Below are 72,089 nucleotides of genomic sequence, written 5' to 3'. Positions count from 1 at the left end.
AGTGATATCATATGGTATTTGTCTTCCTCTGACTTATCACTTAGCATAATGTCATTCAAGTCCATCCATGTTGCAGCATATGGCAAATTTTCATTCTTTTTTATGGCTGAGTAGTATTCCATTGTGTGTGTGTGTGTGTATGTGTATATATATATATATATATATATATAAAACATCTTCTTTATCCATTCATCTGTTGATGGACACAGGTTGTTTCCATACCTTGGCAATTGTAATAAAGCTGCTATGAACATTGGGTGTAACAGTCTTTATTTTAAAGCCTATTTTGTCTAAGTATTGCTACTCTGGCTTTCTTTTGATTTCTATTTGCATGAGATACATTTCTCCATTCCCTCACTTTCAGTTTATATATGTCTCTAGATCTGAAGTGAGTCTCTTGTAGGAAGCATTCATAGGGGTCTTGTTTCTGTATCCATTCAGCCAGTCCATGTCTTTTGGTTGGAGCATTTAGTTCATTTACATTTAAGGTAATTATCAATATATACGTTCTTATTGCCACATTGTTCATTGTTTTGGATTTGCTTTTGTAGGTCTTTTTCCCCCCTTTCTTCTTCTTTTGTTCTCTTCTTTGTGATTTGATGACTATCTTTCGTGTCCTGTTTGGATTCCTTTTTTTACGTGTATATCTATTACAGATTTTTGTTTTATGATTACCGTGAGCTTTTTGTATAGCAGTCTATATATATACGTGATGGTTTTAAGTTGCTGATCTCTTCATTTTAAATGCATTTTAGAAACCTGTAGTTGTACTCTCGTCCCCTCATGATTACTGTTTTCAATATCATATTTTACATCTAATTGTTTTGTGCGTCCCTTAATTGCTTACTGTAGATACAGATGATTTTACTGCTTTTGTCTTTTAACTTCCCTACTAGCTTTGCATGTGGACAATTTCCTGCCTTTACTATACGTTTGCCTTTGCCAGTGAGCTTTTTATTTTGCAATTTTCTTATTTCTCCTTGCGGCCTTTTCTTTCTTTGCCTAGAAGTTCTTTTATTTGCTGTAAAGCTGCTTTGGTGTCGCTAAAGTCTTTTAGCTTTTGCTTGTCTGTAAAGCTTTTGATTTCTCCATCAAATCTGAAGGAGAGCTTTGCTGGGTAGAGTATTCTTGGTTGTAGCTTTTTCCCTTCCATCACTTTGACTGTATTGTGCCAGGCCTGTGGAGTTTCTGCTGAAAAATCCGCTGGCGGCCTTCTGAGAGTTCACCTGTATGTTATTCCCTCACTTTCCGTGAGAGTTCACCTGTATGTTATTTGCTGCTTTTCCATGGCTGCTTTTAGTATTCTCTCTTTATCTTTAATTTTTGTCATGTTAATTACAGTGTGTCTTGGTGTGTTCCTCTTTGGGTTCATCTTGTATGGGACTCTCTTCACTTCCTGGATTTGGGTGACTGTTTCCTTTCCCAGGGTAGGGAACTTTTCAGCTATTAAGTTTTCTAATATGTTCTCAGCCCCCTTCTCTCTCTCTCTTCTCCCTCCAGGACCTCCAGGTCCCTCCAGGACCTCGATAACGTGAATACATCTGGCAGGCTTGCTTGGCCCCTGGCCTGGTGTGCTGCCAGGCCCTGCCTTGTGTGGGTGCTGCTGGCTGCTGGTTAGTGGGGCCTGGTCATGAGGCGGCTGACTGCGGAACCCCGGGGAGCCCCGGGGCTTAGTGCGGGCTCACTGGTGGGTGGATTCAGGGTCCGGAAGCCTCTGGGGCTCTGCCCCCCGCCCCCGCGCTGGTGAATGAGGCCGGGTCCTGGGGTTAGTGCAGGACCACTGGCGGGAAGAGCCGGGACCTGGAGTCTGGCTGCAGGGCCCGGGGATCCCAGAGCTGGTGTCATTGCTGAGGGGGAGCGGGGGTGGTTCCTGACACCGATGGGTACAGGATGTCCTGCAGCTTGTGTTGGTCTGCCAGTGGTTAGAGCCAGGGCCCAGCAGGTTCCGGGGCAGGGTCTAGCCTACTGTGGGCAGCTTTGGTCCACAGGCAGTGGGATTATGATTTTCTTACATCTGGTGTCTGCCCACTGGTGGATGAGGCTGGTCTAGAGGCTAGAGCCAGCTTCCCGGAGGGCAGGGCCAGTGCTTGCCCACTGGTGTCTGGAACTGGGTCTTGGCCCACTGGTGGGCAGGCCTGCCTCTAGGTGCGTATCTAGAGGCAGCTGGGGGCTCAGGAAGTCTTTAGGCAGCTATCTGTTGATGGGTGGGGCTGTGTCTTGGCCCATTTAGATGTTTGGCCCAAGGCTCCCAGCACTGACACCTGCAGGCTGTTGGGCGGGGGAGGTCTTGATGCTAATGAGCTAGGGGGCGGGCCCCATCTTGAGACCTGCCCCCATCTTCCTCAGCACGAGCTCTCGAATATGGCTGCCGCCACTGTCTGTGCCCAGGAGGCTCTCCAAGACCAGCAGGTAGGTCTGACTCAGGCTCCTATCAAGTTACTACTTCTGTCTCTGGTCCCGGCGCATGTGAGATTTTGTATGAGCCCTTTAAGAGTGAGTGAGTCTCTATTTCCCCCAGTCCCATGGGGCTCCCAATATTAAGCCCCAGTGGCCTACGAAGCCAAGTGCTCTGGGGGCTCGTCTTCCCGGTGCCGGACCCCCAGGATGGAGAGCCCGAGGTGGGACTTGCTCCTTGGGGGGAAGCTCAAAGCTATAATTATTCTCCAGTTTGTGGGTCACCGAATGGGAGTGGTCATGGGTATGGGACTTGATTATATCATGATTCCACCCCTCCTACCGGTGTCTTTATGTCTTTAGTTAGAAGATCTTTTCTGGTAGATTTCGGTCTTTTCATTGATGGTTGTTCTGCAGATGGTTGTGGTTTTGGTGTGCTCGTGAGAGGAGGTGATTAATTAGAGAAAAACCAAATAACAGCAAGATGCAACTTCCTTCAAAGTTCAAGATTTACCAGGATGCTGTAGTCCCTAGGAATTTCCTCCGCTGTAATACACACTTCAGGAAATGTAAAGAAACGATTAAGCATGTGGGAGGATTCAATATCAAAAGTTTAAAATCTAATGTAAGTGGCTTCTCAAAAAGCTACAAATACATAAAAATCTATATCCTTCCTACAATAAATCATATCAGCAGTACCCAAGTCCGTGCAGTTTTTCTCCTGAACACAAATGAGGGGCATTTGTGTTTACATTCTTAGAAAGTGGTTGAGTACCAGCCTCCAGCGAGGAGCAGAGCAAGTTGTACTTTTTTTTAACCCTTTTTAAAAATGGTGAAATATAACACACCTGCAGAAATGGTTACAAATCCAAAAAGAGCAGCTCAAGGAACCAACAGCAAGCAGCCCCTGTGTAACAAATACCCTCATCAAGAACTAGAACTTCAGCACCCAGGGGCCCTCTTTGCATCCCTGTCATGTATATCCTCCTTCCCCACCCCCATTTTTATGTCAGAGATAAAGCCAGACACTAGTTAAAGTGCTAAGGACAGATTTTAGTTAGTAATATATACTATTGGAAGAGGGCCCAACTTGAATTTAACTTTGATTTGTACAGAGGTGACTGGGTATCTTAAAGGAAGGATGAGTAGAAAGGGGGAAATAGGGGCTCAATAGAATCAGGTGAGTGAAACATTGCAAAGGATTGGTTAGTATCAATGCTGATTAGGGCTTTCTGTTCACTGGCAATTATCCTTAGGATTCTTTCCTCCCAGGACCCTGGGAGACGGGGCTGCTGCCCTTCCTGATGATTACGTTTTAAAGGAATGGCTTTCAGGTGCTTAAGAAAGTCAGCCCTGAGCTGTAGGAGATACATATACATCTCAAAGGGACAGAGGAAGGATTTTTAGCTCCTGCTCTAAGAACAGGTGGCCAGGGGTCTATATTCAGGGGCTGGCTAGAACAAACAGTAAATCCTCGTGGCAGCCTTGCAGTTTCTCAGGCAGGCACTTTAAGGGGACTTAGGTCACCCTAGGGATGGGCCCTTTGCTGCTAGAAACTGTGTTAGTATTATTTAAGCCTTTGAATGTGAGGGGACGCGGTGAGAGTCTGTACTTGTTATAAGCCAAGGTTGAGACCTAGTCAAAAAGACGCTCTGAGGAACATGGCTAGAGTTTGGGCAAAACGGCAATCTTTGTCGATGGTAAGGACGTCCTTGTTTTTTCTTACAGTTTTACCACCTAACCACACATCCCTGTGTCATTTCCCTTTTTCCTGTGTCTGTTGAGATGATAATATGGTTTTTATTCTGCAGTTTGTTAATGTGGTGTGTCACATTGATTGACTTACATATATTGAAGAATCCTTGCATCCCTGGGATAAATCCCACTTGATCATGGTGTATGATCCTTTTAATGTGTTGTTGGACTCAGTTTGCTAGTATTTTGTTGAGGATTTTTGCGTCAATGTTCATCAGTGATATTGGCCTGTAATTTTCTTTTTTGTGATATCTTTGTCTGGTTTTGGTGTCAGGGTGATGGTGGCCTCGTAGAATGAGCTTGGGAGTGTTCCTTCCTCTGCAATTTTTTGGAATAGTTTGAGAAGGATAGGCGTTAACTCTTCTCTAAATGTTTGATAGATTTTGTCTGTGAAGCCATCTGGCCTTTTTCCTATTTGTTTGACTTCATGTGTTCTTTGTGCCCACATCTTTCAGCATTACAATTATGAGGTCCAGTTGGGTGATCGAGTGTAGAGCTGGTTCATCCATTTCTGTTGCTGTCAAGTGTTCCACTGAATCAGTGTATCACAACGGACTCATCCATGGACTTGGGTTGTCTCATCTTAGGATTGCAGATGAGGCTGCTATAAATGTCTTTTGGTTCATGTGTCCATTTCGTTTAAGTCTGTACCTAAAAGTGGAAGAATTACTATGTCATAGGGTCATGGGAGATACACAGCCTTATGTTTAACTTCAGTTCAAACAGACAGTGTTGCAAAAGCTTAAACTCCCACCAACGATATAGGAGAGCTTTAACCATTCAGACGGTTTGAATGTCAAACATTCAGATTTGTGTCTTTGCTGTTCCCTAGTGATGTGGGCATCTAGTGTTACTGAATAGTGGTTTTAATTTGCACTCTTCTGATGGTTAATGAGGTTAACATCTTATTAAATGCTTATTTGCCATTTGGATATCTTATTTTGTAAAGTGATTGTTTATATGCTATATGCATTTTCCTGTTGATTATTTTCTTATTAATGTGTAAGAATTTATATATAGTTTAATGACAAATTCTTTATTAGTAACATATTGTATGAGTAATGCTTTCAAGAACATTCTTATTCGTGTCTTGTAGCACACATAAGGATGCATTCATATTGTTTGGAATTTTTAGGAGTGAAGTTTTTTGGTCATGGGCCCTGTGTATCTTTAAATTTAATATATTAAAAAAAATCTGTTTTCCAAAGTGGTTTTAACAGTTTACACTAACACAGGTAGTATATGAGAATTCCCCTTGCTTTACATCTTTGTCAACAAATGTGTTATCGTCAGACTTTTAAATGTTAGCCAGGCTGGTGGGTGTGTAGTGGTAAAACTTTGTGGTTTGATTGGCATTTTCATGGTGATTAATGACATTTAACACCTTTTCATATGATTATTGGATGTTTATGCTCTTTTTTGAAGTGCTTGTTCAAGACCCGCGTCCATTTTTATTTTCTGTTCCCTGTCTTTTTCTTATTGATTTGTAGAAGTTATTTATATATTCTTTCACAAGCCCTTTTGTTGGTTACATGTATTGCAAATTTCTTCTGCTCTGTTGATTGTCTTTTTGTTCTCTCAATGGTGCTTTTTCTTGAACAAAGTTTTTTTGTTTGTTTTTTTTCTTGCGGTTCGCAGGCCTTTCACTGTTGTGGCCTCTCCCGTTGCGGAGCACAGGCTCCGGACGCTCAGGCTCAGATGCCATGGCTCACGGGCCCAGCCGCTCCGCAGCACGTGGGATTTTCCTGGACCGGGGCATGAACCCGTGTCCCCTGCGTCGGCAGGCAGGCTCTCAACCACTGCGCCACCAGGGAAGCCCCAAAGTTTTTGCTTTTAATGTTCAATCTCTTTTATGTTAGTGATTTTTATGGCACTGCTTAAGAAACATTTCCATACTCCAGAGTTATACAGTATTCAATTGTATTATTTTCTAGAAGCTTTTTTTTTTTTGCCTCTCACATTTAATTGTATGATCAGCCTGGAAATGAATTTTATGTATGACCCTGTTATGGCTCTGATATCCCACTCTGGCCATCCCAGTACGGACACCCTCCTCACCCCACTCTGGACCATCATGTCTCCCACCATGGACACCTCTATTGCTGTTTTCTATCTATCTGACAGCCTCAGGACTGAATTGTTTAGGAAAGCAAAAAAGGGAAAGGAAAAGAGAGTTAGGAAGGGGAGGAAAGAAAGGAAAAGAAGAGAAGGGAAGGGGAAGGAAAGGAAAGGAGAGGGGGAAAGAAAAACAAAGCATCTTGAATTTTAAACTGATCTTCTTAGTACCCTTACAATATGGGCTTAATATAACATTTGAAATATAAAATGGTAACTACACTATACAATTTAAATGAATTCCAACCATAGGAAATTGTTTCATTTTAAAAATATAACCAAGAATTAGACTGTAGAGAGAGCAGTGAAACACATGATAACAGTGAACAAATAAACAAGATGATTTTTCAGTGGTGGTGATTCATTCGTTTGCATTTGAGAACCAGGAGGAAATTGTCTTTTTTTATGTTTCAAACATTCAGCAAATCCATTCATGGTTTGGTAAATCCATCTTAGTTTCCCATTATCTTGAGTTGCTAAAATAAGTGAGTTTGAAGAATCACGAATCGTTTCTGGTTTGAGGTAGCCAATAGTGGTGTCATGTGGGAAATTACCTTGATGAAATGATACTCAAGTGCACTGCCTGGCAGCATCTCCTGGAGGTCACAGAACAGAAAGGCCCAGAGACCAGAATAAGATGCATAAAACACGTAGAAAGAAGCCAGGAAGAAGAGATGGAGATGGACTAGAAGCTTACAACCTGAAATCTGGTTTCATTCATATGTTTTCTCCCCTTCTCTCTCTGTCTGTCTCTGTCTCTCTCTCCTGCATCAACCTTCCTGGTACATGATGTGGTTGCAATGACCAGAGTTCAGTTCATACTAGGAAGCAAAGGGGTGGAGTCACCTGGGGTCACTAAAGCACATTTGCTCTATGAGACAGGATCAGGGACAGGTATGCCTACCTACAGCTGAGGAGCCAATTAGGGTGGTGAACACCTGTGAATTTTATCTGCATTTCTTGGGCAGAGTAGATGGGGGCCAGAAATGGGGGGGTACCAATGAATAATCTGTTTGGGGATAACATAGCTGTCATACTAGTGGCGGCATGATATGTACTTACTCCCATCCCTTTCTACCCATAAATAACATTCTTGAGTGTTCCATCATTTTTTTTCACAGGAAATGTCTTTCAGGTTACCTGCTTAATTGCTCTCTAAACTTAAATTCCTTAGGAATTCCGGTTGTATATCACAAGCTAATGGATTGCTCATTATGTATACTTAATATATCTCATTTCCTCTGTAGAATTAAATATTCTCTAACACCACAAAAAAAGTGGCCACACTGAGGATTCCTCCATAGAACCCTCTTTATGTATTACGTATAATGAGTTTCCATGGACTTTCTAGTACTACTGTAGTGTGCGTTCCTTCCTAGGCTCACTACCGTCTTATGAACAACTTGGTTGCCTACATCAGCCCAACCATAGTAATGGCCAGTAAATACGTGAGCTGGAAGATTATCCTGGCTTTCCTGGAAAGGTAACTGTGGGGAAGCCCATCTGCCTAGAGCCACAGCCAAAGTCCCGCTCCGTCTGACTGAGACAAAAGTACAGAATGTGCCTCGTGGTCTAGGCACAGGCAGCAGCCCAATCCATGGGTCCAGTCCCAACAAAGCTTCCCTTGAGGCAGAGGGCTGGATCCCCAAACCACCAGGGGAGACAGGCAACTAATTAAGCTGAGCGCACATGCACTGGGCCGGGTGGCAGAACCCTCACCACTGACCCAACAAAAGCTGATGGGACATTGGTCTCATCGTTTCCACTGAGTATTTTCATTGTTCAATTTTGAATGTTCAACCAACCTTACATTCCCGGAATAACACAGTCTCATGATGCTATTGCATCCTTTTTTGTATATATTCATGGGTTCAGTTTGTTAACGTTCTGGGTAGGATTTCTGCATCTGTGATCATGAGTAAAATGAGGCTGTAATTTTTCCTTACCCCAACTCCTTGTCAGATTTATTTAACAGGGGAATTGATATATAACTTACATACCATAACATTTACCCTTTTTAGGTGTGCAGTCCAGTGATTTTTAGTAAGCTTATACAGGTGTTCCACCATCACCACCGTACAGTTTCAGAACACTTTTATTACCCCAGAAAGTTCCGTTATGTCCATTGGCAGTCAGTATTTACTCCCACTCCCAGCCCCAGATAATCACTAGGGTGGTCAGCTTCCTGTGTCTAGAGACTAGACTTTCCTATGATTTCACATAAATACAGTTTTACAAAGCATGTAGTTTTTTCGTGTCTGGCTTCTTTCCTTCGCATAACACTTTTGAGGTCCAATCGTGTTGTAACATGTATTAATAGTTCCTTTCTACTGCCGAATAACATTCAAGTACATGCAAACTTTACATTTCGTTCATCTATTCACCAGTTGATGCATGTCTGAGTTTCCAGTTTGATGATATTATAGATAATGCTGCTACGAACATGCACATACATGTCTTCACTTCTCTTCATAGATCACCAAAAGTGGGATTATTGGGTCATATCATAAGCACAGGCTGAACTATTTAAGAAACGGTCAAATTGTTTTCCAAAGTAACTGTGCCATTTTACATTCCCTCTAGCAATATATGAGGTTTCCAGTTTCTCTACATGCTCACCAGAACTTGGTAATGTCAATTTTTTTTTTTTTTTTTTTGCGTTTCGCGGGCCTCTCACTGTTGTGGCCTCTCCCGTTGCGGAGCACAGGCTCCGGACGCGCAGGCTCAGCGGCCATGGCTCACGGGCCCAGCCGCTCTGAGGCATTTGGGATCCTCCCGGACCGGGGCACGAACCCGTGTCCCCTGCATCGGCAGGCGGACTCTCAACCACTGCGCCACCAGGGAAGCCTGGTAATGTCAATATTTTTGATTATAGCCATTCTAGTGCATGTGAAGTGGTATCACATTGTGGTTTTTGATTTGCATTTCCCTAATGACTAAAGACATTGAGTATCTTTTCATGTGCTTAATAGCCATTTGTATATATATCTTCTTTGGTAAAATGTCTATTCCATATCTTTTGGCTATTTTAAAATTGGATTATCTTCTTATTTTTAAGTTTTGAGAGTTCTTTATGTATTCTGGATTCAGGTCCTTTATCAGGTATATGACTCGCAAATATTTTCTCTCAGTCAGTCAGTGGCTTATCTTTTATTTTCTTAAGGATATCTTATGATGAGCAAAAGTCTAATTTTAAAGAAGTTCAGTTTATTCTTTTCTTAAAAATTGTGTTTGGAGGATTATATCTAAGAAATCTTTACTTAACTCAAGGTTTAAAAGATTTCTCTTAGATTTTCATCAAGAAGTTTTATAATTTTAGCTCTTACATTTAGGTCTATGATCCATTTTGATTTAATTTTTGTATGTGGTTTGAAACAAAGGTCTAAGTTCCTTTTCTAAAATATGGATATCCAGTTTTTTCAGCACCATTTATTGAAAATACTATCTTTTCCCCATTGAACTTCCTTGAAACCTTTGCCAAAAATCAATTAACCATAAATGTAAGGATTTATTTCTGGACATTCTATTCAGTTCCATTAATATATGTGTCTATACTTATGCTAACACCACACTTTCTTTGATTATAAAAAGTTTTGAGATCAGCTCCTGGAAGTCCCCAAACTTTGTTCTTCTTGTTCAGAATTGTTTTGGCTATTTTAAGTTTTTTTAAATTTCCATGTAAATTTTAGTATTAGCTTATTAGTTTCTCCCCAGAAAAAGTCCTGCTTGCATTGATAGGGATTGCATTGAATTTATTGCACAACTTGGGAGAACTGCAGTCTTAACAATATTGAGTATCCAGTGCATGAACATGGACTGTCTCTTTATTTAGATCTTTAATTTCTCTCACTATGATGTATCTAGATGGGAATCTCTTTGTATTTATAATAGAGTTCATTGAGCTTCTTGGATGTGTTGATTAATGTTTTTCATGAAATTTGAGAAAGTTTCATCCATTATTTCTTTGAGTATTTTTTCTGTCCCTTTCCCTCTTTTATCTGCTCCTGGAACTCCATGTTGGTGTATTCGATGGTTTCCCACAGGTCTCTGAGCCACTGTTCACTTTTCTTCATAGCTTTTTTCTTTCTGTTCTTCAGATTAGATCATTTCTGTTTGTCTGTCTTCAAGTTCACTGAGTCTGTCTTCTGCTAGCTCATATCATATCTGCTTATCAACTCCTCTAATGAATTTTTGCATTTCAGGACTATTCAATTCCAGAGTTTTCATTTTCTTCTTATTTATTTACATTTTATGTTTTGTTTATTTTATGTCTTTTTGTTGATATTTTCTTTGAGAAATTGTCATTACATTTTAATTACTAAACGTGGTTTCCTTTCGTTCTTTGAACGTATTTATAAATTCTTTCAAGTCTCTGCTGTTAATACCGGCAACTGAACATAACAGTTTCTATTGACTCCTTTGTTTACTGGGTATTGGTCCCACTTTCTTGTTTCTTTGCATGTCTCACAGTTTTTATGTTGTTGTTGAAAACTAAATATTTTAGGTAATATATTGTAGCAAGTCTGAATTCTGATTCTCTCCTTCTGGGATCATTATTGTTGCTGGTTTTGTTTGTTTGTTCAGTGACCTGCCTATCTTAATTCTTTAGACTCTGTCTCCCCCACAGTGTGTAGCTACTAGTGTGTTTGCTCAGTTTTTAATGTTTTTTATTTTATTTGTATTTAAGCCCGCCTTCTTAAGGTTTGACCCTGAGTCAGCATAGCTTAGTGATCAGCCAATGGTTGGTCAGAAGTTGGCCTTAAATACCTTTAGCCAGTAAATCTTCTACTCTTTACCAATCTGTGTATAGTTTGGGAAACACATTCAGAGTTCAGACTGTTTAAAAGTCAGCTCCAGCCAAGGCCAGTTTCATGAGTGTGTGACCTGTGTAGTCACATGGGGTCCCTTGCTTAGAAGGGTCTCATCTTTTGTTTAATGCTGTGTTATTGCTGTCTTGAAATCCATTATAATTTTTTTAACAAGGACTCCTGCATTTTCACTTTGCAACAGGCTCTGCAAATTATAGGTCCTGGCCCTAGTTTATACTTTCTACTGGGCCTTCCGTACATGTAGAGGAGATCATTAGTGTCCTCTCCAGACTCTCCTGAATTTCTGAGCAACCTTAAGCATGCATACAGATTTCAATACAAATTACCAGGAAGTTCATCAAAGCCCTTTATGCCTATCTCATTCCCTGGATCTCTTAAATTTCTGGCAAATGTGCCTGATCTGTTGCTCACCGCAATAATAGGCTAGTTAAGACACTGGCTTTTTCTGATGGTTCTGCTACCAAGATCACTATAGTTTTCAACAATGCCCTGAATATGGATTTTTCTGCATTTAGCACCAAATCAAGTCAGTCCCTTTCAACAGTAAAGCTGAAGGATTTCTTGACTTGCCTCAGCAGAGCTGGGGAGGGAAGCATGGCGAATAGAAGCAGCTCCAGGCTAAAATACCATAGATTCCCACTGTTCTCCAAAGTCCAGTCGTTTTTCTCAAATAAAATGCTGCTCAGTGTTTTGTATGCCTTTGGCCAATTTCCAGAGTCCTATAGTTGTTGGGTTTTTTTGAATTATAATTGTTTATTGGCAGGGACCACTACACACACACACACACACACACACACACACACACATATGTGTATATATATATAAATTGTTCACCATACTTAAAGATGATATCACTAACATGCCACTAGTATTTGAGCACTTAAATTACATTTCCAGTTGTGATGATGATTTGATCTAAACCATTCCTTTCCATATTTCTTCCTTATGGTGAAAATTACTACATCAGTCAGAACCTCTTTGGTTGCAAAATATAGAAATCCAACTTGAACTAGTTTTGGCAGGAAATCTAGGCTTAAGAATCAAAAGAAGAAATTTTAAGAAAGCAAGGAGCCTACAGTAGTTATTCTTAACAGTTGTGCCCAGTTTTAGAGCTGCTTCTGCGGAGAGGATTTGCTGATTCTTTTCACTCCACCAATTAGGAAGTCCTGTTCCCCGCCTGCCACACCCCATTCTTCCTTCCAAATGTTGTATATTTAAGTTCCAGGATGGCATTTTGTTCTTGATACAGATTCTATTTATTTGTTGGAATTCTCTATCTTTTTCGTCCATTTTTGTCTAGATTTTCTTTTATTAAAAAAACATATCTATAATGATGATTTTAAGGTCTTCTGCTAATTTTAAAACATGGGTCTTCTGTAGGTCTGTTTCAGTAGAATGTTATTTCTCTTGAGTATGAATCATATTTTACTGTTTCCTTGCAAATCACATAATTCTTTATTGTCTGACAGATACTGTGTGTAATAGAGCCATAGAGACTGAGACCAATGCTATTTTCCCCAGACAAAACGTGCTATTTTCTCTGTCAAGGAACTGAGCTGCATTGGGACTGTGTTTCAGGTTAAGTTAGTTTTAGTTATCCTTTGCTTTCAACTCTATTGAGGGCGATACCTGTCTTATGTTTATTTCAGGGTCCCCCCTCCAGAGATTATCCTTCCCGAGAACCAGAAGGTTGTAGGGACCCTTTCTCTGCCTTTCTAGCCAAGCCCTAGGCTTAATCACAACCCTTGTAAACTCTATGAGGAAAAGAGAAGCCACTGTAATTTTTAATGACCTTGTGGATTGTCATGAAGAAGGGGAAGATGGTTTTTTCCCACCTGCCAGTTTTCCATCACATGACCTTTACCGAGTTATCTGCCTATGCTAAGCCTGAACCTCTGCTTATGCCCAAATTTGGCAAATTCCTTTAGGAAGGAAGCTTGCTGATCTCTGCTCACCTAAGAAGGGCTCTCTCCTCCCTGGAATGTATTCCTTTAAATTTATTTGCACCCACAGCTCTCTGGTATCTTTAAAATGTGAAGTTTCCCTTTATCCAGTTATTTCCTCATGATTATGACAGGAGCAATAATCTGCCGTGACCTTCTATATCCAAACTATAGGGAACTCAATCAATTTAAAAGTACTGTTCTGTTTTTATTTTGTTTTTTTTTTTTTGCTCTATTTTGTTTAAATTTGAGTATCTGTTTTGGCTTTTTTTTGATCTTGGGGTCTTCTTATTTATTTATTTTGGCTGTGTTGGGTCTCTGTTTCTGTGCGAGGGCTTTCGCTAGTTGTGGCAAGTGGGGGCCACTCTTCATTGCAGCGCACAGGCCTCTCACTATTGTGGCCTCTCTTGTTGCAGAGCACAGGCTCCAAACGCGCAGGCTCAGTAGTTGTGGCTCAAGGGCCTAGTTGCTCCACGGCATGTGAGATCTTCCCAGACCAGGGCTCGAACCCGTGTCCCCTGCATTAGCAGGCAGACTCTCAACCACTGCGCCACCAGGGAAGCCCAGTTTTGGCTCTATATATATAGCCGAAGAGCTATAAACATAAGGAATATATATGTCTTGTTTAGTGTTTGTATATGTTTCAGTAACAGAAAATAATTTGAGTCAATGCTTGAGGTATGTGAAAGGTTTTTTTGTTGTTGTTTTTACCTCCCTTTCAAGGAGATTCTTTACTTAAAATTGAAAAATGCTATGCTACATTAAGCTGTCTCTCTACTTACTACTCAAACCTGTCACAAAAATTATTTCTAGGCCGTTTTATAATACCATTGGTGCTGATGCCATGGCAGGTTACTACATCTGACCGAGAGCTAAATTCAGATAGCTGGGAAATCAAACCGCCAAGCCCAGACAAAGACCTCTCAGTATATTTCTAGAAGGTAATTCTTCATGAATTTCAGAAATGTGTAATTCAAAGGTGTTTATAGCAGTTGGTGGCAAGAAAGAAATTCTAGGAAGCTGACAGTTTTTCTATCAGCAACTGTGTGGGCCTTTGGGTGGAGATTCTTTTAGCTCTAAGAAATTTGAGTCATTCCCCAGAGCCCTATGTTTTAGAAACTTCCCACCACCTACCATCAGAGGTACACAAAGGGAGGGAGAGGATTTAGTCCGATGGGGCAAAAACACACTAATTCTTATATACATACCATTAATCTACAAATTCTCACTCTGTTTACAACCTCAAGCAGTTGCCTTTTATAAAAGTTGCTTTTTGACATTTATTTTAACAAATTTTTCTTGATGTGTTTCATGTTAGGCCTTTGTGGAGAGAAGCACACAGGAGGCTTTGCCTAGCTTAGCCTTCTCAAGATGGCTTTGGATCTTACACATTTAAGGATGTAGGTCCCAGAGCTACATCCCCTCCACTTCCCTTGCTTTAGATCTTTTTGGTTTTTATCCAGTTCTCTCACTCTAGCCATTGCCTTTCCCCTAGATTCAGAGGTACCAATTCGCGCAGCTCTTCAGGATTTTGCAGGATGTATCAGAATGGTTTGCAGCTCTGCCCACCAGTGGCTTAGGATGTAGCTTTATTGGATTTCCTAAGTCAGTTACCAAATATATGCTTCCATCCAGCTCCCCAGAATTTTTTGCTGTCTTTTCATCTCTTGTTTTCCCCATATATTTGTGTTTACATATTTGTTTTCAAATCTCCTTTCTAAAGTCTCAGCGGGATTTAGGAAGGAGGTGAAAATAAGTGTACATATTCAATCCACATTTTAACGTAGGAGTCTTCAAGAGCTCTGTACAACTTGGTTTTCCCAGACCACATCACAATCAAGTTTATTTGTGGTTCTAAAGTGGATCTTGTTCAGTATTTCTTAAATGCTCTCCACAGATAATGCTCTTCAGTGGGGGAGCCAGAGCATCAATGCCCCCCCCCGCTTTCTGATCACTATAAAGCTAAAGCCCTCTCAAATGGAAACACTCAACCTTTCAGTGGAAGAATGTTTAGATAAAAGCACTTAGACAGGCATAGGGTTGCATTCCCAGGATTTGTCATCTTGAGCCGAGGCTACAATTCTGTAGTAAACAATAAGGTCTGACACTGATTGGAAGCGCTGGTCTTACAAGAAGACAGTTCCCATGCCGTTCTAGGGATCGGATTTGATTCAAATGTGGAAAACCATTTTTATGAGGAGTAGCTTGGTGCCAGTTGAGTTATGATTTAATAGTTTTTCCCTCAAGCTTTTAATAATATGGTCCAGAAATTTGGATGGCAAGACTTCCTTCCTATAATATAATTAGAAAAAATGCAATATATATGTAATATACACATATACAATATGTTTATATATAAATGCAGACAATGGCATATATACCTGTAGGGAAGCACAACTTAATGAGAGAGAGTTATTGTAGGGCTCAGATACCAGAGCTGTGCAAAGACAACCCAGACAGGAATTGGAATTACATAGTCTTATTTTCCCTCGGAGAAAGGTGGAGAAGTGAAAAAAGAGGGTCAACTTGGGGACCAGCTACTCTCAGAAGCCGGCACAGACACTCACTAGTTTTGTGACCTTAGGTAAATTATTCAACCCCTCTGAAACCAGATGTCTTCCTGTCTAAACTGAGGATAACGATACCTACCCTGTAAAATGTGCATCAGGATTAGAATAATATCTGGAACGTACTTAAGTATTTTGCACAATAAACTCATGTGATAAAATATGCATATGTTAGTTCCCAACTTGCCAATTCCTCTACTAGAAAAGAAAGGCAAATGCTGTGCCCAGGAGAGACAGGAGGGTCTCTGCTGCTGTCGCTGTGTGTGTGCCTGTTCAGGGCACAGGGAGGCCAGATGCAGCTGCCAGGGCTCATACCTGGGCCAGGTCACTCGCCAGTGCGGGTGTCACCCTGCATTCCTGCTTGCCAGGAGCCATGTCCCAAGTGCAGACCCCAGCGAGCTGCCCGCCTCAGGGGGTGTTTTAGCCCAAACAAGCCCGCGCTAAGAATGTCCAGATCCTGTTTCATTCCGTCACTTTCTTTGCTCCCCTGGCAGCCGTGCTGCATCGGCAGAGCCAGTGCCAGGAACTCGGAATGCTATCCTGGGTTTTTGCCAGCTCTTCTCAGCCCTCCCTGCCTCTGTTCGCTTGAGTCCCTTTTTTTTAATATTAGAGCATCATTGTTTGCCTCTCTGTGCTGGCTGGTCCACTGGGAAGGGCCCCCTTCGCTCTCTGAGCAAAGAAAGCCATTCTTCCTTCCTCGAAGGTCTGGCCATTCGGTCATTCCCTCCCTTCCTCACTCTCATTCATTCCACACGTATCCATTACCCACCCACTCCGCGCCAGGCATTGTGTAGACGGCACAGATACATCGGTGAGTAAGGGGCACGGGGTTCCCACCCGCTGAGTCATTCTTCAGCCTGCCCTTGCCTTCCTGTGCCTTTCTGACTTTTTAAATTGTGTTTGTGTGTGTGTGTTACTACATTTCTTAACCACGACTTGAATTCAGATTTTGTGGCTGGCTGGCTGGCTGGATTTCTTTTCATTTCCAAGTCCTCAAAATTCAGTTTGTATTTTACACCTGAAGCAGATCTCAAATCAGAGTTCATAGCGTACAGTGAAAAAAATAGATCCACGTATGCGAGTTATGTGATTGTGACTGTGTGATGTTACTTTGAAAGTTCCCAATGAATGTAAGGAGTATCCATTTTTTAAAATTTAAATTAATTAAAACTGAATAAAAATAAAAATTCAGTTCCTCGGTCACCCTAGCCACATTTCAAGGGCCCAATAGCTACATGTGGCCAGTAGCCACCATATTGTACAGTGGGGCTCTGGAGTTAACCTCTAGCTGAAAGAAAACAGAAGATGTAGTTAGTTGACACCATAAGGAAGTAATCTGACCGTTTCAGAGTACCGTGCATACTGTCAGACAGGCTCTGGGGGCTCTTTGAAGAGCACAGGCTCTTCAAAAAAGTCAATGTCATGGGGCTTCCCTGGTGGTGCAGTGGTTCAGAATCCACCTGCCAGTGCAGGGGACATGGGTTCGAGTCCGGGTCCGGGAAGATCCCACATGCTGCGGAGCAACTAAGCCCGTGCACCACAACTACTGAGCCCGCGTGCCACAGCTACTGGGCCTGTGTACCACAACTACTGAAGCCCTCGTGCCTAGAGCCTGTGCTCTGCAACAAGAGAAGTCAGCACAATGAGAAGCCCGCTCACCCCAACGAAGAGTAGCCCCCGCTCGCCGCAACTAGAAAAAGCCTGCGCGCAGTAACAAAGACCCAACGCAGCCAAAAATAAAAATAAATAAATTTATTTTTAAAAAAAATCAACGTCATGAAAAATAAGAGGCAGAGTGAGTGGAAGAGACTAAACAGACATAACCAAATGCAATGCTTGGCACTAGATTTGATCCTGAACCAGGGGGAAAAATAAAATTGACATAAAAGACATCTTTAGGACAGTTGGACAAATTGAGGCCATATATAAGATGATGTTATAGAATTATTAATTTTCTTGAGTGTGATAATGATATCAATAGTGTTCAGAGAAATGTCTTTATTGTTCGGTTGCATGAGGAATCATGCAGGGATGAAGAGCCGTGATGTCTGCAACTTATCTCAAACGGTTAAGGAAGAAAAGTGCGTGTGCGCATGTGTGTGTATAGAGAAAGAGATCAAGATAATGTGACGTGATGTTAACATTTGGTGAAACTTAGGTGTATGTGTTATTCTTTCCACTTCTCTGTAGATGGGAAATTTTTCAAAATACAACTCAACTACTCTCATGATGGTTACATTTTAGAGAAGGGAGGCAGAATGCTGTGTAAATCCATGAACAAAATCATCTTAGATTATTATTACTAGTTTTCAGAAGTCATTAAAAGACATCGTGAGCATAGGGAGTGATGGTGGGATGGGGTGGGGACTGTTTTGTGTCAAGTGGTCAGAGCAGGCCTCTCAGAGAGGTGACGGCTTCTGGTTCAAGCCCTGAATGACAAGAAGGAAACAGCTATGAGAAGCTTTAGGCACAGAGCCTTCTGGATGGAGGGAAGAGTAGAGGCCTGGAGGAGGAAAGGAGCTTGCTGTTCAAGAAACTAAATGAGGCCACTGTGGCCAGAGCACAGGAGAAAGGAGTGGAGAGGTTATTACTCTGAGATGCAAGCCTGGCAGGCTCCTATAGGACCTGGCAGAAGACGGTAAGGAAATTGGGCTTTAAGTGCAGTGGGGAATCGTTGGAGGGCTTTAGACAGAGAAAGAACAGGTTGATGGATGTCTTTTAGCATCATTCAGACACCTGCATGGAGAATGATGAGAGAGGGCAAGAGAGAAAACAGGGAGATCCATTGGGAGCCTGTGCTCCCCGGAGCACGGGGACATCAACGATGGTTTGCATCCGGAGGAGCTGTGGTGCTGGAGAGAAGTAAATGGACCAGTGGTGTGTTTTGGAGGGAGAGCAAAGGGACTCGCTTATGCAGAAAGTATGGAAGACAAGGAAATGAAAGGAATCCAGGATGCCTTGTATGTTTTCCCCTAAGCCACAAAGAAGACAAGGGTTGGGCTTGGGAAGGAGTTGAGAATACCCTATCAGCCATACTAACTTGTTATGCCTCTTAGACCTTCTTCTAAGTGGAGATGCAAAGCCAGCAGTCCACTCTGTGAGCAGAGACGTATATCTGGGTATTGTCAACATACCGGTTGTATTTAAAGTTGAGATGCCAGAGGAGATGATAATTTACCAACCATCACCATGTTTATGAACAGACAGATTGTTTCTGATGTTTAAAATCATTATGAATAATGCTATGATAAACATCTTTTTAAATAAACACTTTTATATTTCAGATTATTTATTCAGGAAAGATTGTTGGGAAAGGAACTCCTCGTTTTCCCCCCAATGTATGGATATTTTAAAAATTGTAATTTGAGATAATTTTAGACTTACAGAGAAGTTGCAGAAATAATACAGAGCGCTCCTATAAGCCTTGCATCCAGCTTGCCCTAATGTTAATATCTTGTGTAACCATAGGACAGTTATCAAAATTTAGAAACTGGAAGAATCCTATTAACTAAATTATAGACTCTATTGCAATTTCACCAGTTTCTTCACTAATGTGAAAACATTTTTTCTGCTCCAGGATCCAGTCCAGGGTTATACACTGTACCTAGTTATCATTTTCTGTTTCCTCCAATCTGTGACAGTTCCTCAGCCTTGCTTTGTCTTTCATGAGCTTCAGGCTCTTGAGCAGCACGGGTCAGGTATTTTGTAGAATGTCCCTAAATGTGAGTTTGTCTGATGGTTTCTCATGATTAGATTGAAGTTGTGCATCCGTGGCAAGAAAACTGCAGAAACGATGTTGTGCCCTTCTCAGTTCATTAAACGAGCAGGTTCATGAGGGTGGTAAGTCATTTTTGATGATGTTAACTTTGATCATCACTTGGTTAAGGTGATGTCTGGTGTCTGCTGGTTTTCCCCACTGTAAAGTTACTATTTTTCCCTTTGTAATTAATAAGTATTCAGGTGAGAGGAGATTCTTTAAGTCTATGCAAATGTCCTGTTTCTTCTCAAAATTTTTTTTCTTTTTATTGTGGTAAAAAACATACAACAGGAAAGCTACCATCTTAAACACTTTCAAGTGTGCAGTTCAGTAAAGTATGTTCACATTGTTGTGAAACAGAACTCCAGAACTTTTTTCCCTTGCAGATCGGAAACTCTGTACCCATCAAGTAACAACTCCCCTCTTCCTGCTTCCCCCAGCTCCTGGTAACCACACTCTACTCGCTGTTTCTATGAATCTGACTATTTTAGATGTTTCATGTAAGTGGAACCATACAGTGCTTGTCTTGTGACTGCCTTATTTCACTTAGCATAAGGTCCTCAAGTTTCACCAATGTTGTAGCATGTGACGGGGTTTCCTTCCTTTTTAAGACTGAATAATATTCCATTATTTGTACATTCCACGTTTTGTTTATACATTCATCTGTTGATGGACATTTGGATTGCTTCCACCTCTTGGCTACTGTGAATAATGCTGCTGTGAACATGGGTGTGCGCATGTCTCTCCAAGACCCTGAGTTCAATTTGTTTGGATCCATATACACAGAGGTGGATTGCAGGATCATGTGGTAGTTCTATTCTTAATTTTTTGAGGAACATCCAATACTGTTTTCCAGAGCAGTCACACCATTTTGCAATCCCACTGACAGTGCACAAGGGTTCCAATTTCTCCACATTCTTGTCAACACTTGTTATTTTCCAGTTTTTTTGTTTTTTAATAATAGCCATCTGCACTGTGATCATTCATATATCATCTTTGGAGAAATGTCTATTCAAGTCCTTTGCCCATTTTTTAACTGGTTTATTTAATTTTTTGTTGTTGTTTTTTGTTGAGTTGTAGTGCTTTATATATTCTGGGTATTAACCCATTATCAGATATACGCTTGACAAATATTTTCTCCCATTCTGTAGGTTGCCTTTTCATTCTATTGACTGTGTCCTTTGCACAAAAGTTTTTAAGTTTGATATAGTCCCATTTGTCTATTGTTGCTTTTGTTGCCTGTGATTTTGGTGTCATATCTAAGAAATCATTACCAAGTCCAATGTCATGAAGGTTTTCCTTTAGAGTTTTATAGTTTTAAACCTTGCATTTAGGTCTTTAACTCATTTTTAGTTAACTTTTATACAGTGTATAAGGGCCCAACTTCATTCTTTTGCATCCAGTTTCCCCAACATCATATGTTGAAGAGACTGTTCTTTCCTTGTTGACTGGTCCTGATACTCTTATCAAAGATCATCTGACCACATACACAAGGATTTATTACTAGACTCTCTATTCCATTGGTCTATATGTCTGTCTTTATGCCAAAACCACACTGTTTTGATTAGTGTCGCTTTGTAATGTTTTGAAATCAGGAAGTGTGGGTCCACCAAATTTCTTCTTTTTCAAAATGATTTTGGCTATTCTGGGTCCTTTGAGATTCCATATGAATTTTGGGATAAATCTTTATATTTCTGAAAAAAAATGCCATTGGAGTTTTGATAGGGAATGCATTCAGTCTGTAGATTGCTTTGGGTTGTAGGGACATCTCAACAATGTTAAGTCTTCCAATCCAAGAACATGGATATCTTTCCATTTATTTGTGTCTTCTTTAATTTCTTTTAGCAGCGTTTTAATAGCTTTCAGTGTACAAGTCTTTTACCTCCTTGGTTAGATTTACTGCAAAGCATTTTATTTGTTTTTAAATTTTATTTATTATTTATTTTTGGTTGCATTGGGTCTTTGTTGCTGCGCGTGGGCTTGCTCTAGTTGCGGCGAGCGGGGGCTACTCTTGGTTGCAGTGTGCGGGCTTCTCATTGCAGTGGCTTCTCTTGTTGCAGAGCATGGGCTCTAGGCACATGGGCTTCAGAAGTTGCAGCACGTGGGCTCAGTAGTTGCAGCGTGTGGGCTCTAGAGTACAGGCTTAATAGTTGTGGCGCACAGGCTTAGTTGCTCTGCAGCATGTGGGATCTTCCCAGGCGGATTCTTAACCACTGCACCGCCAGGGTCGTCCAGCATTTTATTCTTTTTTGATGCTATTAAAATTGAATTTTTAAAAAATTTCCTTTTCAGATTGTTCATTGTTAGTGTATGGAAACACAAATAATATCAATTTTTTCCTACTAATTTCAGCATCTGTTGGTAGAACTTGCTTACAATTATTACTGTGGTGTTTGCCTAATAATTTTTTTAAAATTCTCTTCATTTCTTTTACATTTATGAATTGAAATTCTATAAAGAGGAGTTATCCCTTTATTCCTATTAATCTATTCAATTATTTTTTTTGTTTCAATATAGACTCAAGGTTTTTCTTTTTGTTGTTCCTTTGTTTTTCATGCTATGGGTTAAAATCCAGCAATATAGTTATTTATTTGGCTGCTTCACTTGTTCGAGCTTTGGCCATTAGGGGCTCCTTCAGTGTCCTCTTTCTTTTTGATTGCTTCCTTAATTTCTGACAACACAAGATGCTCCAGGTTCATCTTGCATTTTTCCCTGCCCCGGCTCTGGAATCATCCAGTTCTCCAACAAGTTCTGGTTCCTTTCGTTGGGTATTTAAAAATGAAGATCTGGTTGCTAAGTATCCTCACTGCTGCTAGGCTGTCATTGCCTCTAGGCCTTCTCAGCGGACATAGCTAGACAGTCTGTGAAGCTATACTAATCCACACATACAAATACCTTTATGCTTATTTCTGCATTTTTCTGTCTGAGAACTGTGAGTTCATACTGATACCTCTGACTGCAATCCCAAACCACAGGGTTAATTCTACCTTCCCCCTTTCCTTATTTGCAACTTCTTTCTCTGACAGTGAGAAGCACTGCAGATACTATCTACAACGTATTCGTTTATTTATTCTATCCTAGTATACACATAAAGTGGTTTCAGAATAACACCCCTGAGAGGAACACACTTACCAATTTGAGCATAGTATGTTTACTGCTCTTTGGGTCTTTAATCTTGCAATATCTAGTCAAAATCCTATTTCCCAAAGTTACTAAGGTTAATTCCTCTCTTCCCCACTATGCTCAGAGTGCTTAATCATTTGTAATGTAATTAGGTTCATTTGTTGCTATCTGTATTCTGTTTGGGGTCTCTCTACTTCCTGGCTGATTTTTAATTATTAATTTGGGGTACGTAAAGCATTACAATGTTTCTAAAATTCAGAGCTATATAAAAGGTATGTATATTAGAAGGGTCATTTGATCCCTGTCCCTAAGATTTCCTTCCTCTTTCCCCTTCTTTATACTTCTCCCTCCTCCATAGACAACCGATTTGTTTACTTTTTGGTTTATCCTTCCCATATTTTTTTATTTTTGCATAAATAAGCAAGGTGTGGATGTGTCTGAGGCTCCTTTCACATGCTGGCAAATGGCTTTCCAGAAAGGCTGCTTCCATGAACCCTACCAGGAGGAGGACATAACAGTTCCTGTTTTACTGTAACCTAAGCAACAATGGAGAGTTTATCATTTCAATCTTGGAAATCCAGAGAGGCAAAATTAATTTCTTGTCCTAGTTGCATTTTCTGATTTCCTTCGAGGTTATAGATGTTTCAAATATTTCTTGGCTGACTGTATTACCCCCTTTGTGAGCTCTCTGTTCTTGGCCCATTCCTCTACTGGAGACTTACAGTTTTTTCTTACAGATTTTCATTAGCCCTTCACACAATGAGGGTATTAACTTTTTGTCCCATCTCTGTTTGTACATTCCTTTAGAGCACCTTCAAATCCTCCTTAATGTGTCCCTAAAATGTTTTCCCCAAGGAGCTTCTAAGATTATCCTTTTCATCCAAAACAACCCAGATCTGACTTTTAAGGCGTGGGCAGCAAATGGTCACTGAATCCAATGACCCCTTGATAACCAGGGCAAGGAACATTTCTTCTGTCTTATTTGCACATAAAAAGTTTATGGAGAGAGAGGAGAAGATGGCGGAAGAGTAAGACGTGGAGATCACCTTCCTCACCACAGATACATCAGAAATACATCTACACGTGGAACAACTCCTACAGAACACCTACTGAACGCTGGCAGAAGACCTCAGACCTCCCAAAAGCCAAGAAACCCCCCACGTACCTGGGTAGGGCAAAAGAAAAAAGAATAAACAGACAAAAGAATAGGGACGGGACTTGCACCAGTGGGAGGGAGCCGTGAAGGAGGAAAGGTTTCCACATACTAGGAAGCCCCTTCGCTGGCAGAGACTGCGGGTGGCGGAGGGGGGAAGCTTCGGAGCCGCGGAGGAGAGCAAAACAACAGGGGTGCGGAGGGGAAAGCGAAGAGATTCCCGCACAGAGGATTGGTGCCGACCGGCACTCACCAGCCCGAGAGGCTTGTCTGCTCACCCGCCAGGGCGGGCAGGGCTGGGGACTGAGGCTCGGGCTTCGGTTGGAGCGCAGGGAGAGGACTGGGGTTGGCGGCTTGAACATAGCCTGAAGGGGTTAGTGCACCACGGCTAGCCGGGAGGGAGTCCGGGAAAAGGTCGGGAGCTGCCGAAGGGGCAAGAGACTTTTTCTTACCTCTTTGTTTCCTGGTGCGCGAGGAGAGGGGGTTAAGAGCGCTGCTTAAAGGAGCTCCAGAGACGGGCGGCTAACAGCGCGAACCCCAGAGACGGGCATGAGACGCTAAGGCTGCTGCTGCCGCCACCAAGGGGCCTGTGTGCGAGCACAGGTCACTCTCCACACCTCCCTTCCGGGGAGCCTGTGCAGCCCGCCACTGCCAGGGTCCCGTGATCCAGGGACAACCTCCCCGGGAGAACGAACGGCGCGCCTCAGGCTGCTGCAACGTCACGCCGGCCTCTGCCGCCACAGGCTCGCCCCGCACTCTGTACCACTCCCTCGCCGCCCCCCCACCCGGCCTGAGTGCGCCAGAGCCCACGAATCAGCGGCTCCTTTAACCCTGTCCTGTCTGAGCGAAGAACAGACGCCCTCCGGCGACCTACACGCAGAGGCGGGGCCAAATGCAAAGCTGAGCCCCGGAGCTGTGCGAACAAAGAATAGAAAGGGAAATCTCTCCCAGCAGCCTCAGAAGCAGCGGATTAAAGCTTCACAATCAACTTGATGTACCTGTGGAATACCTGAATAGACAACGAGTCATCCCAAATTGAGGAGGTGGACTTTGAGAGCAAGATTTATGATTTTTTCCCCTTTTCCTCTTTTTGTGAGTGTGTATGTGTATGCTTCTGTGTGAGATTTTGTCTGTATAGCTTTGCTTCCACCATTTGTCCTAGCTTTCTGTCCATCCGTTTTTTTTTTTTACTTAAAAAATTTTTTCATAATAATTTTATTTTAATAACTTTATTTTATCCTTATTTGATTTTCTTTTCTTTTATCCTCTTTCTTTCTATTTTTTCTAACTTTTATTCTGAGCTGTGTGGATGAAAGTCTCTTGGTGCTCCAGCCAGGCGTCAGGGCTGTGCCACTGAGGTGGGAGAGCCAAGTTCAGGACACTGGTCCACAAGAGACCTCCCAGCTTCACATAATATCAAATGGCGAAAATCTCCCAGAGATCTCCATCTCAACACCAAGACCCAGCTTCACTCAACGACCAGCAAGCTACAGTACTGGACACCCTATGACAAACAACTAGCAAGACAGGAACACAGCCCCATCCGTTAGCAGAGAGGCTGCCTAAAATCATAATAAGGCCACAGACACCCCAAAACACACCACTAGATGTGGACCTGCCCACCAGAAAGACAAGAGCCAGCCTCATCCACCAGAACACAGGCACTAGTCCCCTCCACCAGGAAGCCTACACAACCCACTGAACCAACCTTAGCCCCTGGGTACAGACACCAAAAACAACGGGAACTACGAACCTGCAGCCTGAGAACAGGAGACTCCAAACACAGTAAGATAAGCAAAATGAGAAGACGGAAAAACACACAGCAGACGAAGGAGCAAGGTAAAAACCCACCAGACCTAACAAATGAAGAGGAAATAGGCAGTCTACCTGAAAAAGAATTCAGAATAATGATAGTAAAGATGATCCAAAATCTTGGAAATAGAATGGAGAAAATGCAAGAAACATTTAACAAGGACCTAGAAGAACTAAAGAGGAAACAAGCAATGATGAACAACACAATAAATGAAGTTAAACATACTCTAGAAGAGGGCTTCCCTGGTGGCGCAGTGGTTGAGAGTCCGCCTGCTGATGCAGGGGACACGGGTTCGTGCCCTGGTCCGGGAAGATCCCACATGCCACAGAGCAGCTGGGCCCGTGAGCCATGGCTGCTGAGCCTGCGCATCCGGAGCCTGCACTCTGCAACGGGAGAGGCCACAACAGTGAGAGGCCTGTGTACCGCAAAAAAAATTAAATAAATGAAATACTCTAGAAGGGATCAATAGCAGAATAACTGAGTCAGAAGAACGGATAAGTGACCTGGAAGATAAAATAGTGGAAATAACTACTGCAGAGCAGAATAAAGAAAAAAGAATGAAAAGAACTGAGCACAGTCTCAGAGACCTCTGGGACAACATCAAACGCACCAACATTCGAATTATAGGGGTTCCAGAAGAAGAAGAGAAAAAGAAAGGGACTGAGAAAATATTTGAAGAGATTATAGTTGAAAACTTCCCTAATATGGGAAAGGAAATAGTTAATCAAGTCCAGGAAGCACAGAGAGTCCCATACAGGATAAATCCAAGGAGAAACACGCCAAAACACATATTAATCAAACTGTCAAAAATTAAATACAAAGAAAACATATTAAAAGCAGCAAGGGAAAAATAACACACAAGGGAATCCCCATAAGGTTAACAGCTGATCTTTCAGCAGAAACTCTGCAAGCCAGAAGGGACTGGCAGGACATATTTAAAGTGATGAAGGAGAAAAACCTACAACCAAGATTACTCTACCCAGCAAGGATCTCATTCAGATTTGATGGAGAAATTAAAACCTTTACAGACAAGCAAAAGCTGAGAGAGTTCAGCACCACCAAACCAGCTTTACAGCAAATGCTAAAGGAACATCTCTAGGCAAGAAACACAAGAGAAGGAAAACACCTACAATAACAAACCCAAAACAATTAAGAAAATGGGAATAGGAACACACATATCGATAATTACCTTAAATTAAATGGATTAAATGCTCCAACCAAATGACTCAGACTGGCTGAATGGATACAAAAACAAGACCCATATATATGCTGTCTACAAGAGACGCACTTCAGACCTAGGGACACATACAGACTGAAAGTGAGGGGATGGAAAAAGATATTCCATGCAAATGGAAACCAAAAGAAAGCTGGAGTAGCAATTCTCATATCAGACAAAATAGACTTTAAAATAAAGACTATTAGAAGAGACAAAGAAGGACACTACATAATGATCAAGGGATTGATCTAAGAAGAAGATATAACAATTGTAAATATTTATGCACCCAACATAGGAGCACCTCAATACATAAGGCAAATACTAACAGCCATAAGAGGGGAAATCGACAGTAACACATTCATAGTAGGGGACTTTAACACCCCACTTTCACCCATGGACAGATCATCTAAAATGAAAATAAATAAGGAAACACAAGCTTTAAGTGATACGTTAAACAAGATGGACTTAATTGATATTTATAGGACATTCCATCCAAAAACAACAGAATACACATTTTTCTCAAGTGCTCATGGAACATTCTCCAGGATAGATCATATCTTGGGTCACAAATCAAGCCTTGGTAAATTTAAGAAAATTGAAATTGTATCAAGTATCTTTTCTGACCACAATGTTATGAGACTAGATATCAATTACAGGAAAAGATCTGTAAAAAATACAAACACATGGAGGCTAAACAATACACAACTTAATAACGAAGTGATCACTGAAGAAACCAAAAAATACCTAGAAACAAATGACAATGGAGACACGATGACCCAAAACCTATGGGATGCAGCAAAAGCAGGTCTAAGAGGGAAGTTTATAGCAATACAATCCTACCTTAAGAAACAGGAAACATCCCGAATAAGCAACCTAACCTTGCACCTAAAGCAGTTAGAGAAAGAAGAACAAAAAAACCCCAAAGTTAGCAGAAGGAAAGAAATCATAAAGATCAGATCAGAAATAAATGAAAAAGAAATGAAGGAAATGATAGCAAAGATCAATAAAACCAAAACCTTCTTTGAGAAGATAAACAAAATTGATAAACCATTAGCCAGACTAATCAAGAAAAAAGGAGAAGACTCAAATCAACAGAATTAGAAATGAAAAAGGAGAAGTAACAATTGACACTTAAGAAATACAAAAGATCATGACAGATTACTACAAGCAACTCTATGCCAATAAAATGGACAACCTGGAAGAAATGGACAAATTCTTAGAAATGCACAACCCGCCAAGACTGAATTAGGAAGAAATAGAAAATATGAACAGACCAGTCACAAGCACTGAAACTGAAACTGTGATTAAAAATCTTCCAACAAACAAAAGCCCAGGACCAGATGGCTTCACAGGCGAATTCTATCAAACATTTAGAGAAGAGCTAACACCTATCCTTTTCAAACTCTTCCAAAATTTAGCAGAGGGAGGAACACTTCCAAACTCATTCTACGAGGTCTCCATCACCCTTATACGAAAACCAGACAAGGATGTCACAATGAAAGAAAACTATAGGCCAATATCACTGACGAACATAGATGCAAAAATCCTCAACAAAATACTAGCAAACCGAATCCAGCAGCACATTAAAAGGATCATACACCATGATCGAGTGGGGTTTATTCCAGGAATGCAAGGATTCTTCAATATACGCAAATCAATCAACGTGATACACCATATTAACAAATTGAAGGAGAAAAACCATATGATCATCTTAATAGATGCAGAGAAATCTTTCAGCAAAATTCAGCACCCGTTTATGATAAAAACCCTGCAGAAAGTAGGCATAGAGGGAACTTTCCTCAACATAATAAAGGCCATATATGACAAACCCACAGCCAACATCATCCTCAATGGTGAAAAACTGAAACCATTTCCACTAAGATCAGGAACAAGACAAGGTTGCCCACTCTCACCACTATTATTCAACACAGTTTTGGAAGTTTTGGCCACAGCAATCAGAGAAGAAAAGGAAATAAAAGGAATCCAAATCGAAGAGAAGAAGTAAAGCTGTCACTGTTTGCAGATGACATGATACTATACATAGAATATCCTAAAGATGCTACCAGAAAACTACTAGAGCTAATCAATGAATTTGGTAAAGTAGCAGGATACAACATTAATGCACAGAAATCTCTTGCATTCCTATACACTAATGATGAAAAATCTGAAAGTGGAATTAAGAAAACACTCCCATTAACCATTGCAAGAAAAAGAATAAAATATCTAGGAATAAACCTACCTAAAGAGACAAAAGGCCTGTATGCAGAAAATTATAAGGCACTGATGAAAGAAATTAAAGATGATACAAATAGATGGAGAGATATACCGTGTTCTTGGATTGGAAGAATCAACATTGTGAAAATGTCTCTACTACCAAAGCAATGCAATCCCTATCAAACTACCACTGGCATTTTTCACAGAAATAGAAGAAAAACTTTCACAATTTGTATGGAAACACAAAAGACCCCGAATAGCCAAAGCAATCCTGAGAATGAAAAATGGAGCTGGAGGAATCAGACTCCCTGACTTCAGACTATACTACAAAGCTACTGTAATCAAGACAGTATGGTACTGGCACAAAAACAGAAATATAGATCAATGGAACAGAATAGAAAGCCCAGAGATAAACTGACACACATATGGTCACCTTATCTTTGATGAAGGAGGCAAGAATATACAATGGAGAAAAGACAGCCTCTTTCATAAGTGGTGCTGGGAAAACTGGATGGGTACATGTAAAAGTATGAAATTAGAACACTCCCTAACACCATACACAAAAATAAACTCAAAATGGACTAAAGACCTAAATGGAAGGCCAGACACTATAAAACTCTTAGAGGAAAACATAGGCAGAACACTCTATGATATAAATCACAGGAAGGTCCTTTTTGACCCACCTCCTAGAGAAATGGAAATAAAAACAAAAATAAACAAATGGGACCTAATGAAACTTCAAAGCTTTTGCACAACAAAGGAAACCATAAACAATACCAAAAGATAACCCTCAGAATGGGAGAAAATATTTGCAAATGAAGCAACTGACAAAGGATTAATCTCCAAAATTTACAAGCAGCTCATGCAGCTCAATAACAAAAAACAAACAACCCAATCCAAAAATGGGCAGAAGATCTAAATAGACATTTTTCCAAAGAAGGTATACAGATTGCCAACAAACACATGAAAGAATGTTCAACATTATTAATCATTAGAGAAATGCAAATCAAAACTACAATTAGATATCATCTCACACTGGTCAGAACGGCCATCATCAAAAAATCTAGAAACAATAAATGTTGGAGAGGGTGTGGAGAAAAGGGAACCCTCTTGCACTGTTGGTGGGAATGTAAATTGATACAGCCACTATGGAGAACAGTATGGAGGTTCCTTAAAAAACTAAAAATAGAATTACCATACGACCCAGCAATCCCACTACTGGGCATATACCCTGAGAAAACCATAATTCAAAACGAGTCATGTACCAGAATGTTCTTTGCAGCTCTATTTACAATAGCCAGGACATGGAAGCAACCTAAGTGTCCATGAACAGATGAATGGATAAAGAAGATGTGGCACGTATATACAATGGAATATTACTCAGCCATAAAAAGAAACGAAATTGTGTTATTTGTAGTGAGGTGGATGGACCTAGAGTCTGTCATACAGAGTGAAGTAAGTCAGAAAGAGAAAAACAAATACCGTATGCTAACACATATATATGGAATCTAAGAAAAAAAAAGGTCATTAAGAGCGTAGGGGTAAGACGGGAATAAAGACACAGACCTACTAGAGAATGGACTTGAGGATATGGGGAGGGGGAAGGGTAAGCTGTGACAACGTGAGAGAATGGCATGGACATATGTACACTACCAAACGTAAAATAGATAGCTAGTGGGAAGCAGCCGCATAGCACAGGGAGATCAGCTCGGTGCTTTGTGACCACCTAGAGGGGTGGGATAGGGAGGGTGGGAGGGAGGGAGACGCAAGAGGGAAGAGATATGGGAACATATGTATATGTATAACTGATTCATTTTGTTGTAAAGCAGAAACTAACACAACATTGTAAAGCAATTATACTCCAATAAAGACGTTAAAAAAAAAGTTTATGAAGCTTAGGAGTTTTGTTTGAACTGAATTAGGAACTTTAAGCTTTGTTTCACATATATAGCTTATTTTCAACTTACATACACTCTAACTCATCCTAAGATGTTACTTTTGAGAAGAATGTTTGAGTGTGCACTTGATTTAATATAAACTCTTTAGTTGTATGTTAATTAGTTCTAATGAGCAGGAAGAACTTTTGTTGGATGTGAACAAGTGATTTTGAGCTTGGTTTCATATAAACTGTTTAGCATCAACTAGAATTTGCTCTAAAGCCTCATGAGGAACTGGTTTTAAGCAGAATGATAGGGCTTCCCTGGTGACGCAGTGGTTAAGAACCTGCCTGCCAACGCAGGGAACACGGGGTCGAGCCCTAGTCCGGGAAGACCCCACCTGCTGCAGAGCAACTAAGCCTGTGTGCCACAACTACTGAGCCTGTGCTCTAGAGCCTATGTGCCACAACTACTGAAGCCTGCACGCCTAGAGACTGTGCCCTGCAACAAGAGAAGCCACCGCAATGAGAAGCCTGCACGTTGCAACCATAAGTAGCCCCTGCTCGCCTCAACTAGAGAAAGCCCACACAAAGCAATGAAGACCCAATGCAGCCAAAAATAAATAAATAAAATAATTTTTTTTAAAAAGTAAAAAAAAGAAGAGTGAGATTCTGAGCTTGTTTGACACAAACTGCTTAGTTTTGTCTAAACTCACCCTAACTCCTATTTCATTTGAATTAAATGTATCATTTCTTGCTTGTTTCAGACAGTCTGCTTAGTTTCACTTAGATTTGTTCTGTATCACCTTAGAACCTAGGAAGTTACCTTAGATATAAATGTGTGGTTTTGTCATTGGTTTCACTTAACCTGCTTAGATTCATCTTAATTTGCTCTAACTTGTACTAAGATGGTACTTTTGAGATGAATGTGCATTTCTGAGCTTGTTTGCTCATATAAAGTTTATATAGCATTTACAACGTTTATGAGAAGAGTGTGACACCTGTTTATTTCGCAAGTGTTGATGAACAAGTTTAGACAATGACAGTTGCATCGTGACTGCCCCCTGGCTGGCAGTGACTGTAAGACACATCCCAATTTCACAGATGCTAAAATGTGAAGCAGAAATGTGTGACGCTGCATTTAGTAAAAAGAACTATCAGTATTTGGTGATGGGGAGTAAAGGGATAAAATGAATCAAATATTTCTCTAGATAGTGATAGCTGGCTTGGACAGATGCATGCACTTTATTGCTGTATATTTTTCACCACTGTCATGAACCATGAATAATAGTTCTGAAAATAAAGCTTTATAGAATTCCTGGCCACTTCCTAAGGGTAATTCCTAGAATTTGGTAGTAAAAAAAGCGTACTTCATTGCTGCTTCAGTCTTCATTTTTGCAGTGATGTTGAACTTGCTTTCATAAGTTCATAACTCGTTAGTATTCCTCTTCTTGCAAATTACGTCTTAATGCTGCTGCTCAACCATTTTCTCACATACAAAATACATTAATTTCACCTTCAACAGGCCCCCAATCTTTAATTCATTCCAGCATTAACTCTGAAGTCTAAAGTCTGAAGACTTATCTGAATATCATCACATTCAAGGAAACTTCCTTTCCACCTGTGAACCTGTGAAACTGAACAAATTATGTGCCGTATAATTGTGGGACCGGACAGGCATCCACACTCTAAAAGGGTGAAATAGGAAAGACTGAAGGGGTGACAGGTCCCAAGCAAGTCCAGAACCTAGCAAGGCGAATTTCATCTTTAGGCTTATGAATGATCCTCTTTGGCCTGGTAGCCCATCTTCCTGCCTTTATGATACATTCAGGTGGCAGTCATGCCTCCTCAGCTCTGCAGGCAGAGGTCCTGGCTCCAAGGTTCTGGGCAGTCCCACCCTCCACCTAGTGGAGGCTGTCCAGCCAGTTGAAATTGAGGCAGAGACCTGACTCTGAAACCAAGGAGGTGGTCGTGATGATCTCTGAATTGCGTTTAAGGTCATTCTTTCTTTTTATGAAGAACAGTGCATGTTCATCGTTGAATATGTCAATGGTCTAGCTCTGCAGAATCCAAGAAGTATGACAGCCTTCCTTCATTCCATCCCACTTTCTCTGTGCCCGTTAGTTCAGACTGGCAGTGTCTTTGCTGGGATAGTACCATCTCTATTTATTTATTTATTTATTTTGCCTCTCCTGAGATAGTTGATCATATTCGTGAGTGCACCCATGATCTCTTTATCAAATGCTTGTTCCATCATACCATTCGTGTTCTCTACAGAACATGGTTTTCTCATGTTTTGCAATATGTATAGGTTGAGACTTTCCCAAATCTTCAAGTTCTGGTTCCTTTTGGCTTAACAATTCCTTCTTCAATGTACCTGTCTCCTTTTGTATTTTCCTGTAAGGAATCAGGAAGAACAAGCTGCTCCTTCCACTCTTGGCTTAGAATGATCTCCTCAGCTAAATCTCCAATTTCATCACTCACAAGTTCTACCTTCCACAGAACTCTAGAACATAGTTCAGCCAAGTTCTTTACCACTTTAAAGCAAGCGTTGCCTTTCTTCCAGTTTCAGTATCATGTCTGCATTTCTATCAGTCCTCACCAGAATCGCCATTAACATCTGTGATACTGTGATTTGTAATAAGAAATACATATTTTGTCCTCATCCCTATTCCTGGAACAGAGTTCCTAAAACCCTTGGAATATCCTGAGTGATGAGAGCTATAAAGGTGTCTTTTTTATGTTAACTAGGTGACTTTTGGAAAGCCCTTAGGTAACCAAAGGATGGAGGCCAGCCAACAGAGAACCAACCATGTCATTAGAGGATTAGAACTTCATTCCCATCCCTGGACATCAGGGAGAGAAGAGGGACTGGAGATCTAGCTCGATTGCCAATGGCCAATGATTTAATCAATTATGCCCATGTAATGAAACCTCCATAAAAACCCACAAGGATGGAGTTCAGAGAGCTTCCAGGTTGATAATCCAGAATGCATCCATGTGCCACCATGCCAGGCCCCAATCTCCATGAGGACAGAAGCTCCTTTGTTCAGGATCTCACCCTATGTATCTCTTCATCTGGCTGGTGATTAGTCTCCTTTAATATCATTTGTAATAAACTGGTAATCTAGTGCATGAACTGGTTTCCTGAATTCTGTGGTTGACTCCAGAAAATGAATCAGACCCAAGGAGGGGCTCATGGGAACCTCTGATGACAGCCAGTTGGTTAGAAGCGCAGGTAACAATCTAGACCTGTGATTGGTATCTGAATTGTGAGCAGTCTTGTGGAACTGAGCCCTTAACCTGTGAGATCTGATTCTATTTCCAGGTACGTAGTATCAGCATTGAGTTAAATCGTGGGACACCCTGCTGTGTCAGAGAATTGCTTGGTGTGGGTAAAAAAAACCCCACACATTGGAATGAGTGTCAGAATCATAACATCCACATTTCTAGCATGGACCTCAGAACTCTTCTAGCCTCTACCCATTACCCAGATCCAAAGTGGCTTCCATGTGTTTAGCTATTTGTTACAGTAGCACTCCCACTTCTTTGTAGTAAAATCTGTCTTAGCTCAGAAGACAGATCTGTCTGTTATTAAAATCTGTCTTAGCTCAGGCTGCCATAACAGAATACTCTGGACTAAGTGGCTGAAGCAAGAAATTTCTTTTTCATGGTTCTGAAGGCTGGAATTCTGAGATCAGGGTGCGTGCATGGTTGGGTTCTGGAGAAAACTGCCCTCCTGGCTTGCAGATGGCCACCCTCCTGCTGTGTCCTCACAGGGCACAGAGAGAGAGAGTGGGGCTGGGGAGGGGGCTGGGGGGCAAGCTCTCCTGGTGTCTCTTATGAGGGTTGGGGCTGTGTTTATTGGCCACTTGAGTATCTTGTTTGGAGAAATGCCTATTCAAATCCTTTGTCCGTGTGTAATTGTGTTATTTGTCTTTTTACTGTTGAGTTGTAAGAGTTCTTTATGTAATGTAGATACGAGCCCCTTATCAGATGTATGATCTGAGATGTTTTCCTTCAGCAGTATTTTTGTAGTATTTTGCTTTCAGCCTCCTTTTATGATGTTCATAAACCTCTCTTCAGTGACTGTTTTCAAACAGAGCAGTGACTTTAGCTTAGATATCCCACTCTCAGCCCGATTCTGGACCCAGGGTCCAGCAAGCCCATGGCTTCAGCTTGTTTTTCTGCTGTGTCCAATCTACGAAGACATTTATCTTGTACTTGAGCCCCAGTCTGTCTTTTAGTTTTTCCTTTTGTTTTTATCCATCATTGCTGAGTTTCTAGCAAAGAACATCATTCACCCGTGAACTCACAGCATCAAATTGCCCTGGAAGACCTCCATCAGTATTGTTTATAGTATTTTTCTTTGTATGTACCTTTTTTTATAAAATGTGAACTTAGATCTATTGATATTTTTATATGATTTCTTCCCTTGCTTTTATGCTTAGAAAAATCTCTCCCATCCAAAGAGGAGAGAAACATGGTCTTCCAATTTCTTCTTATGGTTTTTCTTCTTTATATTTAATTCTTTAGTCCATCCAGAATCTATTTATTGTACAGGTAGGGATCCAAGTTCAAGGCCTTCCATATTGTGTGTTATCTCAGCACTATCCAATGATTTTAAATGCCATTCCAATTATGTATCAAATTTCAATATTCATTTCGTGTCTATTTCAGAGCCTTCTGTTTTTAACTCTATCCCATTATTTAATTTTTTCATTCCTGTACCAGAAGTGGGAAGCCTATCTTTAGTGTGTATGTTTCCTCTAAGCCTAACACAGGGATTGTTATGTTATAGGTGATCAGCAAATGAATTTATAACTGAAGGTCAGAACGGTGGAAGGACACAGAGGGAAACTGTTGTAAGATGGTGAGGCATTGTTGGAATGGCAACACTGAAGAAGAAAAAGTAGTACCTGGCATAGCGCCTAGCACATAGTAGGTACTCAATAAAATATTTAATATGTGAAAAGAATCTTGAAGTGGTAAGTTCTCCATGAATTAACTTCCTCCAGCTGAGTTTTTCTCCTCCACTGTTGCTCCAGTCTACCTCAAAATTCCTAGCCAGACCAGTGCCTCACTTTGGACATGTGCTCTGCCCTGTCTGCTCTCCAACTGTTCCTCTCAGAAAGCCATGGCTCTGTGCTGAGTCAGGCAAACAGGTAAAAATTGTTGGGACAACATGAGAAAATGCAAGTTACGATGATAACCTTTGTGAGTCTAGAATCTCAGGCCTTTCCTCCTGATATCTGGCCTGTCAGTTAAGGCCCACTATAATCTGGCTCTCAAAGCACTGCAGAAGAAAAGGAACTTGGACTTAAATTCGGAAGCCACGGGCTTCTGCCTCGCCGCTTGCATTAGTTCTGTGACTGTTGACAAGTTATGTAACTTCTCTGAGTCACAGTTTCTTCACCTATACGAAAGGGATAACAAGATCCCTCAGAGGCCATCCCTCGGAGGAATGTTATAGGCATTAGACGAGATAACCCAGACAAAGGATTCTTTAATGAGTCAGCTGCTTTACGTGCGTGATTATAACCACCTCTGTCTTACTTTACCTCATTTCCAACATGTAATTTCTGCTCCAAACAGCACAGGGTCTTCACCGCCCCTCAACGCCTGTGACTTCGGTTCCTCCCCTTCTTTCTGTGATTCTTTCTGCCCATCCAGATCCCACCCATCCTTGAAGCTCCAACCTCAACCCCAAATACTTGCTTCCCAAATACTTCTCTCCACCTCTGTCCAGTGCATCTTTGAGCTTCTTTTATTCTCATGTGTCAGCCCGCATATTAATGCTCAGATCATGAGGGCTGAATATCTTCAAGGGAACCTTAGTTTCTGTATAACAGGGACCACGTCGCATTCTCCTTAGATATACCTCAGAGAGCCCGGTGCCAAGCTAGGCCCAAAGCAGAAACCCAATATTCATTACTACGTGAACAGTAAAGAAAGCGTAATGGTAATAATTTCACTGGGCTGGTATTTTTTGTTTGTTTGTTTGAATTATTTATTTATTTTTGGCTGCGTTGGGTCTTTGTTGCTGCACGCAGGCTTTTCTCTAGTTGCGGCGAGCGGGGGCTGCTCTTCGTTGTAGTGCATGGGCTTCTCATTGGGTGGCTTCTCTTGTTGCGGAGCACAGGCTCTAGGCACGCGGGCTTCAGTAGTTGTGTCACGTGGGCTCAGTAGTTGTGGCACATGGGCTTAGGTGCTCCACAGCAGGAAGGATCTTCCTGGACCAGGGCTCAAACCTGTGTCCCCTACATTGGCAGACAGATTCTTAACCACTGCGCCACCAGGGAAGCCCTGGGCTGGTATTTTTTGTACTTGCATGTTGAATTATGTTAAATCACTGAAACCATGGTGGTATGTCTTAAGTGTCTTCAAATATCCAGCCCTCTCAAATAAGTGGACATAGGAAAGGGACAAGGGGGGAGAGTCAAGGTCAGCAGGACACCCGGGTCAATGGAGGTAGCAATAGAACCACAGGATGTTGGCTCTAGAAAGAGCAGATTTTACAGATTATTTATTCCAACCATATCATTTTGCAAGAGAGGAAACCAGGGCCTGGGGTGGCTAACTGCTTTTCCAAGTTCAACTCACAGACCCAAGACCTAGGCACCCTCACTCCCCACGTAATGTAGTGCTTGTTCCTCTATGGTGAGTTCAGCTCCTTATATGTTTTTCCAAGTCAAGATTCATAACGCAGAGCAGAGGTGATAACAGACCAGGGTTGGGGAGGAACCTTGGGCATGGTTCCAAAGGTTGGGAGACACACGTACAGGTGAGAGTCTCATATGCCATCAGGAGCTCTGTGCTTTGGGTAAACTGACTTGCTTGGAAGCTAGACAGGTCTCCTGTTTGGGCTTGTACCAAAGTCCAAAACAATGAAGTATGTGGGTGTCTACTCCGCTCAATGGCAAAGAAAGATTTTGAACAGCCCATGATGAAAAATAAAAAACATCCTGCCTCTCTGCATTATTTGTTTTTCCATTTGTTTCTCAACCTTCCATCTCAGACCATGGAGAAGCTGTCTTTCTTCAGACAGAATATGACAAGGAAGACTGTGCTTGGTTCAAGAAGAATTCGGGCCCCCTAAAAGTATGTGGGCTGCACAGTAATTACTCTGCAGGAGAATGTATGTGTTCAAGCAAATTACACCCTTCACTCCCCCCATTATACTGGGCCTGAACAACAGCACGCTGACTCACACTAATGATGCTGTCAGAGGCTTTACCTGTGATTTTTCCAAGCAGCAGGCTTTGAGTCGACAGAGCAAGGGCTGCCTGATCAATCCATGGGCCTGTCTCCTCTCACAGACACCTGTAAAGAACAAAAAGTCAGCACGGGGCTTCCCTGGTGGCACAGTGGTTAAGAATCCACCTGGCAATGCAGGGGACATGGGTTCGAGCCCTGGTCCAGGAAGATCCCACATGCCACGGAGCAACTAAGCCCATGTGTCACAACTACTGAGCCTGTGCTCTGGAGCCCGCAAGCCACAACTACTGAGCCCGTGTGCCACAACTACGGGAGCCCGCGTGCCTAGAGCCCGTGCTTTGCAACAGGAGAAGCCACGACAATGAGAAGTCCACGCACTGCAACAAAGAGTAGCCCCCGCTCACCACAACTAGAGAAAGCCTGTGCACAGCAACGAAGACCCAACGCAGCCAAAAATAAAAACAAATTAAAAAAAAAAAAAGTCAGCATGCCCAGAGGAGTGAGCCGATGTAGCAGGCTCAGGCAACAGCATGGCAACTGCTGTCACAAATGTGCAAGGCTCTCAACTACAGTGGACATAGGAAAGGTACCAGGGGGGAAGAGTCAGGATTGGGCCAGCAGGAGTTAGAAGTAGAATGGGCAGCGGAGTTAGAAGTAAAATCACAAAATGAATGTTGGCTCCAGAAAGAGCAAATTTTATAGATCATTTAATTTCAACTTTATCATTTTACAAGAAAGGAGACTGTGATGGTTAATTTTATGTCAACTTCATTGGGCTAAGGGATGCCCAGATAGCTGGTAAAACATTATTTCTGGGTGTGTCTGTGAAGATGTTTCTGGAAAAGATTAGCATTTGAATCAGTAGACTGAGTAAAGCAGATCACCCTCACCAGTGAAGACGGGCATCATCCAATCTATCGAGGGCCTAAAAGGAACACAAAGGCAGAGGAAGGGCGAATTTGTCTTCATGTCTTTTTTTTTTTTTTTTTGCGGTACGCGGGCCTCTCGCTGTTGTGGCCTCTCCCATTGCGGAGCACAGGCTCCGGACACGCAGGCTCAGCGGCCATGGCTCACGGGCCCAGCCACTCCGCGGCATGTGGGATCTTCCCGGACCGGGGCACGAACCCGCGTCCCCTGCATCGGCAGGTGGACTCTCAACCACTGCGCCACCAGGGAAGCCCCACTGTATGTTTGATTGGAGAATTTAATCCATATATCCTTAAAGCAATTAATGGTAGGTAAGGACTTACTATTGCCACTTTGTTAGTTGTTTTCTGAATGTTTTGTAGTTCTTTTGTTCCTTTCTTCCTCTCTAGCCATCTTTGTGATTTGATTATTTTTTTGTAGTGGTGTGTTTTGATTTCTTTCTCTTTATCTTTGTGTATCTGCTAGAGATTTTTTTCTTTGTGGTTACCATGAGGTATACATAAAATAACGTAATAGGCTATAATAGTCTATTTTAATCTGATAACTTGAATCATGTACAAAACTCTACACTTTTCTCCCCCCCCCAATTTGTATTATTGATGTCACAACTTAGGTCTTTTTATATTGTATATCCATGAACAAATTATAGAATATATATCTTTAATATTTTCAAATTTTAACTTTTATACTAGAGTTATAAGTGATTTACACACCACCAATACCATGTTAGAGTATTCTGAACTTGGCTATATGCTTACCTTTACCAGTGAGTTTTATATTTTCATACACTTTCATGTTATTAATTAATACCCCTTTGTTTCACCTGGAAGAAATCCCTTTAACATTTTTGTAAGGCAGGTCTGGTGATAATGAACTCCCTCAACTTTTGATCATCTGAGAAAGTCTTTATCTCTCCTTCATTTCTGAAGGATAGCTTTTCTGGGAGTAATATTCCTGGTTGGCAATTTTGTCTTTTAGGACTTGAGTCTAAGATCCCATTCTCTCCTGGAAGCAAGGTTTCTGCTGATAAATTTGTTGGTAGACTTACAGGGTTCCCTTGTATGTGACAAGTCACTTTTCTCCTGATGCTTTCAAAATTCTCTTTGTCCTTGACTTTTGGTACTTTTTAATTATAATATGGCTTGGTGTAATCTTCTTTGCATTGATCCTATTTCTGGGGTTTTGACCTTCATGAACCTGGATGTCCATATTCCTCCCAAGATTTAGGGTTTTCAGCCATTATTTCTTTAAATCAATTTTCTGCCCCTTTATCTTGCTCTTCTCCTTCTGAGAATCCCATAATGCCTAAACTGATTTACTTTATGATTCTCATAAATCCTGCAGGCTTTCTTCAATTTTTAAATTCTTTTTTTCTTCTCTGACTAGATAACTTCAAATGAGCTGTCTTCAAGTTCACTTATATTTTCTTCTACTTTCTTCACACATTCTTTCTTCTGTGCTCTTGAAGCTCAATTGCATTTTTTTTCCATTTCATTCATTGTATTCTTCAGTTCCATACTTTGGTTATTTTTATAATTTTTATCACTTTGAGGAAGTTCTCATTTTGTTTATGTATTGTTTTCCTGATTTTGTTGACTCATCTCTGTTTTCTTGCTGTTCATGGAACTTCCGTAAGACAATTATCTTGAATTCCTCGTTAGGCAGTTCATAGATCTATATTTCTTTGGGGTCAGTTACCAGAGCTTTATTAGTTTGCTTTGGTGGTGTCATGTTTGCCTGATTTTTTCATGATCCATGTAACCTTACATTGATGTCTGTGCATTTGAAGAAGAAAACACCTCTTTACAGACTGGTTTTAGCAGGTAAGGCTTTCTCCTACTGAGACTGCTTCTGAGATCATAGTTGAGTGGGACTGGAGCTTCATCCTGTAGCTGATGCTGGGTCCATGGGTGGATACATGGCTGGCAAGCCTGTTCCCAGTGGCACAGATGAGTGTGGCTCCTGTCAGGTCCCTGAATGTGCCCTCCCCCCAAGTCCCTAGGTCCACTCCTGGGCAGGCAGAACTGAGTCGGAGACTTCAGTACAGCAGTGCTAGAGCTGGCCATGGGGATACTTCAGAGTCCAGAGTCAGGACTGAGGTCAGTGGGCCTGATACCAGGGGTACAGACTGGCATTGTTGCGTCCCAGGGCAGGCAGGGCTGACTCTGGACCATGGTGGAGTTGGAGCCTGATTCAGAGTCTTCAGTTGGAACCAAGGCCAACAAGCCTCTTACCAGGGGCATGGGTGGGTGGCAGTTGGGACTGGTTGCAGGACTATGGCCAAGAGAAGCTAGAGCTGAGTCCACAAGGGAATGGGACCCCTTTCAGTCTGCAGCTGTGACCACATTCAACAATCCTTCCACCAGGACATGGACATGCCTTCTCAAAGTAGGTCTCTTTGATCTTGGGCTTCACTAGGTTTTTGCAACCTTCCATCTGGTTCTCAAAGCTCCCACAAAGGCACTTTTGTCCATGAATGGCTGCCAGATTGTTATTTGTGTGTGTGGTTATGAGCTGGGGACATCCTCTCGTGCCATTTTGTTGATATCACTCCCCTCTCTTAGCATCATATTTTTGAGGTTCATTCACAAAATATTAGTACTTTGTTCATTTTTATGGTGAATGGATTACTTTTTAATGACTGCGTATTAGTTCATTCTGTGAATGCAACATAATTTAACCACCTTCCTTCATGGATGGTTAAATGTGTATTTTTGCTAATATATTTAATGATTCATTGAAAAATTTTTGTGCACATGTAATAATTTTGTAGGTTTTTGAGGCCAGTTTTTGTTAAACGTATGTGCTACTTATTTAATTAATAAGCAACCAGTTTAATTAACTTTTTGTTAACCAAACTGACTCGTATTCAGCTGACTATTTCAGCCAAATTGCTGAACTGGGAGCCCCATGTAGACACAAAGAAAACATCCTGGAAAGGAAAAAGTTATCAGGAGAAAGGGAAATGAATCCAGTAGAGATTCTAATATGCCTTTCTTCCTACGCATGAGGGAAAGCACTTATATATTCCCAAACATAATTACCTTCCTGGTGTTTAATGAATACAACTTTAATTCATGCTCTACAACTTAAATCTGCTAGAATCCAACACACGGGGGAAGTTTCCTTGCACTTGCTGATCTGATATATAAAAGTAAAGCTTTATATGTCTTGAGTTTATTGACTTGGTTGTTTACTTGGGGAGGTCCAGTGAGGTATCTTTTGAAGCGATTACCTAAATTGTCTCAATATGTTAAGCAAATCTAAAAAGAAGCCCCAGAGAAGGACCCTAGCTGGTAGAACCAGAGAAGTTCTAGGACCAGAACAGACCGATGGTTTTCAGTCTTTGGCAGATATAAGGGGCACCTGGGGAGATTATTAAAAATACAGATGCCCACTTCAATTCACTGAGTCTGAATCTATGGCAAGACAGCGAATCTAAGTATCTATATATTTTTAAACAAGTTAGCAAATAATTCTGATGTACACCGAGCACACCAGATGTATTTGAGGACATTAGACCTAACCATTGGAGAACTACATATTACTTAGTTCCTGCAGCAAAAGAGCCTTTCCTGAATTCTTTTAGCTTTTGTCTGTAAAGCTTTTGAGTTCCCTGTCAAATCTGAATGAGAGCCTTGCTGAGTAGAGTATTCTTGGTTGTGGGTTTTTCCCTTTCATCACTTTCAGTATATCGTGCCACTCCCTTCTGGCCCGTAGGGTTTCTGCTGAGAAACCAACTGATAATCTTAGGGGGATTCCCTTGTATGTTATTTGTTGCTTCCCCTTTGTTGCTTTTAATATTTTCTCTTTGTCTTTAATTTTAGTTTGATTACTATGTGTCTCAGCGTGTTCCTCCTTGGGTTAATTCTCTATGGGACTCTCTGCACTTCCTGGACTTGGGTGACTGTTTCCATTCCCATGTTGGAGAATTTTTCAGCTATTATCTCTTCAAATATTTTCTCAGGCCTTTTCTCTCCCTCTTCTCCTTCTGGGACCCCTATAATGAGAATGTTGGTGTGTTTGACGTTGTCCCAGAGGTCTCTCAAGCTGTCCTCATTTCTTTTCATTCTTTTTTCTTCATTCTGTTCCGTGGCAGTGATTTCTGCCGCTCTGGTTTCCAGCTCACTGATTTGTAAAAGAGTCTTTCTTAAATGGCCCCTCTGCTCACACTGAGGAATTCTGTAAGAAACTACTGCACAAATCTACTTCTGCATTACTGCAGACATGATGTTGAAGCTGTTGCTTTGTCTCTTCTATGAGGCTCCACGTGAAAGAAAAATTTTAGACCCACTGACCAGAAAATTTTCATTTAGCCTGAAGAATTAATATAATTCAAGGGAAAGGAATCAAAACAGTGATATTTGTAATAAATTATATTTCTGATTTATTTTGGTGGACAGGAAACTCTCCCCAATTTTAATAGTCACCCTTTTGCCTTATTGAACCATACATAACTCTTGGGTTTCTACCAGACATACCTCTTTATTATGTCTATATTTTCCTACGCTATAATTTAAAATTTCAACTCTTATTTATCATATTATTTATATTCTTGTAAGCTACCTCAGAGCCTCTGTAGAATGAAACATGGTGTGGGAGTGTAAGAGTTACATGTAAATTTGTTTATCTATTAAAATTTCTCAAATGTTGACTGTTTTGTGCAATCAACAGCATCATGGTGTCTCTTTATTCCTCAGTCCCTTTAGCATTCTCACCAAAAAACAGTGCTAAGGACGTTATTAAATGGAAGGATGGAGCCACTGATTAAAAGCTGCATGGGGAAGGCTGTGATTAAAATGAATGATTTTGAGAGCTTCACAGTGAAACAAATCTGGGTACAGTTGGCCCTTGAACAACACGGGTTTGAACTGCACAGGTCCACTTATACATGGATTTTTTTCTATAAATACATTGAAAATTTGGAAATTTGCAAAAATTTGGAAAAGCTCATGATGAACTATGTAGCCTAGAAATATTTAAAAAAAAAAAAAGGATAGAAAAAGGTATGTCACGACTGCATAAAATATATATGGACATGTATATAACATACAAAATGTGTGTTAATTGACCATTTGTCAGTAAGACTTCCAGTCAGCAAGAGGCTACTAGTAGTTAAGTTTGGGGGAGTCAAAAATAATATGCAGATTTTTGACTGCACAGGTGGTCGGCTCCCCAACCCCTGCATTGTTCAAATGTCAACTGTTTTTCCTCTAAGCGTTCTTCCCCCTCCCCATCTTTGCCTCCACCTCTGGGGTCTGATGAGCCTGGCTGGCTCAAGGGATCACAGTGTCCCTTCCTTCCTCTGCCAGTTTGCTGAGTCCCAGTCTCTGGGGCACCGACAGGTCTCTTGACCTTGGCCAGTACCTGACAATTCTTGCAGAAGCAGCAGGCCAGAACATGTGGATAGAACTGGATAAATCTCCAGTCCTGGGAAAAGAGCTCCCCGTTTACATGCTGGTGACTGTGGCTTCTTCAAAAGAAGAAGTGTCATCTTCAAAAGGCAAGGATAAGATGGCTTTAATGGAGGAAGAGATTTGTCCTACCACACACGCCTTTAATCCGCTCTGGCGGAATTGGCTCCTGTAGTGGGCATGTCTGAAACAGGGGCTCACATCTCAAGACTTTCAGCTAAGACACTAGAGAAATGATTACTAAGCCCACAGCCGTGTAGACTGCTAATGGCCTTTGCACACTGCACAGATCGCAGGATGTCCACGGAACCCGGATGTGCACAGAAGTCTCGCAGAGGCTCCTCTGGCTGATCTCTAAATTGAGTCCCCTGAAACACATCATGCTCGTACAGAAGCTCAGAATAATGGGATAGCTATCATTTCTGTTTCCTGACCCAGCAACATGGCTTGTGTTTTGCATTTGGTTCTGTGCATATTTACTTTCAGAAATGAATCAACAATTCAACACTGTTTGCTTCCTATTGGTGTCTCACCAGCCGTAGCAACACTTTCTCTCATTTTGATGAGTAATTTTCTTTTCCTAGGGAAGCAAGTGGGAGCAGGTGTGTTAGGTGGTCTGCAGTGGCTACCCCAGCAAGCTGTGAACAGGAAGAACAGGAAGGCCACCACTCTAAAGAGACATAAGGAACTCACGTGGGTCACTTCGGGGTTTATGTAGCAACTGTGTGTTGATTTATTTCCATGAGGGAAATATTCTCTCCACTGGCAACTAAGGCACACGAGGCTCAAAGGCCAAGCCTAGAGCACCAGCAAGCAATAGATCAGGATCCCTTTTACATGCCAGAGTTTGTATCCTGCTGTGTTCTTTGGTACCCAGCTTGCGGCAGTGATGAGTTGACTGGCCAGGGAAAAGACTAAGCATGGGAAAGATGTAGGTGGGATGGGCACATTCCAGACCCCAGGGAGCCCATCTACCTCAGGCCCAGTCTCCTCTGAAATGCAGAAGTTATCATGTTTTCCCCTCCACCCTCTTTCTGTTCAACTAGTTTTACCAGATACATATAAAGAGTTAGAATTTTTAAATAATCTGTATTTTTTTAAAATTCAGTAATGTGTTTGTTTTTGCCTATAAATGATTTGACTTCATAGCACATAAAATAAATGGGAAATCTCAGCATCATTCTCATGTTAGAAGCTGCTATCCAAAAATATCTCTTTTGGTACCCGCAATTTTTTCCCCTTCCTCTCTCATTTGGGGAAGATGAAAGCTGCAAATCCGTTTATCTCCCCTAAATTAGCCATGTGACAACTCTGAGCTATTAATAACTACTCCCTACAACATTAATGTTTATGTCCGAGAGGGGTCGAGCGGTAAGCGCCACGGAGGGAGAGTGGCCAAGATAAATGCCAGCGACACAGCAGAAAGGCAGCCGAGTCAGCACAGACTGAGTGGGGAGAGGAGCTCAGATGTGACAGCCATACACCCCAGCCTCCGCCAGCTTGTGGGTACAAGAGGGGTCACCGATGCCCTCCTCCCGCGGGCCACGGCACTGAACCCGCCCCCGCCCCCCAGCTTGGCTGTAAGCGGAGTCCTCACGGCTGGTAGTAGCCGCCACATGCTCCTGGCACTGTTGGCGCTGTTGGCGCTGCTGCCGCTGCCCTTGACCGTGCCCCTTCCTACCTCTGCTGACCACTGCCCAGGAGCTAGCTTGTCAGGGCCACGGCCACTCCTGCCACTCAGGACCTAGGGAGCATTGTCACTCTGTCCCAAGTCTTGAGCATGGTACTGGCTTTTGCTTGATTTTCCCACCACACAGCAAATGTCCGTATTTCTCAGCTGGGTATTTGGGGTCTAAGTGGAATCTTCAGTTGCTGCAAACCCTTGCATTTCTTTGCACCTTCCCAGAGGCTTTTTCTTTATGTCACTGTAGCAGGACCTGAGTGTGAAGCCCTACGACATCCTTGTGAGTGACCAGAGCTAAGATTAAATATGTAGAGAGAGAGGAGCACATCCCCTCTGGCCTTGACCCACATCCTGGCACCCTCGCTACCTAAATCACTTAATGTCTCATTGTCTCAGCTTCCCCACCTATGAAATGTGAATTACAGGGAGTTCCCTGGCGGTCCAGTGGTTAGGACTCGGCGCTTTCACTACTGGGGCCCGGGTTCGATCTCTGAAATTAAGATCCCGCAAGGCACGCAGCACGGCCAAAAAAAAAGTGAATTACAATCTATATGTCTTCAAAAGATTGTTGTGGCATTAAGTGAAGGGACTCTACGGTCCTTGCTGAGCCATGAAAGTTGGTTATTATAACAACGATGACAATGATGTGTGACTTCAAGTTTTCTGGAAAAATGGAAATCTTTCCAAAATGTCTGGATTTGAGGATATCCCTGCAGAAGGAGAAGCGAGAAAAGATTCAAGTCCAGGGAGAGCATCTCTCTAAGGAGAAGCAGGACCTCCTAACAAAGACTGAGTAACCCAAGATGCCCCCAGGGGCTCCCACGTCCCTGTTAGGCAAGACGTAGCCCCCAGAACCGTCTCCTCAGCCTTCTGAGATGCTTGGGATAAAGACATGAACAGTGGCCTTCTGGGTTGAAATAGAAAAGACTTGAAATGTCAGACTGGGCTGATCAGAGAAGCAGTGATGGAAACACGTGCTGTTTCCTTAATGGCCGGAGGCTTGTAGAGGATAGCATCCACGTGCACTGATCATAAAACATCATGCAACCGCAGAGAGCGGCACTCAGTTTGCAAGGCCAGAGTGTCCACTTAGGCAGTGGAGGGCTCCCTTTAGCAGTTAATAAAATCCTAATGGCCAAGAGTTCCTTAATTTCCTTCAGTAGTTGAGACACTTTCTCTCTGAGGAAATCTGCAAAGCCATTTAAATCCATCCCCTCATTTCCATTCCTAGTGATAATTGCCCTTCTTTCTGGCTGCCTAGCTTCTGAGCACTCTTGATATAGCCCACCTTCAACTGGGAAGCTGAAAGTCCAAGACATTCACTTTCCCAGCCTCCCTTGAAGCTTGGCATGGATCCACCACCTGGTTCAGCAGACCGCATGCCCCTGCCTGGACTCCAAGTCGGAAGTTAGAAATGTCAAGAAACAGGGGATACCTGGGGTCATTTTTCAGCTGGTGTGGCAGCTGCATTTTGAATCCTGATTCCTGAGTCATAGGGTCAATTCTCATGCAGTCCCCAGTGGAGGGGTAGGAAAAGAATCTCAAAGTGGCAGCCCTGTCTCCATGGAGCCACGCTGCAGTGCAACCTTGAACATCATTCCTGTTTACATGCCCTCTGGGTGTGGTTCTCAGGCCTTATTGGGCTTCTGGGAGTCCTCACTGTATCGTTGATGCTCCTCTTCTTATTGGCATATACTTCTTTCTCTTCACCTGGCTAACTCCTGCTCACTCTTTTTATGTTTTATTTTTTTTAACATCTTTATTGGAGTACAATTGCTTTACAATGGTGTGTTAGTTGCTGCTGTATAACAAAGTGAATCAGCTATACGTATACATATATCCCCATATCCCCTCCCTCTTGCACCTCCCTCCCACCCTCCCTATCCCACCCCTCTAGGTGGTCACAAAATACTGAGCTGATCTCCCTGTGCTATGCGGCTGCTTCCCACTAGCTAGCTATTTTACATTCGGTAGTGTATATATGTCCATGCCACTCTCTCACTTCATCCCAACTTACCCTTCCCCCTCCCTGTGTCCTCAAGTCCATTCTCTAAGTCTGCGTCTTTATTCCTGTCCTGCCCCTAGGTTCTTCAGAACCTTTTTTTTTTTAGATTCCATATATATGTGTTAGCATACGGTATTTGTTTATCTCTTTCTGACTTACTTCACTCTGTATGACAGACTCTAGGTCCATCCACCTCACTGCCAATAACAATTTCATTTCTTTATATGGCTGAGTAATATTCCAATGTATATATGTGCCACATCATCTTTCTCCATTCCTCTGTTGAAGGACACTTAGGTTGCTTCCATATCCTGGCTATTGTAAATAGAGCTGCAATGAATTTTGTGGTACATGACTCTTTTTGAATTATGGTTTTCTCAGGGTATATGCCCAGTAGTGGGATTGCTGGGTCATATGGTAGTTCTATTTTTATTTTTTTAAGGAACCTCCATACTGTTCGCAATAGTGGCTGTATTAATTTACATTCCGACCAATAGTGCAAAAGGGTTCCCTTTTCTCCACACCCTCTCCAGCAATTAATGTTTGTAGAATTTTTGATGATGGCCATTCTGACCACTGTGAGGTGATACCTCATTGTAGTTTTGATTTGCATTTCTCTAATGATTAGTGATATTGAGCATCCTTTCATGTGTTTGTTGGCAGTCTGTATATCTTCTTTGAAGAAATGTCTCTTTACGTCGTCTGCCCATTTTTGGATTGGGTTGTTTGTTTTTTTGATATTGAGCTGCATGAGCTGCTTGTATATTTTGGAGATTAATCCTTTGTCCGTTGCTTCATTTGCAAATATTTTCTCCCATTCTGAAGGTTGTCTTTTGGTCTTGTTTATGGTTTCCTTTGCTGTGCAAAAGCTTTGAAGTTTCATTAGGTCCCATTTGTTTATTTTTGTTTTTATTTCCATTTCTCTAGGAGGTGGGTCAAAAAGGACCTTGCTGTGATTTATGTCATAGAGTGTTCTGCCTATGTTTTCCTCTAAGAGTTTTATGGTGTCTGGCCTTCCATTTAGGTCTTTAATCCATTTTGAGTTTATTTTTGTGTATGGTGTTAGGGAGTGTTCTAATTCCATTCTTTTACTAGCTGTCCAGTTTTCCCAGCACCCCTTATTGAAGAGGCTGTCCTTTCTCTATTGTATATTCTTGCTCCTTTATCAAAGATAAGGTGACCATATGTGTGTGGGTTTATCTCTGGGCTTTCTACCCTGTTCCATTGATCTATATTTCTGTTTTTGTGCCAGTACCATACTGTCTTGATTACTGTAGCTTTGTGGTATAGTCTGAATTCAGGGAGCCTGATTCCTCCAGCTCCATTTTTCTTTCTCAATATTGCTTTGCCTATTCAGGGTCTTTTGTGTTTCCATACAAATTGTGAAAATTTTTGTTCTAGTTCTGTGAAAAATGCCATTGATAGTTTGATAGGAATTGCATTGAATTTGTAGATTGCTTTGGGTCGTATAGTCATTTTCACAGTGTTGATTCTTCTATTCCAAGAACATGGTATATCTCTCCATCTGTTGGTATCATCTTTAATTACTTTCATCAGTGTCTTATACTTTTCTGCATACAGGCCTTTTGTCTCCTTAGGCAGGTTTATTCCTAGGTATTTTATTCTTTTTGTTGCAGTGGTAAATGGGGAGGTTTCCTTAATTTATCTTTCACATTTTTCATCATTAGTGTATAGGAATGCAAGAGATTTCTGTGCCTTAATTTTGTATCCTGCTGCTTTACCAAATTCATTGTTTAGCTCTGGTAGTTTTCTGGTAGCATCTTTAGGATTCTCTATGTATAGTATCATGTCATCTGCAAACAGTGACAATTTTACTTCTGCTTTTCTGATTTGGAATCAAGTCCAGGAAGCGCAGAGAGTCCCATACAGGATAAATCCAAGGAGAAGCATGCCAAGACACGTATTAATCACACTATCAAAAATTAAATACAAAGAAAAAATATTAAAAGCAGCAATGGAAAAGGAACAAATAACGTACAAGGGAATCCCCATAAGGTTAACAGCTGATCTTTCAGCAGAAACTCTGCAAGACAGAAGGGAGTGGCAGGACATAAAGTGATGAAAGGGAAAAACCTACAATCAAGATTACCCAGCGTGCTTGCTTTGGCAGCACATATACTAAAATTGGAACGATACAGAGAAGATTAGCATGATCCCTGCGCAACGATGACATGCAAATTGTGAAGCGTTCCAAATTTTTTTTAAAGCAGAAACTAACATACCATTGTAAAGCAATTATACTCCAATAAAGATGTTAAAAAAAAAAAAAAAGATTACCCAGAAAGGATCTCATTCAGATTGGATGGAGAAATTGAAACCTTTACAGATGAGCAAAAGTTAACAGAATTCAGCACCAGCAAACCAGCTTTACAACAAGTGCTAAAGGAACTTCTCTAGGTAGGTAACACAAGAGAAGGAAAAGACCTACAATAACAAACCCAAAACAGTTAAGTAAATGGTAATAGGAACATACATATCTATAATTACCTTAAATGTAAATGGATTAAATGCTCCAACCAAAAGACATAGACTGGCTGAATGGGTACAAAAACAAGACCCATATATATGCTGTCTACAAGAGACCCACTTCACACCTAGGGACACATGCAGACTGGAAGTGAGGGGGTGGAAAAAGATATTCCATACAAATGGAAATCAAAAGAAACCTGGAGTAGCAATTCTCTTATCAGACAAAATAGACTTTAAAATAAAGAGTATTACAAGAGACAAAGAAGGACACTACATAATGATCAAGGGATCAATTCAAGAAGAATATATAACAATTGTAAATATTTATGCACCCAACATAGGAGCACCTCAATACATAAGGCAAAGACTAACAGCTATAAAAGGGGAAATCAACAGTAACACAGTAATAGTAGGGGACTTTAACACCCCACTTTCACCAATGGACAGATCAATCAAAATGAAAATAAATAAGGAAACACAAGCTTTAAATGATACATTAAACAAGATGGACTTAATTGATATTTATAGGACATTCCATCCAAAAACAACAGAATACACTTTCTTTTGAAGTGCTCATGGAACATTCTCCAGGATAGATCATATCTTGGGTCACAAATCAAGCCTTGGTAAATTTAAGAAAATTGAAATTGTATCAAGTATCTTTCCCAACAACAACACTATGAGACTAGATATCAATTACAGGAAAAAAAACTGTAAAAAATACAAACACATGGAGGCTAAACAATATGCTACTAAATGACCAAGAGATCACTGAGGAAATCAAAAAATACCTAGAAAAAAATGACAATGAAAACACAACAGCCCAAAACCTATGGGATGCAGCAAAAGCAGTTCTAAGAGGGAAGTTTATAGCAATACAATCCTACCTCAGGAAACAAGAAAAATTTCAAATAACAACCTAACCTTACACCTATAGCAATTAGAGAAAGAAGAACAAAAAAACCCCAAAGTTAGCAGAAGGAAAGAAATCATAAACATCAGATAAGAAATAAATGATAAAGAAATGAAGGAAACAGTAGCAAAGATAAATAAAACTAAAAGCTGGTTCTTTGAGAAGATAAACAAAATTGATTAACCATTAGCCAGACTCATCAAAAAAAAAAAGGGAAAAGACTCAAATCAACAGAATTAGAAATGCAAAAGGAGAAGTAACAACTGACACTGCAGAAATACAAAGGATCATGAGAGATTACTACAGGCAACTACATGCCAATAAAATGGACAACCTGGAAGAAATGGACAAATTCTTAGAAAAGCACAACCTTCTGAGACTGAATCAGGAAGAAATAAAAAATATGAACAGACCAGTCACAAGCACGGAAATTGAAACTGTGATTAAAAATCTTCCAACAAACAAAAGCCCAGGACCAGATGGCTTCACAGGTGAATTCTATCAAACATTTAGAGAAGAGCTAACACCTATCCTTCTCAAACTCTTCCAAAATATAGCAGAGGGAGGAACACTCCCAAGCTCATTCTATGTGGCCATCATCACCCTGATACCAAAACCAGAGAAAGATGTTACAAAAAAAGAAAACTATAGGCCAGTATCACTGATGAATATAGATGCAAAAATCCTCAACAAAATACTAGCAAAGAGAATCCAGCAGCACATTAAAAGGATCATACACCATGATCAAGTGGGGTTTATTCCAGGAATGCAAGGATTCTTTAATATACATAAATCAATCAGTGTGATGCACCATATTAACAAACTGAAGGATAAAAAACCATATGATCATCTCAATAAATGCAGAAAAAGCTTTCAGCAAAATTCAACACCTATTTATGGTAAAACCTCTCCAGAAAGTAGGCATGGAGGGAACTTTCCTCAACATAATAAAGGCCATATATGACAAACCCACAGCCAACATTGTTCTTAATGGTGAAAAACTGAAACCATTTCCACTAAGATCAGGAACAAGACAAGGTTGCCCACTCTCACCACTATTATTCAACATAGTTTTGGAAGTTTTAGCCACAGCAATCAGAGATGAAAAAGAAATAAAAAGAATGCTCATTGTTTTTAGATTGGGCTCAAGCATCATCTCCTCCAAGGAAGCCTTTCTTCACACATCTCTCCTTCCATCAGACTATTTAGAAAACTTGACATCAGGGGCTATTAGTCTAATTGATTCTTTTATCACAAGTACCTAGAATAGTTAGATAGTCAATACATACATCTATATTATTTTCCTACAGCCGCTGTAACACATTACCACAAATTTGGTAGCTTAGAACGATACAGATTTCTCTCACCAGTTCTGGAGGCCAGAAGTCTGAAATCAATTTCACTGAGCCAAAATCAAGATGTTGGCAGGGCTGCGCTCTCCCTGAAGTCTCTAAGGAAGAATTCGTTCCTTCCTTCTTATTATGTTGGTGGGGGCTGGTGTTCCTTGGCTTGTGGCTGCATCACTCCAATCTTTACCTCTGTGATCACATTCCCTTCTCCTGTTCTATCTGTCATCTCCATCTTCCTCCCTCTTATAAGGACACTTGTGCTTGCATTTAGGGACGACCGTGTAATCCAGGGTAATCTCCCCATCTCAAGATCCTTCATTTAATGACATCTGAAAAGGCTTTGCTATGTAAGGTAAAATCCACAGATTCTAGGTATTAGCACACGGACCTGTTGGGGGCCATTATTCAGCCTACCTACCTCGTAGGTCACATACTGCATAAATTTCTGTGAAGTAAAGCACTGGCTCCCCTTCCTATGATACTGTCCTTAAAGTTACTCCCTAGGAGTTGTGTTCTCTGTCACTTCTGTATGAAAGTACTTTGGTCCTTTACAAACTGTACCTCCTTGAGCTAAATCCACCTTGAGCAACCTGCTTCGTGTGCAGTTCCACCTGGTGGCCAGAAGTCCTCATGAAGTTCATTCAAGCTGTTATGATGGCCCTCTTCCCAGTCCTACTGCTGAATATATGACCTTGAACAAAACTGTTAGATAAGCAGAATCGCTCTGCCCTGATGTCAGGAGACCTGGTGTCCAGCCTCTTCATCTTGTGGGACCAGGGGTGAGAATTCCCCCTTTCTGGGCTTCAGTTTCCCAATTCATACAAACCCTTCCCAATTCAGCCATGCTCTTTCCCCATATCTTCACAACTTTCTCCCTCTTGTCACAAAAGAACACATACTATGTGATTCCATTTACAGGGCTCAGTTACAGGCAACACTAGATTATATTGTTTAGGTAGTGAAACTATAAAGCAACTTAGGAAATGATTATCACAGAAGCTAGAATAATGGTTCTGTGTGGTGAGGGGACAGAGGATTTGGGGGGCCGGCAATTTTCTATTTCTTGACCTACATGGTAGTTACCTGGGCATTTGCTTCATAATTCTTTGCCAATTTGCTTTATTTACTTCTGTTTAACTTTTAATTTTGGAAATTTTCAAACATTCTCCAAAGTACAGACAATAGTATGATAAACCCCAGCTTCAACGATTGTCTGCTTTTTTGTGTCACGTATTCATGCCTCCCAATTTGGGGGGGCATTAGGCACTTTAAAGCCAATTCCAGGCGTTACATCACTTGACCCACAAATGCCTCAGTGTGTACAGATACATCTTATGCATGTTTTATACATGTATAATATATGTATTATACCAACATACACATATGTAATATATTAAATAAATTTGATCACAGTAAAAGTACAAAGGAGGTGATGGAGCTAGCTTGGAAGGCAGAAATCCTATGCAGGGAAAGGGCTCTGTGTGTGTGTGCACACGCACATGTGCATGCACGTGTGTGTGGAGGCCATGTGTCCACAGCAGGATGTCTGCTTCGGGGTGGAGGAGTAGCTATTGCATTGGCTTAGCCAGGGGGTCATAGTCATGGCTCCCAGTGATGGACCTGGGTATTTATTACTATTTTTGTTTGTTTGTTTTGAGCGCACCATGTGGCATGCGGAACTTCTCTAAACAGGGATTGAACCCATACCGCCTGCATTGGAAGCTGCATTGGTTAAGGAGTCTTAACCACTGGACAACCAGGGAAGTCAGGAGCTGGGCATTTAAATGAGCACAGTGACCTCTGGGAACCCTGAAGAGCTGTAAGCCTTGGGATTGCAAGGGATCTTGGTGGGCTGGATAAATCACACATGAGCTCCAAGTCCATCTTTTCATTTCTGTCTGCCCAGCACCCAGCAGAGTTGCCCAGAGTAAGACCTCAATAATTGTTAAATGAATAGATGACTGTGGAAGAGGATGGCTCTGAAGAACCCCGCAGTTTGGAGGAGGCTCAGAGAGTTTCTCATGGTGTTAAGCACGCTGCCTTGCTCTTGGAGAGAGGAGGGATGTGGTGAGCTCCTTCGTGGAAGGGGGGCAACCCCACGCTGCCGGTGGGAAGGAGGCTGTTGGTTATCAACAGAAGTGGGTGGGGACATAGAGGCAAACATCTGTGCCCCTAACATGAGCCCTAATCTGTCCTATTGCTGGAGAAATCTGGAATCCGGTCTAGAGCTGGTATAAGTTGTTAAGGTCCAAGTCCTGTAAAGTAGGGGTAGGAATGGGGATCTGCAGAGACTTCTCAGACTCTAGTCTGCAGTCTAAGTGTAGGTATTGCCAGGCCCCCTTTACACATCTCTTGAGCTCCTGGGCACACCATAAGAGGCTGATGGAAGAGGTCCACATAGGATCTCACAAGTTCCTTTGGTCAAAACTTGCCCATTCTCCAAGTTTACTCAAGTCTTCCTCTTCTGGGAATTCCTAGTGCACAGCAAGCCCTCATCCTCTCCTCCAACTCACAGCGTTTGCCCTGGCTGTTCCCTCTGCTAGGAATGCTTTTCCCTCAGTTTCTCATGTGGTTTGCTGCCTCACGTTCTTTAAGTTCCTGTTTGCATATCTCCTCACTAGAGAGATCTTCCATGAGCATCCTATGTAAACCAGATAGCAACCCCACCTCTACCCTGGTCCTTCCGTCTCCTGTACTCAGCTTCTATTTCTTCCTAACCCACATTGTCTGTCTCCTCCACTTAGAGCTCCCAGAATATAAGCTCTATGGAGGCAGGGAGTTTGTCTGTTTTCTTCCGACTTGTGTTTCCAGGGCCTAGAGCAGTGCTTGGCACAAAGTGGGGGCTCACTTCCTATTTGTTGAATGACAGATTTCTTGTCTGGTCTGTGTAGCTCACTTAACATTTTGTGATCTTTCACATCTTGTCTTCCCAGCTGGACTCCTTGAGGGCATGGATGAAGTCTGTTCTTGTTTCAATCACCTCTTATTCATCCCATTGGTGAGGGAGGGATTCCTGCCCTAGGGCTAGGGAGATGGCCAAACACACAACACTGGGCAGATGAGATCAACAGCTGTTTCTCAATTACATGTACTCATAGCCTGGGTGGAAGAGGACATTGCACACCATACAAGACCACAGGGGGCTGCACTGGGCAGCTGAATGAACAAGGAGGGGCTGTGCAAGGCAGGCTTTGTAGTTTCAAGAGGGTGGGGTGAACCCTGGTTCCCACAGGAAGATGTGATTGGCTTATTTGAATAATTCCATGAGCTGGAGGGAACGGAGACCCACTACTCAGGAAAAGCAGGAACTGTGCCTGGTCAGTTTGATAAGGAGCGTGGTTTGGCTGGCATATCTTATCCACAGGAGCAGAGTGTGGAGGGGAACTTGCAATTAGACCATTGGAGGCCCTTCCTTTTCCCAGATGTTGAGGAAGCACAGAATATTGGAGTTTCTCTCTAGTGTATGTGCACTTTCTCTCTAGTGTATGTGCTTGGACAGCATTCAGTGGCCAGTCTTGGGCATCCTGGTGTGTCTCTCTGCTGAGCCCAACTTTGCCGTTCACTCCTGCTTTGTCCTGGCATCTCAGCCCTGTTATGGTCCAACCAGCCGCAGGCCACTGACTCTTCCTCCTGGAGCCCTGGCTCAACTTATCCATATCCCTGGGCCTTCTTCCTGCCTCCTCGCGGCCCAGTCTTCTGGGTGGGGTGCTCCCTCCTTTTCTCTGATGACTTGTGTTTTCTCTCCATGTCTGTGGCTGGCCCTGCATCCATCTCTCTCCTTCTCGCCTGCCAGCTGGCAGTGTAACAGCTCCCAGCGTCCTCCCCAGAAGGATTGCATTCCTCTTGTGAGCAGCTTCAGAGGGCATGTTTCTGTGGAGCCCGTGGAGAGAGTCCAACTGAAGCTTGAAAGCCAAGGAGCCCAACGGCATTTCCTGGGTGGATCACTGTGTCTGCCCATGTGTGTCGGCGTGATTGTTTTGCCATCCTCATGAGTCAAACCCTGGAGGCCTTTGGTTCTAACCAGTGAAGGCATTGCTGTGTGGCAGCCATGGAAATGCACCTCCAGAGCTCCTTCTGGGCCCCAGCTGGTGCACCCCGAGATAGATGATCGCTACCTTTACACCGAGGCTGTGCTTCCCAGCCATCTGAGCGCTCCGGGGACACTCAGGCAGGCCCGCTCCTGGGAAACTTGGCGCCCTGGCTGGGCCTCGTCAGAGCACCGTACACAGCCCCAGACCTTCCTTCCTTTTCTCTCTCCTTCATGGGGTCAGACTTGCATTACTGTCTCATGCCTTCCCCAGCCTGTGCCTGCTTCCCTCCTGTCTCCCCTCGTGGGCTTTTCGCATAGTCTGCCTAGTTCCTGTCTCCGTGTCTGCTTGCTGGAGGACCCCGAATGATGGGGCCACTGTGGTGTGAAAGTCTTAAAACAGTCCCAAGGTCCCCATGGCACGTGGCACCCCAGGAGTTGACTTTGCTCTTTGGGCTCTGAAGGAGGGGTGTCTATCACACTCATTCAAAGCAGGGCTTTAGATATCACTTATAATACACATGAATTTATTTACAAAACAGAAACAGACTCACCGACATAGAAAACAAACTTACGGTTACCTAAAGGGAAAAGGAGAGGGGGAGGGATAAATTCGGAGTATGGAATTAACAGATACACACTATTATATATAAAATAGGGAAGTCACAAGGATTTACTATATAGTACAGGGAACAGTATTCACTATCTTGTAACAACTTATAATGGAAAAGAATCTGGGAAACACTATATATATAACTGAATCATTTTGCTGCACACCTGAAACTAGCACAAGACTGTCAATCAACTCTACTTCAATTTAAAAAAAGGCTTTAGGACCAGACATGGAATCAAACTCCAGCTCCACCTCTTGAGCTGACATGAAATCTGAGGTGAGTCTTGTAGCCCCTTCATGCCTCAGTTTCCAGAGCTGCAAAATGGGGTTGTTGTAAGAATTAAATGTGATGATGTGATGATCCAGTATTTACTTATGGAAGATGGATTCTGAAACTGAGCACCTACAAGCACCCAGCCCTTCTCAAAGTGAGGTCCAGGGACCTCTGGGGTCCCCGAGGACATTTCAAGGCGTTTGCAAGATCAAAAGTACTTGAAAATAATACGAACATGTTTGCACTCTCATTCTCTCACAAGCCTACAGTGGAGTTTTCCAGAAACTACATGACATGGGGTATCGCAACAGATTAAACGCAGCTATGAGAATCCAGCTGTCTTCTGTGAAGCCAGATATTACAGAGCTTTGCAAAAATGTAAAACAATGCCTTTTTCTCACTATTTGAAACACAATCTGGGTTGCTTTCTTTTTCCCCAAGCACATTATTTTACGTTAATGTGTAATGGGTTTATTGTTGTTTAAAATGAATTAATTAGTATTTTAAAAATTTCTCAGCTCTACCCTCTAACATGGCAAATATCACTGGATACCACACCCACAGAGAAGCAAAAGCTTTTTGAGGCTCACGATGATTTTTCAGAATGCAAAGACACTCCTAGATCAAAAGACGTGAAAACTGCTGCTCTACTCAAAGGAACTTAAGGGCTTTAGAACACTGCCTCTGCTGACCGGCCTCCTGGACTCAGTTTCCCAGCGGGGCAGATCGCCCAAGGAAGACGGCTTCTCCAGAGAAACTCTGAGTCAGAAGAGAAGCAGTCAGACCTGGGTTCAAATATGCCAGCCCCGTTACCTTGTAGTGGTGCAGTCTTGGGCAAGTAAGTCATTGAAGTTCTCTGATCTTCAGTTTCTGCCCCTGCAAAACAGAGGTGTCTTGTGAGGTGTTTGCCACCGTACCTGGCACTTGGCATGTGCTTGGTGACTGTTGGTCTGTCCTTGCTTCTCCAGGACAAGGGCACTTTAGCTGGGCATCAGCACACAGAGGATAACTGCTGAAGGAGAGATGCTTTCCAATCCACTGTTACGGAATTTAGCTGCCTCTGCAGTGCTCCAACACGCTCCCGGGTGCTGCCAATGGTGCTAATCCAGAGGCTGCATTTTGAGAACCACTGACGTGGGCCTTTAACAGTTCAAACCTTGCAGGTGGTTAAAAAGTATTTTACCTCCTGGTATTTAATGGAATCCAGGTCCTGGGAGGTTCTTGGAGGGGAAAGGGCCCCTGGCAGTGAGAGCTTCCAGAAAGAGATGAGAGGGGGCCTCTGGGCAGCCTCATTAACTCTTCCTTGGGATTTCCATGAACAAATCCTTTGCTCATGGTCTCCCCCTTGGAAAGCCCATCCTGCCAGTAGAGACGGGAAAGTGATGGGCCCTGGTCAATGGGGTATGACTGTCACTCAGCTCTCCGCAGCCCTGGTCTGTTTCAAGTGGGTCTGCTTCCTCCCTCTTGCCTTCCCCCATCTTCTTTCTCCCTTCTTTTCATCCTGTTTCTTCCCCTTTCGACCCAAGAGTTAGTGGTTAAAAATCGATGACTTGACACCCCTCCAGAGCTGCCCCCAGAGTAGAACCCTCAGAGTCACTGGGGCCTGAGAAAAGTGGCTCTTAGTGGCCAAGCTACCAGCTGCCCCCATGAGAGTGAGGTTGGAGGTCCTCCCCAAACCACATCCTTGTTTCTCCTTAATACTTAGAATTCTTTCTCCATTTTTCTCAGAGCCAGCTTTCGCAGTCCTAAGCCATCCCCCAATGAACACTTCCCTTCAAAGCCAGCCCCTCACTTTGGGAAAGGTATTTTTTTTCCATAAGCAAATGTTTCCCACAGCTGGGGGAGAGGAGTTCCCTGTGCATCTGTGAAAGCCAGAGGCAGAAAACAAAGGGCAGAAGTGAATACCATCCTCCTGCAATAACCCACCCACTTCTACCAAAGCCTTCCCCTGCTGGCAGTGTGGAGATGGACCTGTTCAGGCCACTGCAATTCGAGAGATACCAGGATGGATGGGAAGTGGGCTCCAGCAGGTGGAACGCAAGATCAGGGCCCCATGTAGGGGCCAACTATTTCTTATTCAACCATATTACTTACACAGGCTTCAGTTTGCTCACGAGTAAGAGATCGGAAGAATGATATCTACTGAAAAGTGTTGTCGTGGGAATTAAATTACTCGCCATATCAGAAGCACCATCTAAGGGAGTGACCTGTGCTCACCCCAGCGACAGCATCCATGCCTCCACCCACCGCCCTGATCCCTCAGCTCCGAAGGAACCAGAGTGATGGGCAGTTACTGGAGGAGGCAGTGAGTGGAGTGAAAATCACTTCTCTCTGGGGTCAGAAGACCAGTTCTAGTCTCTTAGTCAAGCACTAAGGAGCTACTTAGCACGCCTAGCTAGCAAGGTCATGAACTCCTTGGTGCTTCTCTGCTCTTTAACATGGGTATGAGAACCACACCAGACTAAGATCCAGGCTTCCTTTGGACAGGAGGAAGCCCCAGAAACCTGTGAAGTGCCCCTTAGCGGCGGACCCCATTTTTCCCCACTAGTTGGTGACCAGGCCCAGGGGCAGCTGGTCTGGGAGGGCTGGGCCTGTCCGCACTTGCCCTTGAATTAACAGCCGGGCAGCTGCATCACATTCCTTCCCTGGTCCAGCTAGGAGGCCTCATGCCCTGGGCTGGGAGCCCAGTGGGGGCTTTTGCTGAAGAGACATTTTGGACCTTCTCCCTGCAACGCCCAGCTTTGATTTATTTCCTGTCCTGGCTGGTATTCCGCTGACCTGATCCTATAAGCACATAATTACATTATTAGCATAGGGTGGACCACAGTACACAATGTGTCCTGCTGGCGAGGATGAGGGTACAGGGCAGCTTCAGCAGAAGGAAGTGGAGAAAGGCGAGGCAGGGCAAACTGGGGGAGCAGGCACCTGGACTGGGGCGCTGGAGGAGGTCTTAGATGTCTTCTGGGCACCCCCATCTGCGAGGGTGAAGAAACTGACACCCAGGGAGAGGGAGCGACTCGGCTGGGAAATGCTCTCCATTAATCACAGATCAAGGGGCGCCAGTGTCCCCACTACGTTCAGTAGGCCTTGGCAGGAATGAGAGCATTGGGAAAAGGAGGAGAGACGTTTCCACAGGCAGGAATCCAAGCGAGGGGACATAGAGCAAAATGCCCACTCTGAAGGCTTAGGACCTGCGTGGCTGAGCAGCCCTGAGAGCCCAGCCAGCGTCCAAGACCATGTGGAAACCTCACTGGGTTACACCTTAGCAATGGCAGGACAAGGGCCCAGCCCACCGTAAAGCACACGCAAGCCCGCGCTGTCGAGGGTCGGGGCCCGCAGTGCCAAGGGCTCTGGTTGCTCTGATCTTGGTGACACCACGTTGCAGGCTCGTCTGGACTCTGAGCCTTTGCTCCTGGTGTTCATCCTATTCCCTCCTACTGTGCTATGGGGCTCACCTCTAGGGCTGCCCTTTGCAGACCTCTGTCATGTTGGAACCTGCTGTGTGGGCATAATTTGCTCGATGAGGTAGAGGTTACTCCTATTGTCTCTGCTCTGAACTTCCTCGGGCAGCAGCTTGAGCTGATCCATTTCTGCACCCCTTGTGCCCAGCAAAGGGCCTGACACCAGGATGCTCAAGACATTGTCGATGTGAACAGTCATGCAGGTGGGGCACGGGGTGACGGGAAGCCGTCTGAACATTCTTGGGCAGGGTCAGTGGGGAAGCCATGTGCCTTGCTGAGGAGTTGAAGGATGCAGGGGGATCACTGCTTGATTTCCCCTGCTCCCTGGCATCTGGGGATGAGGAGGGTCTGCCCCTGGAGACCCAGGAGGCCCCAGGTGTGAAGAGTAGGGGATGATGAGGCTGGTAGCCAGGCAGGTTATCTGAGCAGATGGCAGAGCTCGGTGCTCATGAAAGCCAACTTCCCCCTGCTTTTGTCCTCTGGTTCTGGACACCCAGGTGTGCTTCCTCCTGGCCAGAGGGCTCTGCTGTACCCATGTCTCCCTGCTGTCTGCACGCTGGCCATGCCCAAGCCTCCTTGCCATCTTTCCCACTCTTGGGGTCCCGAGTGGTCCTGGAGAGAGCCGTGTGGATGCTCTGACTCTTCACCTACTTGGCTTCTCGCGGCTGCTCTTGCTGACTCCCTGCTGCATTTCCCAGAGCCTCTGGTCCAAATGTTTTCCACTTCCTGGAGGCCCCAAACGCACATCAGTCTGAACTGCGCTCAGCTGATGACCTCATCTGCTTCAGGGAGACTGGAATCACACAGAGTAAACTTCTCTGAATCCCACCCCCTCTGCATCCTGTGTCCTCACCCACACTCATGAGAAATCTCATCTCCTGGAAAAGCACCTCCATCCTACCTCCTCCCGCGAGTCCCCTCTCGCTTTCCCAATTGTTTCTTGGTCTACAAGAGGATGGTTTCATCCATCCTTAAAATATGATTCCTCAACCCGGCCGATCCTCAGGCTGCTGCCCCATGTTTCTCCTTCCTGTTACCACTGAGCTTGGTAGAGGTTTAGTCCAAACGCCTCCAACCCTTCACCTTCCTCTCACTCCTCAGCCCTCACAATCATGTTTTCAACCCAGAACTCAACTGAAAATATGCACGTAGAAAAATAATATATTGTGAGTTGGAAAATGCGAATGATAAAACAAGATGTACACTTTTTTTTACAGTCCATTTTTTTTTTTACAGATCCTACACATTTTGCTGCATCCTACACATTTTGCTAAGTTTTATTTTCATTTTCATTTACTTCAAAGTATTGTTTAATTTCCCTTGAGACTTCCTTTTTGACCCATGGGCTATTTAGAAGTGTACTGTTTAATTCCCAAATTATTTGGGCTTTTCCCGGTATCTTTCTGTTATTGATTTCTAGTTTAATTTTGATGTGATACAAGAATACATACTGTATGATTTCTATTCTTTTAAATTTGTGAAGGTATAGTTCATGCCCAGAATATGGTCTCTCTTGATGAATGGTCCACGTGCACTTGAGATGAATGTGTGTTTTGAATAAAGTGTTCTACAAGTGTCAGTTAGGCCAAGTTGATTGATAATGTTCTTCATGTCATCTGTTCCTAGCAATCAATGAGAGAGGAGTGTTAAGGTCTCCAGCTATAATTGTAGATTTGCTTCTCCTTTCAGGTCTATCAAGTTTTTGCTTTATGTATTTTGAATCTATATTGTTAGGTTCATACAGGTTTAGGAATGTTATATCTTTTTAGAGAACTGATCTCTTTATTATTATGTAGTATCCCTCTCTAACCCTGATAATCTTCTTTAAAGTCCACTTTATCCAAAATTAATATAACTACTCATGTTTTCTTTTAATTAATATTTTCCTGGTATATTTTTCTCCATCCCTTTTTTTTAACCTATTCATGTTTTTATATTTCAAGTGTGTTTATTTGTTTTGTTTTTTTTTTTTTTGCGGCACGCGGGCCTCTCACTGTTGTGGCCTCTCCCGTTGCGGAGCACAGGCTCCGGACGCGCAGGCTCAGCAGCCATGGCTCACGGGCCCAGCCTCTCCGCGGTATGTGGGATCCTCCCGGACCGGGGCACAAACCCGTGTCCCCTGCATCGGCAGGCGGACTCCCAACCACTGCGCCACCAGGGAAGCCCAAGTCTATTTATTTTAGACAGCATATAGTTGAAGGTTGATTTTTTTAAAGTCCAATCTGATAAAGTCTTTTAACTGGTGTGTTTATACTATTTGGATTTAAAGTGATTACTGATATATTTGGATTAAAATCTATCATTTTTGCTGGCTGTTTTCTTTGTTTATATTCTTTGTTTCTTACTTCCTCCTTTTTTTTGCCTTCTCTGGTTTTAATTAAACACTTTTATGATTCCGTTTTATCTTCTCTATTCACTTATTATTTGTACTTCTCTCTAACTTTTCTAGTGGTTTCCTTAGGGCTTACAATATACATTTTAAGATAATTTGAGTCCATATTTTATCACTATACAATATTTTGTCTTAATACTCTAGTATCACTTCACGTGTAGTGAAAGAACCTTATAACAGAATACTCCCCATTCCTTCCTCCTTTGTGTCACTGTGGACATATGTTCCCATTTACATATGACATAAACACCAATATATCATTGCTGTTATTGCTTTACACAGTTATTTTTTTCAAGCAACTACAAATAAGAAAAATATTATAGTTTACCTTTATCCCATTTCCAATACTTCTCATTTCCTTGGGTAGATCTACATTTCTCACCTTAATAATATTCCTTCTGGCTGAAGAACTTCTTTTGCCCTATTTTGTATAGTGGCCTGCTGGCAGTGAAATCCCTGTGTTTGTTTGAGAAAGTCTCCATTTCTCCTTCACTTTTCTAGCATATTTTCACTGGATATAGAATTCTAGGTTGACGGGGTTTTTTTCTTTCAGTACTTTAAAGGTGTTCCTCCCTTGTCTTCTTGCTTGCATGGTTTCTGAAGAGAAAACAGCCATATCCTTGTTCCTCTGTAACTAAGGTTTTCGTTTGTTTGTTTGTTTGTTTTCTCTCCCTCTGCAGCTGTTTTCAAGCCTTTGTCTTTGTCTTTTTGCCTCTGGAGCTCCCCCATCTGTATGCTGACGATTATTTACTTACTATCATTATTACCAGATGCTTGTTAGCATGGTGGTAGGGTGTGGAGGACAGGGAGCCTTCTCTAATTTTCTACTGAAGTCTCAGTCTTTGGAGTATGCAGAGCATACTGTATCTTGGGATGTAGCCTTAGCAATGGCTTCTGTCCCTCCTCCCCTATTTTATCCCTCTACCCCTATTCCTTTCCCTTGCAGCAGCAAATAGCCTCCAGCATCTTCAATCATTGAAGAGAACATTCCTGCAGATTAAGTTTGAGTTTTTTTCCCCTAAGTGAGACCTGGAGGCTGGAGCTGGGTAGAGTGGCCTCTGGCAATATACACTCCCTTGCAGTTTAAACCCTTTGTTCTGTGAGGAAGAGAGGCCTCTGTGTAGTTTCAGCTGTGCCTGCCATTCCCTTTGTGCAGCCAATGTCTCTAAATTTTCCGCGTCCTTCCTGTGAGAGCCTGGTAAGTTTCCTGGAGAAAAGGCTGGGAATCTCTGCCCCCCATGACTACAGCCCCATACTCTCATATTAGTCCATATCTGGCCTCCAGCAAATCACTAAAACTTCTAGTTTAATGCTTCTCCCAGGGGCTTCCCTGGTGGCGCAGTAGTTGGGAATCCGCCTGCCAGTGCAGGGGACACGGATTCTGGACCTGGTCTGGGAGGATCCCACATGCTGCAGAGCAGCTGAGCCCATGAGCCACAGCTGCTGAGCCTGCGCTCTGAAGCCCATGAGCCATGACTGCTGAGGCCCCCAAGTTGTTCCGCAATAGGGGAAGCCACCACAGTGGGGGGCCTGCGCACTGCGGCCAGGGGTGGCCTCCGCTTGCCGCAACTAGAGAAAAACCCGCGCACAGCAACGAAGACGCAACGCAGCCAAGAATAAATAAAATAAAATAATTTAATAAAAAAAAATGCTTCTACCAGTTTATATGGTATTCAGTGTCTTCTGTGCCCAGATAAGCAAATTCTCAGGTCCTGTGTCTCCCTACAGGCACCTGTCTCTCTTCAAGATGGCTGTTTGTCCTGTGACTTCAGTTCTCTGATAGGTTCACAAAAAGTCATTAATGTGATGCCAGGTCACCTTTTATCTTTTTATCTTTTTTTTTTTTTTGCGGTACGCGGGCCTCTCACTGTTGTGGCCTCTCCCGTTGTGGAGCACAGGCTCCGGACGCGCAGGCTCAGCGACCATGGCCCATGGGCCCAGCCACTCCGTGGCATGTGGGATCCTCCTGGACCGGGGCACGAACCCGCATCCCCCGCGTCGCCAGGCGGATTCTCAACCACTGTGCCACCAGGGAAGCCCCCACCTTTTATCTTTTTGTAACAGTGGGGGATGATCTTTTATTCTGTGTGTGTTCTCTTCATATCCTAGAGATATATGTTCTCAAAAAAAAATCTCTCTATATATATACAAGGAAATGTGTTGCCTCATTATCTGTAGTATAAAGAAAGCCTGAAAACAACACAAATGCCCCTTAAGAAGGAAGCATAAACAAAGCATGATACAGCCACAGAATGGAATATTATGCACCATATCGTAATAGGAATGAGATGTTCAGCAGTTAAAAGGAATGTGCTGATGTGGAAAATTCTTTTCATTGAGTCTTATTTTCTACAGTTTAAACATTTTTACCATGTGATCCACTTTAGAGCTCCTTCCAAATATGTCTGGACCCACGAAGTCCATCTGGACCCATGATAGAAATAGACATCCCCATCCCGTTTGAAATTTGTTCGTGGGCTTTGCTTTGGCCAATATACATCAGTGAGGGAATTTCACTGGGTTTCAGCTGTCACTCACCCCCTTGGCAGAGAAACTGTGCAGGGCACAACCTGCCCAACCGTCCACAGCAACCCTGCTGAGAAGATGGAGTCAGTCTGTGGGTATGTAGACCTCAGAAATCACTTGGATGTGGGTTTAGGGCTGCCATTTCGAGATCCCGAATGCTAGAGAGGAAGCAGAGAGAATAGAAGAGACATGTGGGAGACAGACTCCAAAGCAATGAAGACACAGCAGGGCAGAGAGATGGGGCAATGGATGGATGAGGAAAGAGTGTGAAGGATACCCAGGCGGGTACTTGTCCTGGTGTTCAAGTCTCTTGAAGGACTCGGCTCTACTTCATCTCCATGAGCTTTGTGAGAAACTACAATATCTTAAAATAAATCGCTACTTATGTAAGTTCGCTTGAGCGGGTTTCTGCTCTTGCAACCAAACTATCTCTAAGACACGTGCGGTTAAAATTTTCTTGAACATTTCTTCTGACGCTTCCCAGGACAGTCTTCTGCAGGCTCTCCTGCTTCCCTGACCCCTCCGACGCTGACAGCCTCAGAACCTCTCCATGCTGCTCCCGCTGCAAAATTCCCTTCTCTTCACCCCAGCCTGTCCTGCACATTCTTCATGGCCACCCTCCCAAACCCCACCCTCCACCCCGCTAAAGCTGGACAGGATCTCTTTCTCAGCCCTGGATTTATTCCTCTCTTGAAACATTTGTCAGGTTCTACCTTGCATTAAAGTAGTTTTGGTTATTTTATTTCTGGGGCTAAATGTTAAGCTCCCTAATGATCGTAAGTGTATCTTAGTCATCCCCAGAGGCCTTCAGTATTTCCTAGATATTTAAATTATTCGGGCTGTTCTTACTCGGTTCTACTACCTCCTGAAACAAGGATGGAGGGGAAGAAGCTACCATGAGCTCTCAAAACAAAGGCACATTCTGCTCCCTCTTTCACTGAGCCCTCAAATGATCAAAATGGCAAATACTGATGTTTACTCCCTGCCAGCCATTGTTCTAAGGGCTTTTATATTTACTGATGCAAGGAATTATACTAAATCCCTATAGGGAAGGTAGAGTTATTCTCAATTTGTTGGTGAAGAAACTTGCTCAAGGGCACATAACTGAAGGAAAGAACCAGAATTTTTACCCGGATGACCCATCCTCGGGGTCCATGCCTTCAATCACTTTGCCATGGGAAGGGCCTGAGAGAAGGGGGCGGGGCGACCACACACACTCTCTGGTCCATGAAGAGGATGTTAGAAGCCAAGTGCGTGCTCTCGTCAGTGGGGGACTGGAAAGGATGAGGGGAGGATTCCACCCAAAGATCAGGGGTTTCTGAAGGCACAGAGAGGCACATGACTGTTCCATGGAAAAGCTCCACATGCACATATGTATGTGAATTCGTGTGTGTGTGTGTGTGTGTGTGTGTGTATCCGTGCATTTAGTGGGAGAGAAGTTCAGTGGCTTTCATAGACTCTCAAAGGCATCTGTGACCTCGTAAAAGATTAGGAAGCATAGTTTAAAGGCAGGTGAGTGAAGAAAGAGGGGGAAAGGAGGAGTGTCAGAGAGGATAAGGGAAGAGGGAAGAGGACAGAGACAGAGAAGGGAGGGAAGTGAAAGAAATAAGAACCATTCCACACACAGCAGTCCTTAGGTGAAGCACTGGAGCCCTATGCTTGTTTCTAAAATATGCCAAGTGCTAAGTGCTCAGGGGAAAGGGTGTGTGTGCAGGTGGATGCTCGTGAGATAACAAGTCCTGGGGGACCAAGTGACACCATGACCCGCATGCTGCCCTGTTTAACCAACTTCCCCTCTCAAGGCGGAATAGCAGATGAGGGTCTTTATGAAGATACTGAATTAGTCCGGAAGTGCCTTCAGCTGTAGGGATTGGCCTTGCTGGGTACTGGCACTAGTCGGCGGTCCATGTGCTTGGGGACAGATCGGTACCCAATATGGATAACACTCCACCACTCCATCCCCTACTCACTCATACTCCATCACTCTGCAGTTACCAATCAGCTTGAAACAATAATAGCAGGTCTGTCATGCCCGCCCTCTTTAATGTATCTCTTTGGAACATTGGATCTTTCCAATGATGCCACCATCTTGCTACAAGGGTTAGTACAGAACAGTGGTTGAGAGCGTGGGCTCAGGAGTTTAGATTCAAGCTCTGCCACTTGCTCCAGGATCTTGAACAAGTAACTTACCCTCGGTTTTCTCATCTACAAAATTGGGATTGAAATAATTCCAAATGCGTGGGGTTGTCTTGTGTATTAAGTACACTCGAGCACGTAAAGTCCTCGGGATGTTGCCTGGAACAGGGTATGCGCTTGAGAAACTTTAGCTGTTGTCAGTTTGCAAAGCAGCTTGGGGCTCTTCCCTGGGAGGGCACCTCAAAGCCAACCACTTAGCCACGCTCCCTAACCATCAGTGGGGTTAAATGGGATTTCCCAGCCAGATCACTCACTGATTCACGAAACCTGGCCCAAGGCTTTGGGTGAAGAGGACCCTCAGTTACAACAGTCGTAAGAAGAGACCACAGAATCTAGACAATTCTGAAAGAGGAGGATTATCTATCTGAGCAACGACAGAATTATGAGATAAAGGGTTTAGCCTCCAAAGAGGACTGCTTTGTGCTTTTTTTTTTTTTTTACAGTATCTTTTGTGTGTGTGTGTGTGTGTGTGTGTGTATGTGTGGTATGCGGGCCTCTCACTGTTGTGGCCTCTCCCGTTGCGGAGCACAGGCTCTGGATGCGCAGGCTCAGCGGCCATGGCTCACGGGCCCAGCCGCTCCACAGCATGTGGGATCTTCCTGGACTGGGGCACGAACCCGTGTCTCCTGCATCGGCAGGCGGACTCTCAACCACTGCACCACCAGGGAAGCCCTACAGTATCTTTTATCACTATAAAAGCAAAATAAGAATGTTGTGGAAAACTTGAGAAGTACTGCAAAGTTTTAAACTAACCTCTTTCAAAATTCCTTCATAAAAATTCCATTGCTGTTATCATTTTGTTGTATTTCTGCCCATACTTTTTTATATTAAAAATAGTCACTATCTATCTAGCCTGGTTTGGGGGTTGAACACTATAATATCAGCATTTTATTACATTACCAAAAACTTTTTGCTGACTTCCTGATAACAATGATGAGTCAAATGGGCTTTATAATTCTTCCTCTTCCCCAAGCTAACAAAATACGCCAAGGAAAATAGAAAAAACTGAAATGGGAAAAACAGTCCTCAAATTCTCCAGGAACACAGTAGGGCACAGCTTCCTGGCTTACCCTTTGAAAATTGGTAGCTGGTGGAAGATTCTGGCGAGCAGAATTCTGATGTGGCCTCTAACCCACAGAGAAGGCTAGTTGTGAATCAACAAAGCCTGGGGGATTCTCACAGCATCCCCTAAATGGATGATGGGAGGGGCTGAAGAGGCCACCCTAGGAAGAGTCATGGAAACACCATTGGCCTGGAGAGTAGGAGTCTCTGACTGCTGCTGCAGGAAATCGGCGAGGCCGGAGAAGTGACCAGAACTTTCCTTATGGCCTCTCCAGGCTAGAGTTTAAATAACCAGCAACCAACTACCCATCACCACATCGCCTGCCCCCAATCTACCATACATCTACCATAAGTACAGGTCCTCAGAATTCGAGACCAAATAAAAATAATGATATAAGATCTTAGGGAAAAGCAAGGCAGGGAGAAAGAAATAGATGATAAACCTTGAAGAAAGTGAAACAGGAAAATAGAGTATCTGGGATGGAGTGTGGGATTGGACAGAGGGTCAAGGCAACCTTTCAAAGGGAATGGAATTTGAATTAGTCCTGACCAGTGTGAGGGCTTCAGTCAAGCAGAAATCTCCGTCAGTGGTGAAGTCACCCAGGGAGCTTATAAACAAACAACCACAACAGCAAACATCACTAGCTGTACTTTGGCTCCACCCTAGGGTTTGGGTTGAGGCCCAGACACCAGTCCTATTTTAAAACTCACCAGGTAATTCTAGAGGATGAAAAGTGTTGAGAAACACTGTTTGAGATGCACATCTTTGCATACAAAACAATTTCTTATTTCAGATTATTAAACTTGCTTCGTAATAAAAGGATGACTGTTCAAATTGTAGGAACACTTTCGGGGTTCATGATAAAGACTGCCAGAATATTTCCAAGAAAAGGGTGCAACACATTGTAAAACAACTATACTCCAATTAAAAAAAAAAAGGATGCAACAACTTCGCTTTCAAGGGGACTGCTTTGAAAGGGGGGTAATTCTTTATTGAATGTGCACGTTCACTCCTATTTCTCAAGCCTTTCACTGACATCAGGCACAGAAGCCCCTTGCCTACCGTGTATTACTTTTATTCTTTGGGGGATGTGGTATTCCTTCTCGCCTTTCTCCTTTCCTCTTCATCTCTTTGTTCTTTCTTTTTTTATTCTCTCTAAGTTTTCTTAGCAGAATCTCCCTATATCTTCTGCTGGCCAGCAGGATCCAGTGATAGGACTTGTGGCAGATTCTACAGTAGACAACCCCCCCATCTACTTCACTAAGTCTTGGCTGGATTAATGGAAAATAAAGGCACTGAAGCCCCAGTCCTCTTTCAGGGTGTGGGCATAAACACCAAGTACTTAATCATAGATTTAGTGGTAAGTTGAAGGTGAAATAGGTCTGTTCTCAGAGGCGATGTACACAAAATACCCGCATGCTTACAGCGTGGTTCATTTCATGGCGGGGATTCGTAGACACATGCATCACCACAGCCTCCTTCCCCTTCTTTTTCTCCAGCCCTGTATATGCCCCTTCCACTTTGATGACAAAGGGCTTTGGGGGCAAGAATACTCAGGACTACAAAACCTGTCACTTAAGACACAGAGAAATCAACTACAGAGTCTCCAACCTCAGAGTCTTCATCTCTTCATTTATTTGTTTTTATTCTCTCTCAAGATTCTATGTATGATTTCCTCTGAGCAGTTTAAATTTAGCAAATCTTGGTTTATTGATTTCTTTTTTAAAATTTAAAGCCTACTCCTTAGAGTTCCTATAAATATCGTCCTGGAGGCGAGGGGACCTGGCTGGGGCCTCCATCATCCCATCTACCCTTAGGGATGAGGCTGACTGGATTGTCCAGAGGACGGTTCACAGTTCTTTAATCCTTTAAAGGCATCCCATGCAGTGCTGCATCTTGGTGGAAGAGGATGGCCTTCCCACCCAAGAAGGGCATTCTCCAGGCATGGCGGTAAGAAGACCACTTCCCCCAACTTCAGATCCGTGTACAAGAGGAGTGTGATGACCAAGATGGCAACAGTGAAAGAGAAACTGTTAGGAGCTCTGAAATAGCACCTCCTCTCACAGCTGAAGAATATGCCTAAGGGTTTATAGAAGGGGAAAAAGAAGGTGCAGAATACCTCCAGAAGAGGGACGGTTCCTTTCCAATTCTCTCCTGGCTGCCTGGGAATTTTAGCTGGTTGTTCTCATATAACAGCTATGTGATGTTAACATCTGTTGGCTAGGAAATATTTAGATAATTGAAAACAGGATTTGTTTAAATTCCAGACCTTGGAATCAAGCTCAGTCACTGCCCACTCTTACCCTGTAGCCTGGGCCTTTGGCCACGAGACCTTGCTGGGGCCCCAGAACGGGCTGCCTGGGGAATGGGTTTCCCCAAGGTTGCCAAAAAACAGACATTTGGCCTCCTAGGCTCAGAATGTCTGAAAGTAGAAATGCTCATTTTCTGTCCAGATGAAATGCTCGTTTGTATCCAGATGTTTTGGCTACCAAAACAAAATTTGAAACAGCATAAGGAATTTCTTACCTCCCCCAATACTAAATACCTACACTGACCTTGAACCCTTTCTTATTAAGCCAGACTTGACGGTTTTTAAGCAAGCACAGCTCCATTTTAAACCAGTTACATTATCAGGAGCTCATTAGCAGTTAGCTGCAGGCAATGTAGAGTCAGGATTTTGCACATATATATTAATAGGAATAATAGGCAACACTAGGAGTGTTTTCTATGAGTTGGGACACAATGTTAAGTGCTTTAAATGCGATGATTTAATCCTTATAGG

General features: G+C 42.7%; 1 non-coding gene across 1 annotated transcript; it reads left to right on the top strand.

Annotated features, from left to right (window-relative positions):
• The first annotated feature begins 50,118 nt into the window (after positions 1-50,118).
• Positions 50,119-50,224, top strand: LOC115803787 (U6 spliceosomal RNA). The gene has a single exon (XR_004024581.1). It is a non-coding gene; the product is annotated as a U6 spliceosomal RNA (small nuclear RNA).
• Positions 50,225-72,089: the final 21,865 nt, after the last annotated feature.

The sequence above is a fragment of the Delphinapterus leucas genome, chromosome 15 (genome assembly GCF_059928025.1).
Source record: "Delphinapterus leucas isolate spDelLeu-1000000601 "Yukka" chromosome 15, BTC_Dleu_Yukka2, whole genome shotgun sequence".
Classification (NCBI taxonomy): Eukaryota; Metazoa; Chordata; class Mammalia; order Artiodactyla; family Monodontidae; genus Delphinapterus; species Delphinapterus leucas.
Note: the sequence above shows the minus strand (reverse complement) of the source record. Positions and strands in the feature narration are given on the sequence as shown.